Source organism: Trachinotus anak, unplaced genomic scaffold (assembly GCF_046630095.1).
Source record: "Trachinotus anak isolate AG129_WGS33_773 ecotype Australia unplaced genomic scaffold, CSIRO_AGI_Tana_v1 ptg000032l, whole genome shotgun sequence".
NCBI classification, from domain to species: Eukaryota; Metazoa; Chordata; class Actinopteri; order Carangiformes; family Carangidae; genus Trachinotus; species Trachinotus anak.
The window spans coordinates 1770128-1840000 of NW_027273883.1; the positions used below are offsets into that span (position 1 = coordinate 1770128).

The 69873-nt window shown below is 41.7% G+C and overlaps 2 protein-coding genes across 2 annotated transcripts; one reads left to right on the forward strand and one right to left on the reverse strand.

Annotated features, from left to right (window-relative positions):
* Nucleotides 1-6195: 6195 nt before the first annotated feature.
* LOC139613187 (olfactory receptor 4D9) lies at nt 6196-10145 on the reverse strand. The gene is made up of 2 exons (XM_071469605.1): nt 9899-10145; nt 6196-7589 (listed from the first exon to the last, which is right to left on the reverse strand). Exon 2 carries the CDS (start codon nt 7552-7554, stop codon nt 6520-6522), a length of 1035 nt encoding a protein of 344 aa, XP_071325706.1. The 5' UTR covers nt 7555-7589; nt 9899-10145; the 3' UTR covers nt 6196-6519.
* Nucleotides 10146-33316: 23171 nt separating this feature from the next.
* Nucleotides 33317-60557, forward strand: plekhf2 (pleckstrin homology domain containing, family F (with FYVE domain) member 2). Its single transcript, XM_071469483.1, has 2 exons — nt 33317-33452; nt 58685-60557. The coding sequence occupies exon 2, from the start codon at nt 58696-58698 to the stop codon at nt 59434-59436; it is 741 nt and encodes a 246-aa protein (XP_071325584.1). The 5' UTR covers nt 33317-33452; nt 58685-58695; the 3' UTR covers nt 59437-60557.
* Nucleotides 60558-69873: the final 9316 nt, after the last annotated feature.

Here is a 69873-nt window from a genome sequence, read left to right on the forward strand (position 1 = left end):
TCTGAATTACTCTCCCCTTATCATCCGGCTGCAGGCGGAGGGCCTCAGGCAGGAGTCCTGCTCCTGGTGCCCGACTGAGAACTGAAGGCATTACATTTCTTTTTCTCTGTGGGCACCACTATTGTGCAAAGACCTGCCCCAGAATCTTTAACTTGCAAACTCAGTATTTTCTCTTTAAGTTGCTTCTGAAAACTCACTTCTGTTGTAAGACTTTCTTATAGACTTTATCTATATTAGTTTTTATTATAGCTCCGTGGGAATGTACAGTCTGTGTATTCTTACTCTGCCTTGTAAAGCATTTTGCACTTTGCTGATTATATTTATTATTCCTCAGCAAAAATTGTACTATTAAATAAATCTAACTCTACAGGAATCATCCTCACGATTCACATCTGCATGAAGCCTCAGGTCTAACCCTGCACATTCAACTAACTGCATATTAAAATTTTGATTATGATTTTTATAGCATTTCTAAAATGATAACATTTAGATTTTTTTTTTTTCATTCACATTCACATCTAAATAAATCTGTTTTAAGCAAACTGGGGAGTTGTCTGTGAGAATAACTGTCCTGTAATTAAAACGTCAATACAGGCTCAACTCACAGGGTCGGGATAAATCAAACTGATTAACAGTCAATCACAGAAAAGGAACCGGGGGGGGGGGGGGGAGCGTGGGTGCAAAATAAAACATGATCAGTCTTTATGGAGCCTAAACACGTGCACACACCTGAGAAAACAGAAGTAATGGAATCAAGGTGAACCAAGAAATGTGGACAGTCACTGTTCAGACGCTGTCGGCTGCTTGTCGGCAGTTTGTGTGTGTTCAAGCTGGAAAATGACAAAATAACAGTTGGTATGCATCCTGAAAATTTTAGATTTTTGTGTGTGTGTTGAAGAAAGGGGAGGAGCTGATAAATTAAAAGTTGTTGAAATGTCCCTCCTGAGCCACCATAGGGCTCAACAAGTCATATCCACAGATGATTTTAAAGAGCTGGACACGGCGCTGCCACTCATCCTTGCTGCCAATTTGTTCCAGTGGCTTCTCACATTATGGAACCAAAAAGTCTCCCGCAGCCCTAAAAGCATTTTCTCTTGGAGCACCATTATAACGAGAGAGTGTTGACAGGACACTTCCTGCTGCAGCCAAGGTCGATCATTTCTCTGTGTGTTATGAATCTTTCATTTTTCAGAGTCTTTCTCAAACAACATTTCCTGAGTATTAAATAAAAATCTAGCAGATTTCAGGTAAACACTCAGAGAAACCAAATCCTGCAAGCTTAGATGGTGGGTCCAGGTGGGCGGGGCTTGGGGCATGGCTGAGAGTTGTGACTGCTTTGTTGTGACATCACAAAGTTCCAGAAGTCCTGACGGCTGGTTTTAAGGCTCAGTTTCTGAATACAGGCTGTGTGCATTTCTCTGTGGACTGAGGCTTTGATACTTTCACAGTATTAATATAGAACCTAGACCTGCTTTATAATCACAAACACATGGACATCTACCTTTATATAATATGGGACCTTTAAATATATTTTGAATAAAATGTAAATGCAACAGGATTACCATTTCTATTAACATAATAAAGAAAAGTCACATATCAGTAATGTTCCTCCTGGTGCAGTTTATATGAGAATATTTCCTCTGAACATTCAGCCAGTGATTACATTTGTCACCACAAAGTAATTTATTGATATGAGCGTAATGTCGAGGCTGGTTTGAAACACTGTGTGTCTTTAAAACTGAAGTTACACAGAAGAGTATATTGCTGAATGCAGGAAAACCATTCACAGGAAGAGAACACACAACACAGGCTGTCTTCAGTAGTGGGGATTTTGTTTGGACTGCAGAGTAAAGACACCATCACATCCGAGAGTAAAGAGTGGTGCTCAGTGTGGATGTGAATGAAAGCGAGGACATCAAAAACATTCCACGTCTCTTAGTCAGCCAACAACACGCCATTCACAGGCTGGTGTGCAGCTCAAAGTAGAAGACCCAACAACTGAGCAGTGGAAGCTGTGCATCAGCCTGATTATATAGTTTCAGGTTTGAAAACGTCGTGGTCACCTTATAGGTCAAGACAGTTCTTGTTCACAACATCAGCTGTTTATTTTTAATGGAGACAGTACCAGTGCATCGTGGTCGTCTACATCGTGTTAGTTAGTGGTTTTCAAGCCTGTTTATCATTCAGAGACAGTTGGACTCTCCTCCTGTAACAAACAAGCCCACAGGTCGTCTGTCAGCAGGCTATTATGAACCATAGTTAGGTTTTGTTGCTAGGCAACATCTAGTGGTAAAAGTGCGGTGATGTAGGTTGGGGTGGATGGATGGGTCAACAGAACACGGGGATATGACCCAGGAGAGCGGCACTATTTCAGCAGACACTCCGATTGGTGAGAGAAACGACCTGTATGGTGGTTCAGGTTGGAGGACTGGTTATTCCGGGGGCGGGGTCTGTTTCCAACAATTTCTGACACCAGCAGCCGACGGTCCCACCTACTCTGCTCAGTGATTGGTCACCTGTGGAGGGGAGGCTTTAACTTCTCTCTCAGCTCTTTTTTTCTGTACAACAGACCGTCCAACAATTGTGCCTTTTAGCTCGTTATAGAAATTAACTCTCTCTTCTGATTGGCTGACTGTAGAACCTACACCTGCTCTATAGTTAATGAAGTTAATGAAAGGCTTTTGTTGTTATGATGTTATGATTAAGACATTTTGTGAGGTTGTAGTGACCTTGACCTTTGACCTTTGATCACTAAAATCTAATCAGTTCATCCTTGAATCCGAGTGAATATTTGTGGCGTTTCTGAGATATCAGGTTGAAGAGACTGGGACGGACAGATGGACAGTCGCTTCCGGTTCTGGCTGTCAGCAGAGGATAAAAACTGCTTTCAGTGTAGTCAGCTTCCAGACTGCCTCTCTGAGAGGAGATTGGATGTGTAGACGGAGCTGACATGACATTATGCTTCTGCCACCAGACGACACAAGACTGCTGCAGGAACAATAATTAGATGTGTGATTAAATAAATTAATGAACAAGTCAGGAGAGAGTTGGGTCCTCGTCCAGCAGACATCTGCAGTTTAACCTGCCGTCGTCACATCATAGCACAGAGCAGAGCTTTTACTTGTTATTCACCATCAAGTTCACACTGTCAGCTTCACAAACAACTATAGGTTACAAATAAATGCACTTTTATCTTCACTTGCTTTAAAGGATGATTCGTTCTTTAAATCTAAATAAGTGCAGGTACATCTATATACAGAGCAGATAAAAACTAATTCATTAATCCCCACAAAAAAGTCAAAAACAAACAAACAAACAAGGACGATGCTGAATAATCCAAGCTGCCTGAAAGATGTTTCTCTTTTGGTGTTTTAAATGTGTTTGGTATGTCTCGCTGTATTTTTAGTAGTTGATACACCACATTGTTCGTTATCCCATGTGGGATGGGGCATGACACTGAAATAAATACCTGTCATCTCAGACTCAAAGTTGTTCAAAACAAAAAGGAAACACAAGTTCAGACAATCAACATAATAGAAGATAAAGTAAAAGAAATAAGATGCTCTTTATTGTAACACCGGACCAAAGATTGGAAACCTGAAAGCAAACATTCAAGGAAAAAAAACATGTTTTAGGCCAATTTAAATGACCTGAAAGCAAAATAGGAGGAAGAGGACACAGAGACTGTTGCTGTGACATTAGTATTCCTGGTGTCGAGGCCCTGTGTCAGATCGCTGCTGTGAAACCTGCTGAGCAGTAAACAGGAGCACAGAGAATCATCAGTGCAAACCCCCCGGAGCTCTGACAGACTGAGCCTGCAGGTGCATGATGTGAAATGAAGGGGAAAACGCTGCAGACAGAACAGGTAAACTCAGGGGAAATATGAGCCGGCGTGCTGCAGAGGAACTCACACGACAAGTAAAACATCCAAGGATGGTGATTCAGTTTCTCATGAAAACTGAAATAAGAGATTTAAAACAAAGTCCACAGCTGTTCCAGATGAAAGATAACGGAAAAATCGGCAATTATTACTTTGCTACTGATGAGACAAAAGATGCAGAGTTTGTCTTGAGCGTTGCACCAGATGAAAAATCATGTTGTGATTCAAATTAAATGGATTTTAGCATTTGCTGCGATGGACGGCTGAATAAAAAAAACAGATAAAAGACACACCAGTACAGTAGTGATTCAAGTTGGGACGCCACCTGCTGCTCTGAGTTTTCGTATAGGGAGACAGATGTTATCATTTAAAGAACGAGCCCGCAGGTCGTCTGCCAGCAGGTTATTATGACCCACAGTTAGGTTCTGTTGCTAGGCGACATCTAGTGGTCGTAGTGATGATGACAGGAGCAAAGGGAAAAATGTTGTGACGTAGTTTAAAGACGACCATTGAGGTTGTTTTGTTGAGGTTGAAGGACTGATTGTTCAGGCTGGAGGACTGGTTATTGAGGTTGGAGGACTGGTTGTTGAGGTTGGAGGACTGGTTGTTGAGGCTGGAGGACTGGTTGTTGAGGCTGGAGGACTGGTTGCTGAGGTTGGAGGACTGGTTGTTGAGGCTGGAGGACTGGTTGCTGAGGTTGGAGGACTGGTTGCCCAGAGTTGATCCTGAGATGTGGATCAGTATTTTGTGGCTTCAGTATGTTTTTGATGCTGAGCTTTGTGAAAAGTTTTGAAAAACTGAACTCAGCACAGAGAAAAATACCGAAACAAAACTGTTCATAAAAAGTTGGCATTTGCTCACAATCCACAGCGACATCAAAACACCCCAGCAGAGCGGTGTGTCGAGCAGGTGTCGGTTTGTTGGCAGATGTTGAGCAAGGCCAGATGTCATGTTTGCTTTTGTCCACGAAACCTTTTCCTTTCTGACTGTGGGAGCAGGCCAACAGTGATTCAGCTCTTTGTCTCTCCATCTGCCTCACTCCTCCTTCTCTTCACCTCCCTACCTCCTCTTCTCTCCTTCTTACTAGAACTAATTCACTGTCAGTCATTTAACTGTATTGATTATAAAGCCAAGGACAGTGAAGCCATCGCGGCTCTGTCCTTTCACCTTTTCTTTTTCTGCTCCCGTCCTTGGTCCTTTTCATCCCTCCACACACTGACTCATCAGTGTTGATGGGAAGTGAAGTTTTCCACAGTAACTGCTCATGTTTTCTGACTTTCTGCATCTGCAGTTTCTTGTGTGATGAAAGCAGCTCAGGGACGAGAGGTTCCTGATGTTCCTCTGTTGACATCACCGCTTGTTAAAGAGTCAAAAACCGAGGATGATGATGTAGGATTTTACTTTTATTTGACTTTCAATTAGAAATTTTACAACCTGATTTATGTTCAGTCCAGTTGGACTCTTTGCTTTTTGAGGTGATGCTGGGCTTTAGATGAGACATGTGGTTATGTGAAGTGAGAATAATTCAGTTTCAGCTCTGTGATTGTTGCTGTTTAAATATGCAGCAGCCTTTCATGTTTCACTCTCCTCTCGTGCACCTCAAACATTTTAGACACAGAGTGAATCATTTATTTTCCCCAGAAGAGAACAAAGACATGAAGATCACACACAAACAAATTACTCTGACTGCTGTGTTTATTTAAAACTGAATTTTGTGATTATGTTGCTTTGTTGAAAGATGGTGTCACATCCTTCAGAGGCTGCATTTGGAGACCGATGGCGTCACAGCGGTGCAACGAGGCCTTCACATTTCAGAGGCTCCTTCAAATGTGGCCAAGAAATCCATCTGACACCATCTTTTTCATGGGCAATAAAGGATCCTTAATGGCCCAACCTCTCCCAAGATTCATTGCATGCCTGTAATGAAAGCAAACACCACCAACAGAGCCTGAGGACACTTTTAGATGTAAGTATTGTGTTTCAGTTCAGTTCAACAGCTAACGGTAAATTAAAACAGCTTGTTTCGATGTTTCTACTGGTTCTAATCAGCTGGTCTGGTCTCCTGAACCACTGACACTGAAGGATCCCAACCAGGAGAAGCTTATGGTGGTGGTGAAGACAACAGCTCCCACAATCCCACATCCACCCAACACTGTCTTTTGTTATTGTTTCTATTGAGAGACCCCCAGTGGCAGAGATTAAATGCTGTAATGTCTCTGTATCTGGAATCGGTGTTGACTCATGTTTAATAGAAATGGAAGCAAACATTTGAACGTTGACTGTATGTTTACACACTGTGGACTCAGACAACAGACTTTGTTTCATCATGTCTTTATTATTCACAGTCAGAAAAACGATCATTCCACAGACTGAAACAAGCTTCTGTAACATTACACAGAACAAGACGAATGTCCACAAGAAAAGGACATTTCATATCCAGAACTTGTGTTACTAAAACTTTCCATGCTTTTTAATGATGTAAAAAAACTGTAATTTCACAACAGCAATCCAAAGACATGCAAACACATCTCTTAACGAGACTCACAATGTGTGCTGAACAAAGAGTTTGTGTGACAAACAAACATCTAAATGATGCCGTCCTGCTCACGATTGTCTGGACGAGTTGGTCCCTGAATGTTTTAGGTTTTGGTTGTGTCTTTTCTCTGGAAAGGCATGAGGAGCTTGTGTGCGCAAAGCCTGAACTTCTGATCCCTCACGCTGTAAATGATGACATTCCAGCAACTGTTCGTGGCCAGAATCCAGAAGGCGAAGAAGGAGAAATTACACCATTTATTCCCCAAAACGTTTCCCACGACGAAGACGGCAATGGGGGTGAAGGACGCTGTAAACGCCACCGTTAAAGTCCCGATAGTCTTTGCCGCCTTAATATCGGAGAATGTAGGATTGGTGGTGTTTTGGCACTCGGACATGGCCAGATGTTTCCTGCGCTTCGAGTGCTGCCTAATGCTGGACAGGGAGATGAGGTTTATCACCACAGTGCTGCCGAGGAGGGTGAAGTCGAAAGCGGGGAACAGAAGGAGGATGTTCCAGGCCTGGGAGGGGAACTTGCCGATGGTCCCCAGTGCGTAGTTACACATGCGGCTGCAGGAGTTGTACTCCAGAGCGATCTCGCTGCTGAAAACCATCGGAGACACAGCCAAGAAGAAGCTCCCCACCCAGGAGAGGACGATGAGGATCGTGGTCCTTTTGCGAGTAATCACAGAGTCCTTGTGCAGCGGCCTCAGCACAGCGATGCTCCGCTCAATCGTCAACAGGAAAATCGTTGTTATGGAGACCAAGGTGCACCCAGCAAAGATGGGACCTATAACGTTGCACGGGTGGAAACTCACCAACTGGGAATTGTATGAAGTCCACTCCGGTGCAGAATCAGTCACCATGAGATAGACCTCGGCGTAGACGGACAACGGCACAACGAATATCCCCACTGCCAGATCGGCCACAGCAAGGGACGCCTTCAGGTATCCCTGTGGCGTGTGGAAGTGTTTGGTCCCCAGAACCACAGCCAGAGTCACCAAGTTCCCAAACAAGATGGCGAAGATCAACAGCACCATGAAGAGCACCATGAGGATTTTGTTGGCCAGCGTACAGCAGCACACGGTGCAGTGTGCCGGCTCAGTTCTGTCCAACATCGTTGGTGTACTGGCCTCAATCATTGGAAAAACTGTTGCTGCAACATTCACTTCATGACCTGAAATAAAAACAAAAACAGGACGTTGTAAGGTCAGAGGTACAAACTCTAAGCAGTAACATTATAGAGCAGCAAGTGAGAGGGCGTTCATTTGTGTCCAGGGTTTATGTCAGGTGACAGACGATACTTCCTCATCAGAGGTTTGATGGATGCGACAGTTTCTGGATGAAAATGAATCATCAGTACAAAATATAAACAAAACTCAAAGACACCAGCCGCAGATAGGAGTCAACTGCAACTCCCAAGGTGCATTACAATAAGAAACATCCAATCACAGAGCTTTAATTTCAGTTGCTCACACAGATATGGTCAGGTTGATGCTAAAGATTTCACAAGGAAATAGTTAACGAGTCAATTCCACTAAAAAGCAGCAATTAAATCATATTTCATCCCTGGATCAAAACATCTGAGCAACTGCAGCCTCCACCACTTCTTCCTGTCTGGTTTGTGCTGCAGACGTTAAATGATGCCCAGCAACACAGCTGAAACTGGGCCGGAGAGGGTCAGGAAGCCAAGTTAGATAAATCCAGAACTGAAGGCCATGGAGCGCCCTGGTAGCTGAAGGGTCGCAGTGCCTCCCTCATAACCACAACTATCCTGGTTCAATCCAAGTCTGGGCTCTTTGATGATCGTCGTACCCCTCCCTCTCCTCCTGCTTTTTGTCTCCTTCTTCACTGAATTTTTAAAAATAAAGGTGAAAATTCACTGTCTCAGCTCTGTTTTTCCTTTCTGTTCCTCCTTTCAGCCACATTCCCACATCGTCAAGTTCCTGCATTTCTATGAGGCCTGAGTCACCTGACTCCCACACCCACACACTGTCAGTGCATACATTACACATACATTACACCAGCACCTTTACCCCAGTCAGATACCAGATCAGCATCAGTAGATGGTTTCCATCCAAATGCATCACAACCTTTCACAGAATTTAGAGAAAACAGAGACGTTTCCATTCACTGCTGTTATTTGACCATTAGACGCAGAGGGTGCAACAAAATGACATCATTAAAAACAGCCCCACTGTGAGATGTGACATGTATGTGAGGAAGGGGACAGTTTCCTTACTGCTCCACACAGATCTGATGTTTTTGTCTTTTCACTGGACGTTAAAGTCAAGTTTCATGCAATTTATTCACTGCGTCTGTTTCTATTTCACTTTGTCGTAGACTTTTTAAGAACCTACCTTCTGTTGCTTTTTAGTCTCCCACCTCCTTCCTCTGGCCCTGCACCTGCCACACCCCCTTCACCTGTTTCTGTTTGGACCTTATGTCATCATTTCACCATTAAAACCAATCAACTTTTTGTCTTTGCCTGGTTGCATTTCGGTTTGTTTATGTGCTGACAAAAAAAATACCATAGTTAAATTGTCCAAGAGGATGCTGCTCTAGAAAACTCGGCTGGATGGATGGATGGATGGATGGATGGATGGATGGATGGATGGACACTACTCACTCCAGCTGGAGGAGAGGTGATGTCATAATCTGGCCGGAGAACAGCAGCTGTAGTAGTAAACAAAACCCAGCTGGCGCTTGAGGCGTCTTTAATCCGCAGAGACACAAACCTACCAAGTCCAGAGTCCTGTACGCGCTGCTGCAGCCACACTCACCTTTTACACCAACTACAGACGAGTCAGCGCAATGAAGTCTGGTTAACAGTAACCATGAAGGTGTCTTATAAGGGTTAAATATAGTGTGAATGAAAAGTCACATTTACACCCTGAGCCAGTTTCCTCATTTCCATGGCGCGGTCACAGCCCGGGTAACTGACTGTTAAATCCATCCGCTGAGTTTCATTTATAACTGTTAATTTAAATTGTAAACAGGGAATTAAAACAATTCTGTTTTTGTTTGTCCATGTTCAGAAATATGACCAAGCCGCAGCTATAGGCCGCCCTGTCATTACTTGTTTTGTTCTCCAGTTTCCTGAAGCCTTGTTTTCACTGTACATCCATCTACAGCGCGCAGTGATGCAGAAACCTCCTGCATGTCCGGCCAATAATCCTCGGGATGCAGAGAGAAACCCACGGATCAGCGCTGTCCAGTAAGACTCTGTGCGTCCTACAGGACATTACTTTAAAAGATAAAATCTCTGCAGCTTGAGGCTGCTGCCACAGTCTCTCTGTTTTACAGCTTGCGCTCATAGTTTTGGCTGTTAAACTTGTGGAAAACGCACAGACCTTATGGATTTTGCGCACATCCAGGGGCCCCGTTTAAAACTAGTTTCCCTTTATTATTATAAGGTTAATTCACCCAATGACTCAAATATTCATGGTTAGATGATATTAAAATATTGCAGTCAACTCTACTTACTTCAGCTTTAAATTCCCCTTGAGATGCAGGAGCCAGCGGTCCATGAAGCAACATTTCCCCGCTGGATATCCACGCAGCAGGCTCCCACTGCAGCTTAAAACATCCCCAAGTCCTCAAGATGAGGAGAAAGAAAGAAAAGAGGGGAAAGGGTCCATAACCAGGGGCGTAAAACCGACTGTCCGATGTGCAGCTGCTGGTACATGAGGGGAGGGAGGAGGATGATCCGCTGGAGCCGGGCGCTGAGTCTGGTCCGCTCCGCTCCGGAGAGACGGTTAAAGTGTCTCCTGCGCTGGTTTCTCCATTGGCTGAGGAAGTGGATGACAGTGGAGCCACACACACACACACACACACACACACACACACACACTACACCCCCCCCCACCCCCTCACACACACACACACACACACACACACACACACACACACTGGAGAAGCCTGCTGCATACCAGGACGGGAGCGCCTGAGGAAGAGGATGGTGGGTTATATGTCCTGTGCAGTGGTTTTCATGGCTACAGCAGAATTCCTCATCATTTTACAGGATCCCTCTTATTATATAAACCTAATTTAGATTTTTTTCTCTTTTTTCCCTGCTGAGTCACTGCTGCAGCACTAAATTAGGTCCCACCAACCACTTCCACGTTTACAGTTTGACATGAGAAGCTCAGACTCATTTTTTTTCAGTTGCCATGTTGGATTATAGTCAGATTGGGCAACACTCCCCAGAACCGCAGGGACCCTAAAAGCTCCACACTCACTATGTGTCAGCTGGTTTGTATCAGATACACCAGTAAAGCATAGTGTCAACTGGCAGGACTAAAAGCCTGCGAGGGTCCTGCTTTATATGTGGATCTGGGGCTCCTGTCGTCAGGAGGGAACCTGTGTCAAAATAATACTGTCCTCCTTTAAAAAAACGAGCCCACAGGTCGTCTGTCAGCAGGTCACTATGACCCACAGTTAGGTTCTGTTGCTAGGCGACATCTAGTGGTCGTAGTGATGATGACAGGAGCAAAGGGAAAAGTGCGGTGACGTAGTTTACAGAGCGACAGAGTCCACGTCAGGAGGAGGTTGGGGTGGATGGATGATATGACCCAGGAGAGCGGTGTTCGATTCCCATGTGACAGGAGCAGTTTATGTTGTTTCTATTGTTATTATTGTAACCATGACAACAAAGATCAACGATTAACCCAAATCACCATCTTTTCCGAAACCTAACCAAGCTATGACTGTTATCACTGTTATAACCATGGCGACGAAGGTAGGTACGCTGCTCTCAGTACAGTCTGCGTGTTTATTATTGTAACCATGACGACCACAGTAGAGGGCTTATTTCAGGAGACACTGCCACGGGTCATATCAGAGGGTCGAAGAAAACGACCTGTCTGGTTGATCAGGTTGGAGGAGTTGTTGGTAAAAACATGTCTCAGAAACTTTATTTTGTTGCTTACGTGCTGTATATTCCTGAGTTAATTATTAAGACACAGTCGGTCTGAGACGAGCTTGGAAAAAACATCCACATTGTGCAGAGAACAGGAGGAAAGAGGCTTAATAATGGTCCAGGAGCTGCTGGGCGATCCAGGCATACATAGACTGTTCACTACCAGACATGAATGAGAAAAATGGGGAGAGTGCAAATGAAATGTGACACCTTTGGTTCTCCAGGACAGACTCTCTGTCAGGTCCTGTGGCAGGTTTTCCAGGACCCTGTGAGGACAATGGCCCCAATCACCCATAATTCACGCTTCAGACTAAAAGGGTTTTGATGTTTGTTTTTACAACAAAAGTGTTTCAAGAGCCTGAACTCGACAGTTCTTCCTTGACCTCGAAAACAGCAGCTGACAAAGCTCAAGGTCCCTGTTCAGGAGATGGTGCGACTCAGGCGACGTTTACATCATCACGGATCAATAGTGCACATGTTTCTGTCTCTTCCTCGGTTTTATCTGAAGTGTTGATCTCCATCAGAAGATATATTTGTGGTTTTAAGAACCAAAAACCATCTCAGTGTAGTTTTACATCTCCTCTCTCAGGTTCTCTCTGGAGCTCTAGTAACAACAGGTCAGTCAGCCAATCAGAAGAGAGGATCTGACTCTTCTAACTTCCTCAAAACACCTTCTGATCTCCCAGCTTCCAGGAAGCCTCAGGGCCCCGGTGACTCCAGCAGGCTGAGCGTAGTAAACACTGCCTGCCTGCCTGCTGTAACAGTATCAGTCATCTGCAGGTTTGGCTCCAGTCCTGAACTGACAGCAGCCGACCCAACAAAACAAAAGCATAATCCGGTGCTTCTCTGTGTGTGGTGGGTAATCCTTAATCCAGAGGTCACTGCAGGCGGCTTCGGTCCGGTGCTTCAGATCACAGCGTGGGGAGTCTGTCCCTGGAGCTTAAATCAGCCGGGCAGCTCCATGAAACCTTCATCTTAATGTCTGTTCTCACAGTTCTCCATGTTGTTTCTGTTCAACATGCAGGTTAAAAACATCTGTCCTGATTTCATAAAGCTGTGAACTGGAGAAATTAACCACTGAACAAGATGATGGTGTCACGAGGACTCAACCTGCTTGTCCAATAAAATCCCCCTGAAGCAGCTGTCTGCACTTTATGGAGAGATAATAACACATTATGAATCTGCTTCCATCACTTTGTAGAACTATTATTTATTTTGTTAGACAGCATTTATTTCCAAAATCTTCCCTCATCTTCATTTCAGCCACTCAGCGCGTTTCATTCTCAAAACCTAGATGATAGAAAACAAACGGAGTTTCTAGGAAACAGCGAAGGATGAGAAGTTCTCAAAGTGCTGAGGAAGAAATGTCAATCTGAACATCTGCAATTACATGAGAACAAACTCCATCAGCTGATGAAGATGATGTTTTCTGGCTGAGCGCTCCAGAACAGCCACTAAATGGACCTGGTGTTCAGACTGTTTATTTAAAAGTAAAAACATTAGAAATTGTGAGTTTTTATTGCGTATCCATTGACAAATGAACTTCTTCTCTGTCTGGTAACAGGTTAAAGTCAAGAGACAAGACTCTGGTGCATCGTTTTACTCACACGTCCCCAAACTCAGTCTGACATAAAGTTTCTGTTATCTCTGGGAATCCTGAGATGAAAATAAATTCCTTGGTGTCTGAATAAATCACAGTCAAACAGCTTGGTTCTGCATCCAGCTCTGCTTCATACGTTTTAGCAGCAGCACAAAATAACCTTGACTTTTTTGAAGCTACACTCAAACCTAACATTTCCTCACTCCCCAGCCTCAGCAGCCGGGTTATTATCTGTGGGACAGCTGTCGGGTTTGCGTCCTGGTGGAGTCACAAATTCAAGGAAAACAATACAAGTTCAATCAAAGCAGCTGAAATGCAGCGATCAGACACAAATTGTTTTTATTGTTTTCATTCTCCTGTCACTGCTTCTGTTTGTCTCTGAAATTTGAAACTGAAGCAGTCTCTGATGATCTCTTCCTCACAAAAATCTCCAGAGATTTCCATGGAATAAAATCCCCCCCTCCCTCCACATGGACTCATCAAACACCGGGCGAGAGATGCTGCTGCTGCTCTGTCGGGTTATTACACATTTAATTTAAAAGTCAAGTAGGCACATGGAAATAACAACAGCCTTATTAATACCAGTGCTGGGCTGAAATGTCACTTTGAATTTCATTAGTGCAGCTTCTAAATGAAGAGGCTGTTGGGATTTAATGGAGAGCTTCAGTGTTTCTGGAGGTTTTAATTTGAAGTAAGTTGTATAAACCTCAGACTTTACTTTCTTGCATGAAAAGACTAATTTGCCATCAGTAGCTTCAGTTCAAATATTGACTCATGCTGAGTATCTGACACATTAATATGCAGTATTTATATTTTACTGCAAACAAACTAGGGTTAGAAACGCCTGTTGAATACAGATATAATTATGCATCTTTGCTCGCAGTGAAATAGAAATTCATCTCTTCATGTTTAAATAAGAAAAACTCTCCAGCATGTTAGTCACATACAAATAGTAACGTCCCTGATATTTCACACAGACATTCATGGTTTCCAGAGAATGAATCCTGTGACTTCTCCTCCTCTGACACCATGAGGCTCTTATTTAGATTTTTAGTAAAATCTCACACAAACTACTGGATGTATTATGATGAAATTTCGTTTTAGAAATTCTTGTTTCCTCGCAGGATGAATTTTAACGACTTTGCACTCCTCTGACTTTTCTTTCATCATCATCATCAGGTCAAAGTTTTTTATTTATTTTAACATAATAAACTGAGCTGGTGAACATGGTTAACTTAACATAGAAACAACAATTTAAAAATAATTACAAAAATATACTTTCACTTTAAGAAGAATTACAGTTTTTTTTTGTTGTTCTTGTTTAATAATTTAATACGTGGTGTGAAAGGAAAAAATAAATTACACAGGTAGAAACTGATTAGTGCATGATGTAAACAGTATTTTAGCTGTAACATGATTTGACTTCGTTAATTATGTAATTAAATAAACAATGGAAGAAAAGTTGTGTGATTTCACTTATTTTCCCAAACTTATTTCCTCCATCTCGTCTCCATCCAGCATGTTTTTTTACCACTGCTACGATGCTGCAGCTCCAGTGCAGCAACACAAGCATTTCAAAACTGCTCCTTTCACTCAGGGGCAGTAACAAGGCACCTCGCCAGCCGGAGGAGATGACTTCCAGGCATCAAGGTGAGAAAAGCTGAGAAGAGCTCTGACCTCTGACCTGTTGGACATCAAGATTTCCCTCAGAGCATCAAGCAAGTGGGGATGGTTGCAGGGTAAAGAGGTCACAAATCCAGCAGCACTTGCAGTGTACAGATCAACTATATTCAGTCAAACAATAAAGCTGTTAGACTGTTTTCCTACGAGCACCTGACAGACAGAGCGGTAGGACTAGCCTACAGTTGTTCAACAGGTGAAGGGAAAGTGATGAAAATATTCAGAACATAGTGAACACTCCAGCAGATTTTAGCTTTTTCTGTGGTCATTTTTGTTGTTTTTACTGTGCCAGAGCTCCTGCTGCATCTCTGCTAATCCATCAGCACTTCACACAACCTCACGTCAAATAACCCAAACTATCACTTTAACGTCTTTGTATGAGGAGGCCGGAGTACGAAGAGGAAACGAGACACAGAAAGGTCCCAACCAAGCACCAGGTTCGAACCCAGAACCCTCTTCCTGTGAGGCAACAAGCTGACCACTCGTCCTTTTATTATTATATTATACATTCATATTGATTATAGCCACTTTAATTGGCTTCACCTGGGCTGTGTTAATGTGATTTGATCAAATCCAACAGTGCTGGAAACATAAGTATCAACAACTACAGCACAAAGTTTCTGATTCCAATGTCGCTAAATCCTAATTAGTAAACAAACCTGAAATGATCTTTTGTCAAGTGAAGCAGTGAGAACAGAACAAACAAAACAAACCAGAAATCTCTCAAGTGAATTAACACAAGCTGCTCTAACTGCTGCAGATGAATTTATACTGCTGTATCTGCACATCACTCGTTCTGAGAAACTGGTTGAGAAAATGGGTTTTCAGGCCCTTTAAATGTATTATTCATCCTCGGTCAGCATGATAACGGCACTGAGACGTTTTTTTTCCCCACTACAAAAAGCTCACACTGATGATGACTAATCACTGAGAATGTCTCATTTCTTATTTAAACAAAAACGCTGGACAACCTTCCACGCTGTTTTTAATGATGTTGGCTTCAGGGATCCCAGAGTTAAATCTGATCTCAGCTCCGCACTTCAGCAGGATCAAGATTAATTTATGTCCATTTATTCATGAAAGGCAAAGACAACTTTATTACAAACCATTTTTCTGTACGTTGGTAAATGCAGAGGGTTTGAGATATTAAATATTTCATCACATCTGACTTTTCAAAAGAGTGTTGATCTTAAAATCAATAGTAAGATCCAATATGAGACAGAAGAAGGTCACCAAAATAAGAGTTTATCTGACTTACTCGTTGCATAAAAGTCTGACAGCAGTGTTCTGGAGACGAGAGGAGAAAACTGCATCATAGCAGCCAATATTCTCACAGCCAGCAACATTTTGCAAGTGGAAAAGAAGTGTGATATAATGACCAGTTACCTGCTAAAGTGGCTGGTAGAGCTGACAAATTACCAGCGTCAGTGGACAGAGCGAGCTAATGGACAGGAGGGCAGACAGACAACAACCTGAGCAGAAACACGATAGACGTGTTACATAAACCCAAGCTAACCGGAGCTGGATGACTAAGAACACACTCTTTATTTATGGGAACAACACTCAACACACTCATCACACCTGGGCGATGCTCTGTATCATCCCCACAATGAAAATAAAAACTCAGATCTGTTCACATTGTTCACTTTCTCTCCAAACACAGTTCCTGCCCTGTAGAGAATAAACCACAGTCCCCACATGTGCTCACATACAAGAGTCTGATTTCAGGACGTTTCACATGTGAAGAGCTGATACTCTGTGGTTCAGTCTGTAGATTCAGCAACTGTCTCGACGTGCAGTGTGCAGTTGTCATCTTTTTTCTTTTAAAACGAAAAATCAAGTTTCTTTTCGATGCTCCTCTCTGTCTGTAGATGACACGATCACATCCCTTAGAAAAAACAGCACCGTGAACTTTATTGCGTCATATCAAGATATTGCATTATTTATTCCAGTCATTCAGTCTTCTTCCTTATCAAAAACCGGTGCCTGCATTACCCATGATGCAACTCAGTCGAAGATAGTTCCAACCAGTCCTCCAACCTGAACAACCACACAACCCTCTGATATGACCCACAGCAGTGTCTCCTGAAATATGGTGGCAGGCGTACCGGACCTCGGTTGTCATGGTTACAATGATAAACACATTGTACTTAGAGCTGTGTGCCCATTTCGTCGCCATGGTTACTATAATAACTGTCGTGTCTTGGTTAGGTTCAGGTAAAGATGATGATCTGGGTTAAAATAAGTTCTTCCCCAACATTAGACGATCTTTGTTGTCATGGTTACAATAATAACAGTGAACGGTCATGGATAATAGAAACAACATAAACTGCTCCTGTCACATGGGAATCGAACACCGCTCTCCTGTGTCATATTCATCCATCCACCCCAACCTCCTCCTGACGTGGACTCTGTCGCTCTATAAACTACGTCACCGCACTTTTCCCTTTGCTCCTGTCATCATCACTACGACCACTAGATGTCGCCTAGCAACAAACCTAACACTGGAATAGTGTGAAATATGGGACCTTTAAACATTGTTAATTGTTCTGACCTTTAAAGAAATAATCTACATTTTGGAGATGTGTTTGTTTGCTGATGAGAAGAAAAGATGCAGTTTATTCTGCGTACATCGAGCACGGAGACAGATCCAGGATGTTTTCAGTGGAGCTCAGGTCAAAGACTGGACCCAGACAGAAGATGCTAACATGCTACACCAAAAGTTAAATAAACACCTTTAAACAACATCAGTTTGGTAAGAAAAGTGTTTTTAAAATGTTCGAAAAACAGAAGCTTCTCAAGGATGAAAAATAATGAAAATGAGAAATACTGAATCTCCCAAACAACTTCCTGAACACCTCTGTGGAGATCATTGTACCTGTATTGATTCCACCATTTTTGTCTTTTTTTTACCTGTGAACAATCAGAACCTTTTTTTTACTGCTGTTCACTTTTTCCCTGTGCAGCCAATAAAAATCACATTTCCTCTCATCATCTCTGCTCTGAAGGAGCAGCGGGACCTGATCTTTACCCCGGACATGTTGCTCCAGGTGGGATTTGACTGAAATAGCCTCAACTCTGTGAAATTTACTCAGCCTTCATTCAGCATCTCTCAGCGTGGGATTCAACCCTGATTGTGCAAGAGAGGACGTCACACACGGTCAAATACGACCCCAGTAGAAGAGCGTAGCTGCTCTACCTGTCAGCAAAGGTGACACGAAGCCACCGTGGTCAACAGTTTCTGAGGTGAACTTAAAGTCCGTCTATCAAGTCGCTTGGACTCATTTTCAAGTCTCATTTTATTTTAAACAAGAAAACCAGACCAGGACTAAATATCTGTTCTGGATTTGAAGGTCAGGCTGATTTCTGTTTAGTTTTCTAACACTGGTAGATTAATAGTTTTTGATGAACTCTAAAGATGTTGGATTCAGGCGCAGATGTCATCAGGTAGTTTGTTTCCTGTTGGGAAGAACATTGAGATGCAGTGAAAAGCCAAGCGCTGCTGTGGGAGGAGAGCTCGCTCGGTCTCGATTTCTTTGAACTCAAACTGTGAAAAAGAAGAAGACAAGATCGTCGTAGTCTTTTTACGGCCTCCAGAGCAGAACTGACGCTCAGCCTCTGACTCACGGGAATCAATGGAAAACCTTGAATCTTTTCTCTATGTCATGTCGGCATTTTTTCCTCGGTGCAGCACAAGTCACCTCTCAGTCTGTGTCCAAACCAAGGTCAAGTTGTCCTTGTTGACGGAGCTCTAACAAGGTTCAAGCGTACAAAAAGTCAAGAGTTTTACCTGTGTCAGTTTAAATGACAGACCCTCAGCTCCCAGCTTTGCCTTATTGAGCCCAGGTTTGTTTCAGCCACAGGAGGATCCTGATCAGGGGGATGGGACTGTCGGTGGTCTGCTGTTTGATGGAGTTGTACAGACATTCATGTTCCTCTGAGGATGAATCCTGTTGACCTCTAACTTTTTGCCACCAGCAGGTCAAACGACCTAAACAGAGGAGATCTGCAACACCACTTATCAGCCACTTACTTACCACCCAACCACACCCACACCTGAAAATACACACATACATGACTGTTCACTTACCCTGGGTTAGCACCGGCCGGTGTAAACAGGAAGTAGATACTACAGTCTACTCTGCAGTTTATTAGTTGCACAAAACACCACGAACAAGGAACAGCAAAGACAGCTGAGGTGTGAAAATGCAGCTAACAAAGACAACAAGGGAAGTAACAATGCATATTTAATATGTTATTCATGTTGCTTTCATCACTGGTGGTTGAGGCTGATAAGAGCCAATCAGGGAGCAACTGTTGGTGTCTACATCATCATCTCTGAAGATATTTTCGTCCAGACTACAACACAACCCTGGACTTTTAAAACTAAAACGGGGCCAGTTCAACAGCTAATGGTAAGACTGTTAAAACCAAAGGTCTTAAAACCTCAAATTTTTGTGGAAAAAAAAAGTTAAGTGTTGCTAGGCAACAGAAGCTGTCTTTGCAACACATCAGTAAGGGCGGGCCGACCAGACCGTCTTATTTCAGTTCGGCCTCTATGGCGGCTATAAAGGGCCGCGTTTTCGTAGACCATGTCATCTGAAGGACGTGGCCCCTGAACTGGGGCTCAGCTGTTTCTATTTTAATCTGCTCTGTAGTTAAAGCAAACACTCACATGCAGTAGACAGAGTACACAGTACACTCACTGGGGAGGTGTGTAGTTTAGTGCTGACTGTCACATAGATGTCGCCAAGATGGCGACCGTTGAGGATGAGAAGTGTCCATTGTTTTACACTTAATTTTTCCCCGTTTTGACTGCACCATCATGCCTGTTGCCGTATCTGACACTTGACTCAATTGGCAAATTAGTCAAAGTCAAAGTAAGCTTTATTGTCAGTTATGCTACACACACAGGACATGCAGCACAATTGAAATTAAGACACAACATCAGTTTATATTTAAATTCCTTGTAGCTCGGTCTGAAACCACAGCACATTTAATTGTGCTGGGAGTCACTGACTCCTCCTCAGAGAGAATCTCCTCATTAACCTGTGTATATGGAAACTTGGCTGCATATATTTGACCTTTCAAGCTGTTTGTGCATCTGTTTATATCTAATTTGTTATAACCAGGTCTAAAATGGCCAAACATGCCAGGAGCTACTGTATGTGTGAATATACAGTATAGAGGCGAAGCACATGTGTGAATCTGAAAGTGATTCAGCCTCAGGCAGTAGTGGCCCCATCATGGAAACCCACTAGATGCAGGAATTAATTTACAGTCCAGCATTTCAGCACCACTGCTACACCAGATGAATGTGTCAAACCATGCAGCGCGTTCATTATTGATCCCAAAGCCGTGTCAGTCACCGTGATAGAAAGAGACAATTGCAGCAAGCAGGTTTGTTACAGTACATCTCCATAAACACGTCTCTGAAACTGAGCTTGACAGTTCAATCTGCATCTCAACTTTCTGAAAAGTTTGTGAATCATTGTCTGTTTCTATCAGTTACCTGTATGTAAATGTAATATAGAGGACAAGACTAATTAATCAAGTATTTCATGACGTTTAAGTGCTGTTCTCCCACGCTTTTATTTTTTGGTGTGTCTCTGAAGTGTATGGAGTCTCAGAAGTGCCATAAAAAAAGAATAAATCTGTCAAAGAATAAGAAAATAAATGTGGAAAAATAAACAGGAATAAATAAAAGACTAAATAAGTTAATAATAAATGTTGAAATATAAAGAGAAATAAATAGAATAACTTAAAAAAAATGTATTGCCTATTACTTTTGCTTTTCCCCTACAACTTTATTTCTTTATATATATTTCTCTTCATATTCCCACATTTTTTATTTACTTATTCATTCATTTATTTATTCCTGTTTATATGTCCACATTTATTTTATTTTATTTATTTATTATATGCTACTGTTATGACTCTTTTATTTATTCCTCTTTATATTTCCACATTTACTTTATTTTCTTTTTTTTTTGTGTGGCACCGTTATGACTCCATAGAAAGTGAATGCTTCGTCTGCAGCAGGAGAACAGGTTCCACAAAATCTGTTTCCATCAGTCTTAACAGCATTTCCTTTTTTCCAATATGTCAACTTTTCCACCTCAGCCAATATTTCTGCTTGATTTGTTCGTTTATGTATTTATTTATTGTGGCAGTTGAAAATGGATAAAAACAGGAAGATGGAAACAAACCATGAAACTGTTTTGCAACATTACAAAATATCTGTGATAAAATCTTCAGGTTCACTTGATAAGCTGCTTTCAGCTGTATCCCACGTCTTTCCTCAGGAAGTCTTTCTCTGGTTGTCCACCGACTCCAGGTCAATGACCTCTGACCTCTTCCTAGTCGATGCTGTGACAGGCTTTGGTCTGATGTTGTCTCTTCACCACAGCTGTTGCAAATTCCCAATGTCCAGAGTGAACCTCAACACTCATCACAGAATATGTCTGGTGTTAATTAAAAGCAGAGGATTACTGAGCCTTTCTTCCCCTTGATTGATGATGACTTTACTATCAATAATCTACAGGCATCAGAAACTTGTAGGAGGCAAAACAAGGGCGTCACAGTGGTGCAGTGGTCAGCACTGTTGGCTCTGGAACATCTGAGGCTTTTCTCTGAGGGGTTTGCATGTTGACCTGTTTTCTTTTCCCCACAGTCTGAAGATGCAGGTTGGGTGACTGACTGTGACTGTGAGTGTTAATGGTCGTCTGTCTCTTTGTGTCAGTCCTGTGACTGACTGCTGATCCAGTGTCAGCTGAGATCAGCACCGGCTCCTCTTGACCCCTGTGTTGGATGCAGCCCAAGCTGAAAATGACACCTCCACTGCAGCTTCATTCTGCAGATGCAATAACAATGATGCAACATTGTGGACAATCCTGCAAAACCCCAGAAAACATTTGATGCCAAAGTTTCTAAATTCACACTTTTGTCAATATCTGAACCTCAGCTACATCGTTAAGGTCAGGGCAATATCATGCTTACAGTAAATGTTAATCATAGGTCTGGGGGGGGGGCAATCTCTGGTCATGTTACATGTTACATGTTACACACCCGTTCACAACCTTGACCTGTTCGAACACTTGTGTGAATTCGTAAATCTGAGGATAAGAGCTGAGCTCCTGCTGTCCACAGGAGACTGAGACCAAGACGGCTCCATTTCAAACAGGAGGTCGATCCGTCTTCAGATTCGAGAGCTGCTTCTCATCTGTCTCATCAAACGGTTTCAGAAAAAGGCGCAGGAACAGAGGAGAGGAAACCCAAAGGGAAATTATACAGTACACAGAGGGATGGAGATCATTACTGTGGAGTGGGGGGAGGAGAGGTGGGGGAGGACATCAGAGCAGCTAGTGGAGGCAAAGGCAACCAATCAGCAGCTGCAGTCGGCACGCCACCACCAAGTGTTGGATTAATTCACTCTGACTGTGATGCGCTCGCTTGTCTGTGGGGGAAGACAAGCACTGTAGCCCCCCCCCCTCCTCTTCATACCATGACTCCCCCTCCTCATAACTTCCTCCCGCCTCACCCTTTCCTCCCCACCCCTGCTGGGTCAGACTCTGGAGGGTTGATGAGGCTCGGCTGGGGGCTGATGCTGTGGATTCCAGGCGACAGATGGGAGAGTTTGCAGGCAGCAGAGCTTCACGGTCCACCGGCTCGGCCGGTCACTCTGAGTCACGTTTGAGTGTGCAGTGATGTCATCTCAGTTTGGATTTGCGTGTCCGAGTGAGTGGGGGGTGGGGGGGGTGGGGGGTGGGGGGGGGGTGGAGAAAAGTGGATTGTGGGAGCAGCTGCACGTTAGGTTTATATAACAGAGCAGAGGTTTCACTCAGGTGGACACGATGAGCTGAGATCAAACATAAACATAAAAACACACCACGTGGCCAAAAGTATGTGGACACTCTTAAAAGCAGTCTTCTCGTGTGATTTCTCCAATCTTCTGGTTTCAGTGTTAAAGCAGAATTTAAATTTCTGAGTTAATAACACCAGAATCCTAAAGTTACTGTTGGATTAAAGGCTCTGATATCAACCAGAGGATCTGTAAACTTTGTGACCCTGTCGCCTAGAAATTCCCAGAGGTGTTTATGGGGCTGAGGTCCGGACTCTGTGCAAACTGAGAAAATCATTTCTTTATGGAGCTGACTTTATGTTGAGACAGGACAGGGGACAAAGACAAACAATGCACACAAAGTTGGAAGAATAGTGTTGATATAAAATTTCCCTACATTTGAACTAAACCATACATGTCTGCATACATTTGGCTATGAACTGTACGATTCCTTTAAATTTCTGATATCCTGCCAGATGAAGGAAGCTGGAGCTAAAAAAAACAGTTTGCCATTATTTTAATTAAAAGCTTCATGAAATCGTTTAAAGACATGAAGGAGAAATTACAGGATAATTATAGCCTAATTATTTTTGCCACTTTTGCCAACAGGGACTTAACATTTCTCTCCATCCACACACAGATGAGAGGGATTTTTCAGCGTTCAGATTTTTGCTTAAAGAGGCTTTTGCATGTGGACAGGAAGACAAACCACAGTGCCACTTTAACACTGACTAAGTGGAAGTTATTTGCACAGATGCTTACTTGAAAAAATATGCGTTGCATCATTATTTTTGATTTTATGTTGCAGAACAACGATGTCAAACACTTATGGTACAGCTGCCTGCTGCAAACATCAGGATAAACAAGTTATTATTTGAATGGCTCAACAAAAGAAAATATTCTTCAGTTTTATTGTGCTCTCATGTGAACTTTAATGGAGCTTCAGTTTAGATGTTTATAGGGAACTATAGGGAACTATAGGGAACTGTAGGGCGAAGCCTCACTCGAGTGGCTTTCATTTAAATTTATCACAACAACAACAACATGTAATGACTTGTTTTTCCGAGGGAGCACATTCTACGTAATTCAGCCCTCACTGAAATAAACAACAGTGGACGCCTGGTCTCCTCTGTCAGCAGCACACAAGGCCTTCAGCCTGTCAGTCAAACACAGCTGAGCTGCACTGCATCATGGGTCTGCAGAGACTGAGTCAGCTCTGATCTCAGACCTGACAACTGACGACAGAGACACATAGAGAAGAGAGGAAGACCAGCAACAGTCCGGCTTCAGAGAGGGAGCAGGGTCAAAGGTCACGGACCAGAGGCAAACAGGAGCTGTTTATGAGGAGGACTGCTCCGACATGAGCTTTGAAAATAGAGGAGAGGAGGAGGTTCGTCCACAGAGGCAGAGGAGGAGGATCCAAACAGAAGCCTCCTGTCCGGAGCTGGATAGATATCACAGGTTAGAGACATTTCTCAGCAAAAATAACCTGCCTTCATTCTTCTGTATCGCCATCACCCTACCTGTCCAGGTACACCTTGAGATATATAAGGTGGGCGGGGCTTGGGGGGTGGCTGAGGGCAGTGACTGCTTTGTTGTGACATCACAAAGTTCCAGAAGTCCTGACGGCTTGTTTTAAGGCTCAGTTTCTGAATACAGGCTGTGTGCATTTCTCTGTGGACTGAGGCTCTGATACTTTCACAGTATTAATATAGAACCTAGACCTGCTTTATAATCACAAACACATGGACATCTGCCTTTAGACTGGATGGGAGCTTTAAAATGACCCAGAGAAATTATGAAAACAAGAACATTGGAACTCAGTGTTTAAAAGACATGAAAATATACTATAACTACATCCTCTCATGTTGTACTAATAGATGGTTTCAAGCTCCACTGCTCAGTGTTTTTATTAACTCTACATCAAATACCTGCTGTGTGACAACAGTTGTTTGTTCTGATAAAAAAATGGGACTTCTCGCCAACTCTGCAGCTCTTTGCAGCTGAATGACACTGAACGATCTCAGTGATACTTGATATGATAACGCTGTTGTTCTGCCAATACATGTGAGACAACTGTCAGCATTTTGTTGTCTTACACAACCCAGCCTCGGCTTCAGTGTAGTTTCAGTGTCCACAGGAGAGCGTAGAGTTGTTGTGTTACAAATACACCTTTGCAGGTCATTTATTTGACTTTATCTGATGATGTTGTGATCATAAAACAGTGATTTCTATCAGCATATTAACGACTGCTGGTCAACATAACATTTTTGTGCCATAATCAGATGTAAACTCTTTTCCTTGTCTGTCATCAAAAATAGAAACTGTCTCATGAATTCAGTTGCATTAAAACACACAGAGGAGATTTACTTTCATACTTATCATTCTCTCACTAAACAAACTACAAACACTGTGTCTGTGTGTGAAGATAAAATCACAAACTACATCACTAATAAAGAATTTGAAGTTAACTGCTTTAACCACACTGAGGCCTTCACAGCTCTGATATGCTGCCTTCAGATGGAGATCACAGCTTTGTTTTTTTTTACTTTGGAAGTTGTGTGTGTGATAAGATTGACGTTAAAATGAAAGAGTGTGTCATAACACGCCTCCTTATCCTTTTCATAAAAGAGATTTTATTGTTTTTAAGTTTTTAAGTGAAGCACATTAAAGGTCCCATGTTTTACTGTTCTCCAGTTTTATCTGAAGTGTTGATCTCCATCAGAAGATTTATTTGTGGTTTTAAGAACCAAAAACCATCTCAGTGTAGTTTTACATCTCCTCTCTCAGGCTTCTCTCTGGAGCTCTAGTAACAACAGGTCAGTCAGCCAATCAGAGGAGAGGATCTGAGCCTGTCTTCTGTTTGGCTTTCACAGTATTAATATAGAACCTAGACCTGGTTTATAATCAAGCAACAGGTCAGTCAGTGGGGCTTAATAACCTGTCATCTCCTGTGTTTTCCCTTTTTAATCCAACCTCTCTTCCATTTTTAGTTCTTCATGTCATCCCCTCTTTGATCACCTCCTTCTTTTACTCACCAGTGTGCACACCTCTCTCTTCTCTGGGTAGACGCTTAAAATAAATATAAATTGTAGAAACAGAATTTATTATTGTCAGATGAGAGGAAGAGACATGACAGCGACATGAAGCAAACTGGATCATTTTGGTTTGTTTCATTTGTTTCATTTCATTTTCTGAGTGATCAAATAATAACCTAGCAGATTTCAGGTGAAAAACACTCAGAGAAACTAAATCCTGCAAGGTTGGATGGTGGGTCCAGGTGGGCGGGGCTTGGGGCGTGGCTGAGAGCGATGACTGCTTTGTTGTGACATCAAAAAGTTCCAGAAGTCCTGATGGCTGGTTTAAGGCTCAGTTTCTGAATACAGGCTGTGTGCATTTCTCTGTGGACTGAGGCTTTGATACTTTCACAGTATTAATATAGAACCTAGACCTGCTTTAGAATCACAAACACATGGACATCTGCCTTTAGACTGAATGGAGCTTTAATGGGTTGTCCATATTCTACAGCGACCGCAGTAAACGAGACCCCATTAAACATCACCAGTGATCTCAGATTGATGACCACATGCTGTAGATGAGAGACTGAGCTGTAGAAAATTAAATCAGTGATTTCCCTACAGAACCACCAGGATCATCCAATAATATGAGTCAAAGAACATGCTGCCTCCTCTCCCCATTCAGCCAGAACTTCATTTGCATTTAGATGACATGATATTCATACCAGGGTGAACAGGTTTGGAGCTGGTGCCCCTGCTCAGGGTCACAGAGCAGCTGATGGACACTTTGGCTTTTGGCGGGATTGAACCTTTGACCTCTCTGTGACAGCACACACTCTTCAGATCACCAGGCCATTCAGCTCCCAATTACATCTGCCTCGACTCACATCCCTGCTCTTTGCCAAACAGCGGTACAGGTCGAGGTTTGGGAAAATGGGCTGCTGCTTCCTTTTACAGTGAAGAACTAAATAATGGAGGAGATGTTTTCCATTTTCACAACCATCTGAGAACATGTGCTGGTGTCAGGATTAACAACCGACCCGTAGCTGTCGTCTGACAAACACCGACTCAAATCACAACGAGCCAAAACCAGAAATGTCTGAAGGAACAAACCAAAATGATCCAGTTTGCTTCATGTCGCTGTCATGTCTCTTCCTCTCATCTGACAATAATAAATTCTGTTTCTACAATTTATATTTATTTTAAGCGTCTACCCAGAGAAGAGAGAGGTGTGCACACTGGTGAGTAAAAGAAGGAGGTGATCAAAGAGGGGATGACATGAAGAACTAAAAATGGAAGAGAGGTTGGATTAAAAAGGGAAAACACAGGAGATGACAGGTTATTAAACCCACTCCCCACTGTGATACACTCATGATCCTGTTGTGATCTCCAGGTTAAATCTTAAAGGTAGATGTCCGTGTGTTTTTTAATTATAAAGCAGGTCTAGGTTCTATATTAATACTGTGAAAGCCAATCAGAAGACAGGCTCAGATCCTCTCCTCTGATTGGCTGACTGACCTGTTGTTACTAGAGCTCCAGAGAGAAGCCTGAGAGAGGAGATGTAAAACTACACTGAGATGGTTTTTGGTTCTTAAAACCACAAATAAATCTTCTGATGGAGATCAACACTTCAGATAAAACTGGAGAACAGTAAAACATGGGACCTTTAATGTGCTTCACTTAAGAACTTAAAAACAATAAAATCTCTTTTATGAAAAGGATAAGGAGGCGTGTTATGACACACTCTTTCATTTTAACGTCAATCTTATCACACACACAACTTCCAAAGTAAAAAAACAAACAAAGCCGTGATCTCCATCTGAAGGCAGCGTATCAGAGCTGTGAAGGCCTCAGTGTGGTTAAAGCAGCTGACTTCAAATTCTTTACACTGAGATGGTTTTTGGTTCTTAAAACCACAAATATATTTTCTTATGATATTAACACTTTAGATAAAACACAGGCAAAGTGTAAAATATGGATCTTTAATGAAGGTGGACAGCGTGCACATAGGTTTCCCACGTTCTCAATTTCCCTTTTCCTTTTGTAACTTTGGATTTCACAATCAACTTGTGAGCATTAACCTTTGAACAAATGTACAGAGACACAAACACAGTTTTTTTCTGTTGCGTTTGGTCAAGTTCCTGTTACAACAGTAGACTCAGTTGTCACAGTGACATCAGGATTAACAACAATAATAATAAAAGAATCATGAGGCTCAGAATTCATCAGATTTTATCTCAAATGATGCAACAAAACCACATTCAGGCCGCAGCTTGTTGAGGGAGCTCACTTAGTGCACATTCAAACAGGAAGTCATCTTTTCACCTCTCATGGAAACCTCTGCTATCATCAGGTGATTCACTGTTTTTAGTCCTTTCTCTCAGACAGTGAGCATCTCAGCACTTTGCTCCACCACCACCACCACCACTGAGGTCAGACTCCCATCCATGTCTCTCTAGAGGATGGTGTCAACACCAAAGTCTCTTCACTCATTATTCATCCATTATACATTATATATATATGCATACATTAAACTTCTATGCAGCATCTCCAATGGTTGCCAGGCAAACTCCCGGAGATCACATGACTCTGGGAAATCGCTGTACCAAGGTTTTGTTTATAGAGAAATCATGGCTCCTCTGAAAGAGCAGCTTGTTGTGAACTAGTCTTGACAGGTGATCAGAGGAAAGGCTGAGACACGCCCTGCTCCTGATCCCAAACTGCTTCACTAACTTCTGTAAGCAGAGATGTTTAGACTTCGTTCAATGACATAAATGAAATGTATTAGGTTTTATTACACCCCAACTCTGAGACTGTAGTAACTGAGGGAGAGATACGTGAGAGTTTCACTAAAACTAAAGAATTTTATTTACCAGAAATTAGTTTTTTCTTTTAGCTAAAATAATAAAAATAGCAGATGGGGCTAAAGCCAGAGAAACAACAGAGACGCAGAATTAGCTAAACAGAAAATCAGACCTACTGCCTCTGGCTCCACCCGACCAGGAACCTGGACACACAACACACCAACAACACAACACACACAAGCCCTGACAGAGGCCCCGGGGCCATCACAGTCTGAAGATTATTACACTTAATAAACTGCTGGGTTAGAAAATAAATCACCACTGGCTAACTATGAGATGCAAGACAAGCTGGGTGGGTTTGACCCAAGTCCTGGTTTTTACCCTTTAACCCAGAATAACCCAGTCACGCTCCTGTGTTTCACGGCATCAGGCAGTGATGTCATAAAAATCAGCTCCAAGTCAAAGCGTTGCCACCAAACTCAACACAGGTTTATCTATGGATGAAAAATCAAGAAACTGTGAATGAGAAAATGAAACTGTGAATGTAAACCGAGAACGAGAACGCAGAACTGAGAATGAAAGAATTGAACCGTGGAAGCAAAGAAGGATCCGAGAGTGAAAAACATTGGATCGTGTTACATAATCAAAACAGAACAAAGGACTTCAGTTGTCTTGTTTCTCCTTTAATTTTAATTCTTCACTTCTATTTTTGTATTTCAGTTTTTTCTGTCACAGTTCTGTTTTATCATTCACAGTTTTCATTTTAAATTCAGGGACTGTCCTCTCAGAAACCAGCTCCTGGGTCGTCTCTGCCTCTGTCTCTAACAGGCTTTAGTTGAGCACAATACCAAAAAATTACAATTACTCTGGTACAAAAGCTCTGGTGCTTGAACTTGTACAATATATCCAGTTAAATTCTTTTCATACCAACCAGCTTTTAAAATAAATTCTCATTGATTTATCCACTGTTATAATACGTCATTTTATGACACCATATTATTACCTGAAAAAGAAACCTGACTGACCTTGAACGTGTCAGAAATATTTCACTGAATCTTTTTAGCAGAGAAGTGTTCATGTGAAATAAATCACTGCTAAGAGCTGAAAACCACTGAAGCAACTAAAAACAGCCCTGTTAGGTCACGGTGTTGTTCTAAGAGAGGTGATTAGTGTTGCTATTAGTGTTGGTCTCTAATCTGGTTTCTTCCAGCGCCTCATTCAGTCCTTGGATGTTTCAGGTCAGTAATCACGTCTATAGATGGATCCAGGAAGTGAGAGTAATCAATGAGTTTCCTGATCTTCTTAAAGTGGCCTCTCAGGTCGTCTGGGACAGGTTTACTTTGATAAAACACATTATAACAGTTTCCATGCTCAAAGCTAATCAACTATTACACTGCACCAACTCTCAGTTCTCTTTTTAACTTTTATTAAATTAACTTTGGGCCTATTTAGTCACATCTCTCACTACACTGTATCTGAACCTTTTTCTGTTATATTTTCCTATTAAATCTTTGTTCTCAAGTGTCTCTAATATATGCGTTTGTATGCCTGTGTCTCTTATTATGTAAATTGTTCTTATGAATCATATTCAGCACTTTGTATTGCCTTGAAAAGTTCTGTACAAACAGACAGACGGCATCACCATCCTGCACACAGACAGTCGGAGTCCAGGCTGTTCTGCTCTGTGGTTCCCTGATGGTGGAACCAGCTCCTGAGGTCTGTCAGAACATGGGCCTCTCTCTCTATCTGCAAGAATCTCTTGAAAACTCATCTCTTCAGAGAGCAACTCTTCTTCTAAACACCCTAACATGTCTAACCTGCACTTCTTTATTTGGTCACCTTGCACTTATGGAACAGATGCAGCACCTATACTTACACCAAGGTTTCCTCCTGCACTGAAGCTTTACTGATGCCCCTCACTTGTCACTTTGGATAAAAGCACCTGACAATTGAATAAATGGAAATGTAGAATTAATCAACCAATTATAACAAATAATGCAGTTTACACATTATGCAAAGCTATTTTATTGTATGAGCACTTTTACAGGTAATACTAATGTACTTTTACCTGAATGGCATTTTCAGTGCACAACCATAATCAGTTATACACTGAGATATTGTTAAAGTACCATTTGTGGCACATTCAACAATCACTAATTCTCCTTGTACAGCTTCTCTCCACCCTCACATCTCCACCTCCTTCCTAAAAAAATCCCACTTCATCTCCATCATTGAATTTCTCATCTGCCTCCTATTTTTTCCTTCCTTTGGCTCAATTTTCATACATTTTCTTCCTCTTTTTTTTTTGCCAAAACCAACTTTAAAGTCCCTCCTTACTCAGTTTTGCATGCAGACTGTTGTATGTGCACAGATTGACACTAGAAGGCTGTTTTCACTTCGATCGGCTGAAAGTTTTTTATTTTTATTTCTTTATTTTGTAGACAACACATTATTATTCATAGTAGTCTATATTTTATGATTTAAAATGTGCCCAGAGGGGGTCTTTAAAAACAAGCATATAATGATAATAACTCATAAAACTGCACTGAAAGAGAAGAAATGTTCTGTTTGTTTGTTGTTGGTTTAAACTCAGACTTTAGCTTATAATCCATTTATATGTTGTATTTTCTCCAGTGATTTTCAAACCTATAGATTGATGTGTTACATCATTACATACATTTAAACCAAAATTTTTTAGGTTAAAGATTACAGTGCATACAAGCAATGGCATTTAAAGGTATACATACCTGCTTTTTCTGGTGCTTTCAACCATTACCATCCAGTCTTCATCAGCAGGTGCAGTTTGCTCTGTACCTGTTACCATTTCACTCACAGGGCTTTTAGGACTTTTCGTCTGTGTTGGATTCAAATTTAAAACTTGATACGGTTGCAAACTCTAAAAAAAGCCAGTAAGTGGACTTTGGGTTCAGACTGTTTTGTCCAGCTACTATTTTCAATGTCTACAGTGAACTTTGAACTCAGACAGGTCAGACTTGTTACCGTGGTTTCTGGTGGGAGGAGGTCAAGCTGACTCGGATCCTCAGAATTGTCAGTTGGATCAGTCCCGACTCCCGACAGGCTGATATGAGACTAACAAAGCAAACTGCCTCAAGGGCAAAGCAGCAGAACTTTTCCTGTTCTCAGCATTTTGAAAAATTCAGAAGAGGTTTGTTGTTGCTGGAGGCAAAACAGAAGCAAATTTCATTGGAGACAACCTGAAACTAAAGAGGAATTACAATCATCTCCTGTTTTTTTGTTTTTTGAAATAGACTGGGTGACTGTGCATTTTTGCCTGGTAACCCACAGCATGTCCTGTCCTCTGTACTACTCTGACCCAGAGGCAGGTCTCCTCCCAACAGCACAGCTTCTGGCACTGTTCATGCTGCCTTCACTGAACGTGGGAATAATCTGCTGCGGCACTGTGGTAGAGGAGTACCTTCACCTGTTAAAACCTGTTTGTAGGTGTCAGCATACCGGCACTGACGATGCTAAGCCTTTTTCAGAGATGCATTTGTATGAGTAATCCTGTTTGACAGTGAGTAACTCACCACAACTGTCAGACACAAATGAGAATTTTGCAAGATTTCTGTCCTGACATGTAATTTCAAGGGGTGAGATCAGTCGGTATAATCAAGCATTTAGATCATTGTATTTAATTATAGAGTTCCAAATAATTGACCAGTGTATTTTCAGTCATTTCTGGTAGAATCACACAAAATCTATAGTGAACACACACTCTTAGCCTGTTTTTTTTTTTTTTTTTATTTTGTTTAAATAGTTTAAAAAGAAAGTCACAAAATGTGTCATGCTGTGACAAAAAGATTAAGATTAAAAAAATACCAATACCATACTATTAGACCAAATCTAAAAATGATCTCATGCTATATTCTGATTTAGTATGTCAAAACATAAAATGTCACCATTTTGATAAGGTAATTTAGTTATTGATATAAGATTGTAAGTCAAGTCAAGAACCAGCACATAGTCATAATTGTAATTTACAAAGTAAAAAATATACATTTTTATCTAATAATTCTGACTCAAATATCATAACTACATCACAATAGTCACACTAAATCATAATCGTGACTTGGGTTGAACACCATGAGAATATAATAAGACAGGATGAGGGTAATGCTGAAAATCAGTGATTGATTGATTATTAGATCTGTGCCTGATTTTGCATCAGTGGGTTTGCATGCTTTGGTTTGGCGGGTATTTAAAAAAGGGAATGGGCCGCAATATTTGATGACACATGGTGTAGAAAATACAAATGAGTTAAGCCCGTGGTGGAAGAAGTATTCAGATCTTATACTTAAGTAAAAATACCGGCATTACAGTGTTAAAATACTTCATTAGGCTACAAGTAAGAGTCCCCATTTCTAAATTATTAGCTACATTTACTTAAAGTATTAAAAGTAAAAGCACTTATTTGGCCAAAAACCAGCCCTCGTGACTGATATAACACATACATTATTAATAATGAGTCATCAGTGCTTTGGCAGCATTTTATCCAGTGGTTCCCAGGCTCACTATCCGAAGGCCCACAAGATAAATCTGAAGGGTCACGTTTCATGGAAAAGGAAAGAAAAATACTCTGCTCTGTTTTGAGCTTTTGGACTTATGTAAAATGTTTTACCTCTTGAATGCTTGTTAAATGAAACTATGTCAGGAGTTTAGAGGGGAACTCACTCTTTTGTAGAGCTGCTAACAACTCTGAAACATGACAAGAGGCCCCAACTATACACTGCTGGTTCACTCACAAACAAAAAAGGTTTGGAACCGCTGGTTTTACTTCTGTGATCATATGTGTTTTAAATGTAAAATCTCAATTTGAAAAGTGAGTAAAGTAGTCAAATAAATGAGTAGAAGTATGAAGTAGCCCAAAAGGTAAATGCTTAAGTGTAGTAAAGTACAGTAGTTACAGACGTCCACTGTTTGAAGCAGCGGTCAACATTTGTTTGGAGTTAATCCTCTATTTTCCGATCGTGCAGTGTGCCGTGAACGCAGCGCGGCGCTCCGCTGCCATGTTGTTGTTTTATCTTCGGGGCAGCGGCAGTTTCCAGCTGCTGTCGGTGTCTGCGGACACAGCGGGCGGGTTCTGAGGCGGAGGCGCCGCTGTGCTGACTCTACCTGGAATACAACTCGGCTTCAAGTCCCTATAAAAGTTGCCGTCGGGTATGTATTTTTTTTCTGATTTAAAAGTTGTCTCTGTTGACGAGCTCCGTGACTTGGTGCCACTTTTCTCCATTCATGCTAACAGGCGCTAGCTGCTCAGCTTAGCGCAGTAAAAGCTCCTCGACTTTTCCTAAGTCATAAACTGTGAGATAAGACAGACGAGTGTTCGTGGCCTTGATAAGAAGCCGGGAGAGTTGAGTCAGCTTCGGCACAAGTATCAACAAAGCAGCGGCGTTTTTGGAGGCTAACTCCTGTGCTAGCTGGCTAACGCTGCCAACTGACACCGCTCTGCCGAACTTGGGCAATAACTTAAAAACACACTAAAGGACAACAGCGGGAACTTTCAGTCGTGTTATTGGGAGAAAGTGTGAATTTAAAGGGAGAATTAAGCCACTGTGGCCGTACGTGCTGACTCTGCTGAGCCTGAGGGATGGAGTCATGGAGGATTATTGATGTGGCAGATCAGGACCTCCTGGAAACGCACCGTTTAACCGAGCGACCCTCGGTTCTTGCAGCCTCAGCTCGGTGTGTGATTCACAGAGTACCGGTGCTTTCCCGAGCAGCACAGAGCTGCTCCACCCACCTGTCCTCGCTGAGAGGTCCTGGCCCCTAACAGAAGTGAATGTGTGATCCTGACTGCTGGTGAAACTTTTTCCACCACAGAAAGAGGAAGTTCGCCTGGTCCCGGCTTTGCTCGGGTCAGGTCTGCAGATGGGATTGCACTGCTTTAAATCCTCTTTTGTTTTCACTTGACTTCTCCTATGAGAGGATTGTGTTTGGGCCTTTTAGGTCAAGGGTCGTTCACATGTCGTCTGCCCTGGTGGGATTTACCTTATTATCCATTTACATCCACTAACATGCTTCTTGGTTTTTATGGAAGGAGTTTCAGAGCCTTTGCACGGTGTAGACCTGGTTAGAAACTCCCAGTTGTACTGGATTTCAAAACAACACATGTGTCTGTTTTACATCTTTACAGTTACAACTGTTGATTATTTTCATTGTTGATCAATCTGTTGGTTTTATCAGTTGATAGAGCATTTGTGAAGTCTGTTAAATGTCAGATAGTGAAAAATCACAGTTTTTCATCATTGGATACGTTTTATGTGACCAACAGTTCAAAACCCAAAGATATTCAGTTTAAAAGTACAGCTGCAATTAACATTATTTTCATTATCAGTTAATCTCCTGATTGTTTCCTTGATTCATTGTTTAAGATATAAAATTGAAAATTCCTGTCACAAGTCCCCAAAGTGTAAAGTGACAAATGACTTAAGAGTTTATCACTTAGTCAGTTTTGAGAATATTTGCTTTCAGCTCTACCTAATGATTATTTTCAATTTTGTTTGATGGAATTGGTAAAAACATCATGTAGTGCTGCAACAATTGTTTTGAGTATTTATTAAGTGGACAGTTATTTTTTTGCATTTCCATTTTTCATTTTTTTTTTATATTTCATGGACTAAGCAATTAATCATTTAATCAAAGGGTAATCATCATATTATCACAAACATATAAATTATGGAAATAATAGTTTGTTGTAGCTGTAGTGAAATAACACCAAGTACACTGTGCTTTTTTTAAATTTTTATTTGATTGTGGTAGATAATAAAATGCACTGATGCAATCTGTGGTAAAGGGAAAGTGTGAAGGGTGGGAGAGTTTCACAAGCTGGAACTTGAACTTTGTGAACTTGAACTAATTTATGATGCCAGGAGACACGTGAACAAACATCAGAAAGAAACTGATGTTATCTTATAATCCATCTGATCTACAACTGCAGCTTGAAGTAGATTAGAAATATATACACCTCCACATTAAAAAAAAAAAAAAAAAAAATCACCTTAAAAACTGCTCATGTCTCCTCTTCAGCTTACATATAGTCATAAATACAGATCTGTGCAGTTTATGGATGGAAGACAGTTTTGGAATTGGATGTGGAAACATGATAAATTAAACGTGAGCTTGTATTTGTAACTTAATGTTAATGTGGTTGTTGTGGTGTGAGACTGAGCTCCTGTGCAGGAAGCACAACATTAGAGGAAATGGTTGAGATAGGATCTTGTTTTCATCGGATGTGCCACAGAGCATTAGAAACCTCAGGTGGTTATTTCGCTTGTTTACACCATGTCAGGTTTTTGTCGTGAACCTGCTACACTCACTGGTTCGCTGTGACAGACTCGACCTGGTTGTGTTGATGTTTCAGGTGCTGCAGCAGGTTTGAGCCTCTTCAACCAGATACTTCACTCTTAACCTGTGAGCTTTTTGGAAAAGACTCTTTATGAGACTGAAATGTCTCCGTACTTTATGTGGCTGAATATCAAACCTTCGTATTTTTACAAATCCAGCTGCATTGTGTTAATACTCTTAAGGCTGCAACTAAAGAATCTTTTCATTATAGATTAATAACAGTTTTTTCTTATTTATTTTGGTTGTTTATAAAATTTTTAAGAATCATGAGAAATGCTCATGAAAATGTCCCAGCGCCTCAGGTGCCGTCTTTAACTGTCCGGACCTAAAGACAAGTCAAGGTGCTCAGACCAGTGAATGTTGACTCGGTACATAACTTAATAAATGATTCATTCAGAAGTGTTGTTGATTAATTAATCCACTGCTGGCGATGTGACGTTACACACCAACTTCTGTTCTATCTGCTGCCCCCCCCCCCCTGAACGGCACCTTGGTTCAAGAGAACCAAGAATAACACAGAATGATACCAAGCCCTACTTGACAGCATATCCTGCTCTTAACCTACAGCTGATGCCTTAAGCTGAGAGAAATGTCAAGTTTCTACAGTGTCATGTGCAGAGCAGCTGGTCTTTCGGGGATTCTCCCATTGTAGTTCCTCAGAGGACTGACAGCAGGAGGCTGGGGGGTGGGGGGGGTGGGGGGGTAGTCAGATGTAAATGAAGAACTAACAGGGAACCTTGGAGGAGAAACTGTCACTTTCCATTTCCAGCCTCTGACCAGAGCCACTGGTAAATTACAGCTCATGCTTCTGGGCAGGTAATCATCCGCTCATTGTCATTAATCGGCTGCTTTAGCTGTTGGACGAGACTCTGAGTTTACCGCTGGCAGGTCATAAGTGGAGCTGTCTTTTTCCTCTTTTTGTCTTAGCATGGTAAAACTAGTTCTGCCAGAGCTGAGGAGGGCGAGGCCCAGTTAAATGCTCTCACCTGCACCTCCCCACCTCCCGGCCTGTTTCCCTGCAGGCGCAGGATGTCTGGAGTGGCTCCCTTTGTAATCCAGCACCCAGCACATAATCCACTGTGTGTCTGTTTATAAATGGATGCAGATTACATGCATAAGAAGAGCAGGTCATTTCGTCAAGCAGCTCACAGGTAAACAAACAGATTACATGTGAATAAGGAGCGCTTGATTTGATGCACTAGAGCTGGGCTGCTAGTGGAGATGGGTGTTGTAAAGATTTTTATTTAACCCGGGATACACAGGGCTGCAGCTAATGATTTATTTCAATATCAATTGATCTACTGACAATTTTTTCAATGAATGGATTAAAAATTATTTGGTTTATTCCAGATGTCTGGAAGTTTCTTTGTCCATAAACAACAAGTTGTTCAATTTACTATCATGTAAGACAGAGAAAAGCAGCAAAAATGATTAAGAAGCTGAAGTGAATTTCTGCTATTTATACTTTTAAAAAAATCACTTAAAGGATAATAAAAAATGTTACTAATTAATATTCAACTAATCATTGCAATTCTGCTGTACTCCTCCACACCTTTAATGGGATTAAATTGTATAACTTGCCATTAATATCTTGCACATAAAGAGATGTGTGAGATCTGGGCAGTGACTGGCTGAGTGTGTTTGGTTGGTACCAGAGAAACAACCAGCCCCCTCCCCCAGAGCAGTGGCCCGATAAATGTGCACAGGAAGTTATTTGTTTCAAAACAGGTAACACAGCAGATGTAAGGAAGCAGATGAAAGTGCATTGCATATATTTAAAATAGTTTCTGACAGCAGGAAACCACCAGAGCCAGCCAGCCAAAGTTATCTCTGTCAGTTCCACATCAGAGTCTTACGCATTAGACGTTGGAGGGTTGAAGTCGTTTCAGAAGAACCGGAGATATTGTCTCTTTTTTTTTTCCTACACATTCTCCCTCCCTGTCAAAATCTTGTGCCTACATTACCGGTTTACAGTTTTTAGTGGCAGCTACCAAGTTAATCCACATAAACATTAATGATACAGGCCTAATTAATGTTGACAACCTCGAGCTCTAACCTGAACAAGAGCTGAGCAGCAGAAGATCTGAAATGTTGATTATTGATTGATATTGATTGTTGTGATAGTGAAATAGGGTCATTGACAAATAAATCTTTTAAGAATGTTTTTTAAAAAAGTATTTTTAAAATGGATACCATGCATATTTTTGAAATTAGAACAATGTGTTTCAACAAGCCTTATTTGTGTTATAACATTTCAAAGTTTTAAATTCATTTTTTGACTGTATTTTTAACTTCACCACCTGAAAAATGTCAGGTGGCGCAACCAAATTCTAAAAATTCATATACTTTATACTATACTTATATACTAGTTTTTTAATAAAATGAAGAGTTTTATAATAAAATAACATTTTCCTAGTTTTACCTTGGTTGTATCACCTGACATGAAAAGTGTACCATGAGTTGAAAGTAGTTATTTTTATCAATATTTGAGAGAGCTCTACAAACCTTTTCACTCATCAATAAAGATCACCTGGGGTCCTCTGGCTGATGCAATATCCTGTTTGATGTGGTCACTGTTCACTTCAGAATAAAAGATGCATGTATACAGTTGCACCACCCTGACATTTGACAATACACAAATTCCCGGGCAAAGGTTTTTGAATTATCTCAACACCTTTAAAACTATTAATATTTGTGAATTTAGTTTATTTGAAAGGTCTCAAACTTGAAATCTTGCCACAGTATTTATTTTGAACATTTAATACTTTTCTCAGGCTATAACTCGGACGGTTGCGCCACCTGAAAGTTTGGTGGTTTGAGAGGCCAAAATATAAAATATATACATTATTATAATGTACTGAAAACATGGTCAAACTACAGCAGTTTTATAGAATAAAATGATGCATGTCATGAATTAATTAAAATTATTTTAAAGGAAAGTAATACACTCGGACACAAAAATATGCACGTCATGTCAATGACCCAATAACAGCTGGAACTAACTGACTTTTACTGATCTTTTTTACAAACTACTTGACGCAAATACTTTAGCTCCAGATCCACAACTCTGGGCTTCATGAGCTCCAGGTATTGATTAGCACATTAACCAACAGACTGAAGTGTCAAAGGACATGTTGCACAATTAGCTACAGCTGATAAAATTTAACCCTTCAGCAGCAGCTTTGAATGAGAAGCCGCTAACATAAAGAAATAGAAGGTTCACTAAGATTCGTAGCGTTGGAGCTGAATGAATCTGGGTATCAGAATCAGAATCAGAATAAATTTTATTGCCAAGTATGTTTCACATACAAGGAATTTGTTCTGGTGATTGGTGCAGTTAGAGGTTCTTGGAGGTTCTTGGAGGTTCTTGTAAACAACATATTTACACAGTTTTAGTTTCTGCCTGTATGTGGGAATCAGTTGGACCAGTGCAGCCCGGGGGGACGGCGTGATAAGCACCACTGATGGTGGTGTAGCAGTGGTCCAGAGTGTTCCCCTCTCTGGTCGGGCAATTAACAAACTCTGTATTTGGGCAGTTCGTGGTTGAGGTTACCTTTGTTAAAGTCACCAAGGACAATAACTACGGAGTCCGGGTTGGTCCGCTCCACATTGGGTATCTTCCCATCCAAGAACAGGATCTAAATTGGAGCCAGCTGTCAGAACCCAACCCTCAACACAACTAGTACGTGGTTGTGCAACACCTAAGCTGTGTCCCAATTCAGGGGCCGCATCTTAAGGAGGCTGCATTTGAACACTGATTGTGTCACAGCGGAGCCACGAGGCCGACCAATTTCGAAAAGGCTCCTTCAAATGCAGTTTTCTTTTCCTGGGTTAGAAAGACTCCAACAGGTGGATCCTCCATGGCCCAACCTATCCCAAGATTCATTGCGTAACGAAAACAAACAACACTGACAGAGAGCCTGAGGATTACACTTTTAAGTTTTTGTGGATGTGTTGTTACAGTTGCTATGTTACAGGAGCAGCGCTTTGTGATGCAACAGAAAGGGCGGGCCCAGCTGCTGGCACAGAGCCTTCACGCTCTATGACGGAGCCACACCTTCATACACCACCTCCTTTGAAGGATGTGGCCGCTGAATTGACACACAGTTTAAGAATGTATCATCAAAAGTGGAGGCCGACGTTTTCAGGAAGTAAAAATGCAGCAGATTTAACAAACACTTTTTATTATCGGCCCCAAAAAGTCGACTTGACCGAACCACCAAACTACCTGTGATGGAAGTAGAGACAGGTGATGGAAAAAGAAGGCAGTACAACACCGGACAGTGTGCGGCAAATTGGTCTGACCTGTGTCTGTCGGCGGCTTTGACAGTTGCAGCTCTTTTGTCTGGCTGCCAGCGCTGTCAACAGCACAGCAGGAGAAACTGTGTGGTGGAAGGATTTCATAACTGAGCTATGACCAAGAGGTCTGCTTTTACTCTCCCTGACTGTAACTGATAAACAAAGACACTAAAATGTGACTTTTTAGGTCAAACATGATGTAACTGACTCTACATGTGCAGTGGAGTAAGTTAAATATTTGTAATATATCAGGTTTAATGAAGAAAAGACATCAGTAATAATCTTAAGGATTTATAAAAATGAAAAATAGTTGATGCATCAGTCAGAAGAGTCCTAACTCAGTGACAGCCCTAGATGTGTCATCAGGAAGTGGAACTAATGCTGGCCATGACAAATATTCACTGGGAAAAGTTAATCAAAGATCCCAGTTCCTTTGCAGTTTAATGCCTTGAATATCATTTTGGTCATAAAATCATATAAACTTGTGGATAAGCCGCAGGGTTCACACCTCACTGATTGGGCAGTAGAGTAGCAGTAAAAGACCTAATAAGGACAATCACGTGTACAGTCAGTATCCACTTTCAGCATCTACACTTCTCATTTTCATATCTGACCACACTCGCCATTAACATCAGCACTTATTTAAAAGTGTTTCATTGTAAGTCACAGTTTCACTCTCTGTTTCTCATCTGGCCTCAGCAGAGCGTTTCACACTTCTGTCTGTGTAAACTGACTCCTCTGCTTTTTCTGTGATGGACATGGTGCTGTTTCCTCTCTCAGTTTAACGACACTCTCTAATCAATCAGCCAACATTTCAGCCTCACTCTGAAAAGCTTTTTAGCATTTACTCGCACAGTAACTTGGTTTATAATGCCATAATGGCTCCAGAATTTGTGCATTTGTCTGTTTATGGAAGGCACAAACAAAAAATAAGTAGGGTAAGAGTTATTTTAAAGACCTTCTGTTTTTACAGGGAAGTGTGTGTAGGTGTTCTGAACGGCTTGAAAATGCAGGGTAAAGGTCTGCTGTCATGAACGGGGGCGAGACATGATGAATGTTCGACTAGGACCGTTGCTCCTGGAAGAGGAAGATTCATAATGGTGCATTCGTTTGTGCAAAGGAAAAGTGACACAAGCAGAAGGCGGAGGGCTGCGAGAAAATCTCAAACCCTGCCAACTTTCACACCTCAGTTATTTGCACAGTTGGCATAATTTTCAAAAAGCTACAGATTTTGCAGGTTTCACACATCATTCTGCTAATGCTGAGAGGTCAGGGTGTATGTTGTGTCGATTAGCATTGAGTATTTTGAGTTTTTGAGTACTGGATGTTGCCCAAGAGTCTACTGTCTGACTCTTTGGTGTTCTTTGACATTCAGGCTGCAGCTCAGCTCATACAGCAGCAGCCGGGTTCACGTGGAATGATATTTGCATTCAGCTTAGTGTCGGCGGGTTTCAGCCCTTTATCTGTTTGCTCCTCTCCTGCTCTCTGTGCTCACATAAACAGCAGTTTATTACAGCTGAGTTCACAGTAAAGCTGTTCTCATTTACATGTTTCTCTGTTTCTGTTGTTGGACAACAGAACAGGTATGAAATACAGACGGAAAGGGGGAATATTAAGTCTTATAGTATACCTAAGATTTATATAGTCTGACAAAATCACCAAACACATCACTTAGACAAAGACTGAGCTGGGATTTCGGCTGGATTTACTTCTGAAATGATCACACACAGAGAAAGTTAGAAGCTCATTCACATCAGCTGCCGTTCAGTCAGCAAAGAGAGGCGTGTCTGCAGAGGGAAAGCTCGACCTCGCTCTCCCGGGGCAAGACTGCGGCTCTTTTCTATAGAAAGTTGCCAGTTGTCGTCGTTAGCTGCTTTTTTGAGGCCTGAAAAGTTGGTTTCTCTAGCTACAAATAAGCTTAGTTGGCAACACCAACTCGCTTTGAAAGAGCAACGACTGATGGTTTAACTCCAACACTTGACCGACCAATGGTTTAAACTCATCACTCAGTCACATGGTATTTAGGCGACCAATCATGTAACTTCGTCCCTCAGTCAGTCAGCCACATTCACATTTAAAACAATCGAAAGTTCATACAAGTGAAGTTTACATAAGCCCCAGATTATGAGCAGTAAGGAGCTGTAAGTGTCAGGTCACAGCTGCCATATTTTCTTAGAAGTGGAAACACTCATTTGTGTTGTCGGAGGGTCTCCAGGTGTTTGGTTTTGCAATATTTGGAAGTGTTTGATTGGACAGCAGGGGCTTGTCAGTGGCTCACTGCTCCTCTGATTAAAATCTGTTTCTGCAATCAGCAGGTTTCAGAGGTGCTTTCTTTAAAAGAGAGAAGAGGGAAAGTTATGGAGAGAAAGAAAACAGAAGTTTAAATAAAGATTTAATGAAAGTATTAAGTTTCAATGAGTCACAGAATGATTTACAGACAAACTGAATGAACCAGGGCTGTAACTAATGGTTAATGGTTAATTCATTTGCTGCTTTCTGTATTAACTGATCTATAAAAAAAATCACTATTATCAAACCCAAAAATATTCTCTTAACTTTAATGTGAGGCCAAGAAAAGCAGCAAACCATAGAGCTAACAAATATGTGGCATTTCTGCTTTGAAAATTTTGAAAATTACTTCTAACACATAATTATCTAAAAAGCTGTTGATTAATTTCCTGTCAACCAACTAATCAGTAGATTGACTGATTGTCCCAGTTTTAAATCCCTTTAATGATCTGATCCATTTCAATGAGAAATTTCTCGTTTCAGTGAACGTGCTTCTTATTTTTCTGTGTTTAAGAGAACACACGGGAACAACATCACATTTTATTATTTCAGTTTTAAACATCAGGTTGTTGCTGTTCAATGATTAAGTTCATCCTAGACTAAGTCTTGTCTAAATTATTGATCTGATTGGAGAAATCCTTTCATGAAGCCATTTCATCAAAGCTTTTCAAAGCGACATTGAGCAGTTCTGTTTTGTTGCTCTTATAATTTGTTACTCCTCTGACGGATGTTACCCAATTTGAATATGCAACCTGCAATTTGCAGCATGACACAAACATCTAAGGAGGTAAATATCTCATTTTGACAGGTTTCACTTATAGGTGCCAAGTTAATGCCTTATAGGGGTTAAAATTAATCTGCAATTTCCTGCAATGATCATTTGTGAAATGTTATACTGAAACCATCTGCAATCTATGTAAACTGCATCACTTTGAAATGAACCTCTGAGACAAATATTATTTCCACAGTGATTATAAAAAAACAACACACAACACAAACAGAACACATTTCTAAACTTATATAGTCCAAAACTAACCAGATATACACTGTGTGCAGGAGTGAGAGTGAGGCTGTCTGTGAGTTTGACATCCAGAGGTGATTTTTATGCAGAGTTGTATCTGACTGGTCTGAATCCTGCCTGACTCCTTTCACCTGTACATCCTGGATCTAATTATTATGTTGAAGCTGAGTCTGAACGTTTGTATGTTGTTTTATTCTTAACATCCACACACTGTGTGCTTTCATATAGAGCTGCATCTAATGTTTTTTTTCATCACTGATTTGACTATTTGCCAATCAGATGACATCTTCAAATGTCTATTTGGTCCAACTAATAGTATATTCAGTTGACTATTGCATGAAAATAGCAAGTAATTACATTGGAGAAGCTGGAATCAGAGAAAAGTCTTCACTTACTGCTGATAATGAGGCTCAGACTGTACAGTGCTTATCGGACTGCAGGTCAGATTAAATAAGCAATTTAAAGACTCCATCAGGCTCCGGTTCCTTAAGATGAGCATTTGTCATTATTTTTGAATAGATGGAGAACAGATTGTTGAAGTAATTATTCATTGCAGCCGTTCATACAAAATGCATCGTGTGTTCATCAGCATTCTGGTTGTAACTTCTTCAGGAGTGAATTTGTAGCTTCGAGTTGTTTGGATTGAGTGAGGGGGAGTCGGCCTGGAGAATTGACCTGGCATGATTTTAAAAATATTTGTTGTCACGGTGCATGCAGGAGCGCCCTGAGTTAACAGTGCTGGGAAGTGATAAACAAAAGCCTGAACCTGGGTCATGGCTCTGTGCTACCTGTTGGGTTTATTTGCAGTGGAACGGCTCAGAGGTTGATCTTCTGCACACAGGAGTGCAGGAGAATGAGGGAAACAGATGGAGGCCTGTTCAGAGCACATTCCTCTGAAACGCCATCCTGTCAGTCTCGTTTTTAACACAGCGCGACGTGCTGAGCCAAAGGCTGTGCCACCTCAGGTTGTTAGTGTGTGTTTAAAACCACAGACCAGGAAACCTCTGCAGTTGGAAAGGTTACAGTCTCATGACATCCTGCTCGCTGACATATTTTAGCAGCCAATTAACCTAATTTAGTGTGAAAGTAAAAGTCTTGGTACTTGGATGGATTTTTACACTGAATTCTTCATGTCAACATGTATTTGTGCCTTTGATCCTTATGCTCAAGAACCTGTAGCCTGTATTCTGGATCATGTGACAGTAAAAGTCTCACTGGAGAAAAATTAGCAACAATTCTGATAATTGATTGATCATAATAACTAATTATTCAAGCTAAAGTGTCCAACGTTATCAACTTTGATGTAAAACTGACAAAACCAGCAATGAAATCATTATTTTCTGTGACCAAACAATTCATTAATTAATGAAACAAACAAATGCTCACATGCTGCAGACTTGATGTCTTTTATCAAAATAAAAAAATATTGAACAATTGATTGACAAGTAAAATATGTTAATTAAAAAATTATGCTTTATTTATATAAAGCCTTCTGGAATCTGAAAAGTTGAGTTATTATAATGAATGAAATCTGATGAACAGTGTTGGAAGTGATGTGTGAAATACATATAACATCTTGAAATAACATTGGTCAGGATCAGCTGTTGTGTAACATCATTTCAGCTCAGATTCAGTAGGATTTCATATTTTTAGGTCATCATGAATTAAACTACATTACATTGTTAAGTAAAAAATAAACATATAGCAACATTTCCTCAATTTCTATTTCACGTCTTTTGTTTTTAGATGTTTTATTACAGAATGTGTTTGAATCATATGACCAATACATTAAAACATTCTGTCATCGTGTTATTTATGGATGAGATTATGGTTTAAATTAATTATTCCTCATTTTTGATTGAAAACCGTCTTAAAAAGATAAGTTTTACATTGAATTTGGGTCAGATCTGTCGTTGTGTATCAATGCAGCGCTGATCTCGCATTGGTTTTTATATCAGTTCATCTTTACACAGCCAGACAGCGTATTTAATCTGGGTGCTCACCCTAAGAGCAGGAAAGACTTGATGAAACTTGCAAGCTGCTGTCTCTGCAGTATTCTGCAGTATCAGTATCTGCAGAATTATGGGTTAACAAAGACTTGATAGCATGAGGAGACCTGCTGTATTAGCATTTGATAGATTTAACCCAGTCTTTCTTCTTTGGAGTCCTCTTCATGTTTGAACATGCTCTGGACTAATCAGTTTGCTAGATATCCTGGCTCCTGCACTTCATCTGTTTGAACCTGTATGGATGACTGATTAAACCTGCCCCACTGCTGACAAACTGAATGAGTCCGACAGAGGCTGCAGCTTTCACTGCGGTCTCTATCATTTGGCCCGTTTTCCTCCAAACACCCACAGCTGTAATTCTCAGGACTAATGTTTATACAATGATAAAGTGTCCAAAGAGCTTTTATTTTGACACCACAGCCAGAACAACTGCAGCTGAACTTTTGTTGTTTTTCTTTTTATTACCTACTTTGAGGTGAGTGACATGTATGTGTGAATTATTAAAATCAGATCCTAAGGCTCGTAACCTTCAGTCAGTTTTTACTGTGTGAAGTTGTGTGAATACTTTTTTAAATTTTAAAGTCACCTGAGGAGTCATGAAGTTTTTTTTTGTTGTTGTTTTCATCATCTTCTGATGATGGTGATGCCAGTCTGTGAAACATTTTGGCAACAAACAAAGGCCTGAGTGCCTTGAACCTTGAATAGAACATTCAAAGACGTCACGTTGGACTGTTGATGGGCGTTTTGCTTTTTTAAAAGTAAATGATTGATTGAAAGAAATAATCAATGGACGATGAAAAAAAGTCATCAGTTGTAGCCCTGTCTTTACCATACAGATGTGTCTTGTCAGCATATTAGCGTTATTGTTTGTCGAGTGGCTGTGGCTCTGGTGGTAGAGTGGTTTGTCCGCTGATTGCAGGGTTGTCGGTTCGATCCCCAGCTCCTCCTGTCTGCGTACCAAAGTGTCCTTGGGCAAGACACTGAACCCCAACTTGCCTCACTTGCACTGTGGACAGTAACAAAGTACATTTACTTGAGTACTGTACTTAATTTTTCAAGTATCTGAACTTTGCTTGTGTATTATTTTTTTTGGAAACTTCAACAGAAATATTGTGCTTTTGACTCCACTGCGTTTCTATGAAGTGCACTTACTTTGAAGCAGAGCTTGTAGTCAGAGGGATACAGTTTGTTTTATTTTGAAAGATTTGACAAGCTCAGTTTGAATCTGTCAGTGTGCTAACGATGCGATGTCAGATAAAGATGAGGCAGGAGATTCATCACTAGACTGCAGTCTTATCTGAAGTCTGTGTTTGAAGCTTTAGGAATAAAGAAAGATTCCTTTCATTTGAAATGTTCAGCACGACCAAACTTCGTCACTGCTGTCTGACTGTTTCATTTGACATTTGAAAGCTTGCAGTAGTTGATGTTTTTCTGCTGTGGTTGGTCAAATGCGATTTCTGTTGTCTTTGTGTCATATTCTACCAGCTTTTCATTCTACAGGCTCTTCAGGCAGTCAGTGCTTCAGTAGGTTGTTTCAGAGTCAGTAGGTTCTGTAAACGTGTTGACATAAAAATTTACTTTTGAATACTTAAGTATTTTTAAAAGCAAGTACTTTAACTCAAGTAAAAATCTGACAGAAAAACGTTCACTTGTATTGTAGTAATATTTGACCAGGAGTATCTGTGTGTACTTAGGCTAGAGTAACAGAGCTGTGTACTTTGTCCTCTTCTGCTCACTTGGATAAAAGCGTCAAAATTGGTAAATGAATGGATGTTGGCTATATCTCTATGGTTGTATAGTGATGTAAGAATTACTCCACTTTAACAACTTTTACTCTGAAAGTTTCCTCATATCTCCTGGAAGTCATGTTTCTGCTGATGTCAGTGTGTGACCTTAAAAGGGGAGGCGTTTGGCCTGGAAGCCGTTTAATCGCTGTGCTGGTCAGCACTTGAAGACAGCTGAGGTCAGGAGGGAGCAACTGCTGGAAATGACTGTTTAGGTCAGCTGCTCTTGTCTGAGGCTCCAGGGGCTAAAAATGAAGCCTTAGGAGTTTTGTGTGGTGATAGTTAATGACTGTCTATCTGTGCAAGTATTTGTACAATGTCTTTTTGGAACGTGTGTTTGTTTTAGGCAGACCCCTCTCTCTTAATGGGACCACTAAGGTATTGTAACTGTGGTGGTAATTATTCCCTTTTCACAGCTTACATTATTATATACAAGCCCTACATTTTGATGTCTGAACTGAGGTCTGAGTGCAGCAGAAGTGTCACTTATCATGAGGTTTGGTCTGTTATTACTCTGATTATAACCCCGGACCTGCCCTCACATCTCTGTGGTTTTTAATCTGCTGTACTCACCACTTCTTTTCCCCTGAGACCTGTCGAATGCAGTGGTTATGTGATTAGAGGCTGTTGTGATGAGCTGAGAAAAATAGTTTTCACTGTTCCTGCATACCAGCGGCCTGTCTGAGAGAGGGGCAGCAGGTCTTCAAAGCTTTGAATTGTGTAATGGGAAAACCCTGTGTCATTCTCAGCCATGTGTCCTGAGAGATTATTTTGTTATCAGAGCTGTCCTCGAGGCTGCTGGAGAGCAGCTCACCCACTGAAGAATTAAAGAAAGTGAGTTCTCCATGTCTTTTTGGATTATAAAACAGGTCTAGGTTCTACATTAATACCACAATACTTTTTGGTGCTTAAAAAATATATTCTTATGGATATCAACACTTAAAATGAACACATAAAATGAAGGACAAACATTGTATGATTCCTTTTTTGCTGCAGGTCCTGGTTGAAGAACCTTTAGCCAGACTTTTACTTTAATGTATGTATTATACATTACAGGCTTTTACTGTCTTTTTACATATATATATATATATATATATATATATATATATATGAGGGCTGCAACTAGCAATTATTTTTACTGTTGATTGATCAAATATTTTTTGTGTAAAATGTCAGAATATAGTGAAAAATGACTGTTAAAATATCTCACAGCCCAAGATGATCCGCTTCCAACTTTCTGCCTCAGTCTGAGAATCAGTCCACAGCTCAGAAGGTCAAAGCGTCCTTGGGAAAGAAACCAAACCCCAAATTGCCTCTGATGGCTGTTCCATAAGAGTGTGTGTGTGTGAATGGGTGAATGGGTGAATGTGGCAAGTACTGTAAAGTGCTTTGAGTGGTCTGTAAGACCAGAAAAACGTTATATAAGTGCAGTGCATTTACCATTTATTTGACAATGAAAAGCATCAAATTCCCACATTTGACAAAAACCAAAGTTGCAGATTGATTTTTTTTATTTTTATTGATGAATCCTTGCAGCTCTAACTCCAGTGATGACCTACTTAAAAGCCAAACATCCACAGAAACCTCTACAGCATAAAACCCTTCTCTGCTAGGATCTATATATTTAACATTATCAATATCAAACAGATCCTGATTAAATCACATTTATGTTTTCTTGAGATATCAAACATTTTTTAATTATATCATGAGAGAATAACACAAGACAGAATAACCAAGTTGGTTTATCCAGGTTTTGAGGTTAATCTACATTTGTGTAGCTTAACCTTATTTATCCAGGTAGTTCAATTACAGGTTATAACGGGCTGAGTTGTACCTGGTCTCCTGTCAGGTTCTGCACGTCTGCATCATCTTTCTCAGATGTTCCCAGACCTGTTTGAAGGTTGAGATCCTCTAACTGAACCTTCCCCCAGGTTAAAGTAGTTATATGCCATTTAGTCATATTACATGCTGTTTAAATAAAGATTTGAGCAGAAAAGCCATTTGTCATTTTCCCATCCAGTGAGGGATATTACTGTCAGCCTCCAGTCAGACTGTGGTAAATGAAATACTGTGTGCTGGTCTACAGGAGGAAAAGTTCATCACTGTTTTTCTAGAAGTCAACACTAACTGTTTGGCTGCACAAGCAGTAATCAAAAGTAAATACTGTGCTGTTTTTGATGCACGAATGTAACATTTGTTGGTAATCCTAATTGTAGCGCTAATACTTTTTCCATTCTTGGTAATTAAACTTTTTTTTACTGTAATGCATTGATAATGAGCCACATGCAAGTTCAGCAGGCTTTTCGATTTTCAGACTTTTTATTTATTGTGTGAAGGCACAGTTAACTTTTCCAAGTTGGTTAACGAGGAATGTTGGCTCAGCTTTCACACCATCATCTCTCGCACCAGATTAATCTCCAATCCCTTTATCTGTGCTCATAACAACACTGCAGCTGTGTAATCCTGTGTACAGACTGACAGGATGTTGTTGACACGCTACAGCACGGTGGCATGTTCAGGTCAGTCAGGAGCTGATAAGGAGGCTTCTTGAAGGTCTGTCACCAGCGTCTGTCCAGCTTCACTCCAGTCAGACTGTGTGTACACTTTATATCCAAAAACACTGCCACGTTCAGTTCATTCAGTAAAGTTAATCCTCTCACAGTGGAGTAATACTCCTCTACACTGCTTTCACACCAAAGCAGGAACTCTGGGGAAACATCACACATCACAACCATCCGTCTTTCCACCACTGTGGTCCAGACTGAGTTACTTCAGTACTGAGACAGTTACTGGTTGTGAATTATCAGACTCTCTGCCTTAAATTGAGTCTTTAAAACTGCAGCGTACTGAGCTCTTCACAGGTTCAGTTCTGTTGGTGCAGGAGACTTTGAATTACTCCTATAAATGAGTCCTTGAAGCATATAAACACGTTTTGTAATTAGCCTCTATGATTTTACATTCATTCAGAGAACATTATTATTGTAGTGCAGCTCATTTTGGCCGCTGCTGCTTGTGTATTCATTGTGCATGGTGCTGGTGTTGGTTGTCACAGGGTCTCCTCAGGTCGACTGCATTCTGAATCTGGTCTAATTATCCTCCGGTCTGACTGTGCCGGATCCGCTCTCTCTTTTTTTTTTTTGAGAATAAATTTATTTATTCAGGTTGACCTCTCCCTATCAGCCCCCGCACAATTTGACAAAGCTTGACTCTTTGCATTGATCAGTGCCAAATATATATATTTTTTTACATTTTATAGACTCTGCAGTTTGTTTTCTACATCATGTGGCTTATTTACCTTGTAACGCGAGCAGCAGCTTAAACACACAGACAGCAAAGAGGAGGAAACTGACACTGCCTCAACTTCGACAGCATCTGCCCTCACGTTACCCCCTCATGGTGAATGGTTGTCCTTGTGTTAGCGGCTGCTGTTTACAGCCCAGAGAAACGCTCTCTCTCTCCTCAGTCCCTGTCTTCGTCATCGTCACTCTCTCCTTTTAGAGGATGACTCACTGCTTCCCTTCCTCCCCAGCACTCCCAGTGCAGTGATGCTGGAGGTTTAACTCTCAGTCGTGTTGGAGATGAAAACTCTACGTCCCCTTTTTGTTCATAGGTTCACAGTCATTTCACAAGAATATCATTTATGCATTTTTTGGTAAAACCAAACAAACTTTACTGATCGGGTGGCTGATTGAACTTCCCCTTGAAACAGGGTTGAATTAAGTCTGTGATATACTGTATAATTCTACATTATACATATGTAATTTCAGGGTGTCTGCAAAATTCATCCAAAACCAGATATTTTTTTTAAGACATGAAAGAATGATTGCATGGAAAACTTATTGCTCTGAACTCTGAATTTTAAATTGAACAGGTGCTGAGCTGAGCTGGGTTCATGCCAGGGGCTTTACCTGCTGTGGAAAGGCGGTGATTTATATTTAAGTGTTGGATTTCTCCCACTGCAACACTAGATGGATTTATCCTATGTGAACAGGCGGTGTTATGCTTAAAAATACTAATAATAAATAATGAGGACTGAGTTACTGGATTTACTCTGGAAAAAAAGGAAAATAACTTGCTATAAGGGAGACTTCTGACATGTGGGGTCTGATTTGTTCCATTTAGAGAGTCGGGACTGTGGTGAGCTGAGGGTCTGCAGCCTCTTTGTTGGATGTGTGATGGTGAAAAGCAATGAAACAGCTTCACCTCCCTTACCCTCATCCTCACTCTTCGTAAACTCCACCAACACTGGAAAGTCAAGCTGCTCAAGCCGACCAATCACTGTCCTGGAGGTCCCCACACGGTGTCTGTAGACCTGATGTGTGTGCGTCAGCTACCGTGTAGCCTGTAGCTGGATTTATACTTGTGTGTTAAAACGCTGTGCTGTCAGAGCGATCAATGACTGCTTCTGCCTCATTCAATGTCAAGACAGTATTTTGACTTTGTCTTCCCATTAATGTATTAACTTATTATTATCATCATTATTTAAAGTATTAAATTAATATTAAGTTTGATTTGCTCTGCCATAGTTTCATGTATATAACCGTAAACACAAGCAAATTGTCACTGCAATTTGCATGCCTCGCAATTTCCATCCCTCTCAATCACATCGGTCATCTGCAGGTTGACAGGGTGAGGACAGGGCGATCAGACTCTGAATAACTGCACGACCCTACTGTTCTGTACCCATCACCCATCACAGCTCAGTCGTAGCAGCATGAACCTCCTCAACACAGCAGACACCACATGTGGACTGCAAGAGCTGTGATTGGCTACTTGTGTTATCACATTTTTCTGATGGTGGTTGAGATTCTCAGTAGTCTCATCTCTCTCAGTAACATCTCACAAAGTAATTACACAACAACAACCTCCCTGCTCCCATGCTTTCATGGCTATGGCCTCCTATTCAGCAACGAGATATATCTCTGGTTCTGTAGATCTGTGTGTGGGGCCCTGTATCACAGAGCAAATGGAAGAACGTGAACACGGTTACTGTGGGGAATGTAAAGCACGGCACAGCCTGATCGTATACAATACACAACACACACACACACGCCTCTAGGAGAGATGAAATCAACTGCTGAAATCTAACACTCAACTATGAATCAAAACCTAAACCATAGGTCTCTGGACTCCTATTACCTTCTCATGTTGACTATAAATTTAGCTTATTGCTCGTCTGTGTGTATAGACTCTGAAACGACACCGTAACTCCTTCATGCACAACTATAAATCCCCTTTTATAGCCCAAGGAAAAGTCTGCGTGACGCTTTAATGCTCTTAGTGGTAGTTACGTTGGATCTACAGGTGCAGAAACATTTGTCCCAGCATCTGAAAAAAACAGTCTCATTTTGTTCTAGTTGGTTGTGGGTGATAGATTTACCTCAACAGACGCCTGTACCTGAAGGAGGAGAGTCACAAAGGTGACAAAAGCTTCGTTTTTCACTCACTCAGGTTAATAAGGGTTGTGCTTTACACTAAATAATGGCTTTTTTTTTTTTTACCCCTGCTCAAGGCATTTGTGCACATACGAGCCCTATTGGGTCCCCCCCAGCAAAAACCTTCCTGAGCCTTGCACCCCCTGTGGTTTGTAATCTTTTTTCTACTTTTTATGGAGAACAAATTACCTCATTTCCAGAGCTTTTCCTTGCTTTTTGCAGAAGGTTTAATCTGATTCTGTCCTGGCAGTGAATGTCTGCACCTTGTAAGCTGAGAGAGAGGACAGCGCTCTTAATGAATTAATCATTGGGTTTATCTAAAGCCACTGCCGTTCCTGTAACTCAAGGTAGCAGAACCAGCCGCCTGGACCACACTGACATTCAACACGAAAAAGCTCCAGCTGAGCGTCACCAAAACTGCCTGTGTACTGAAATAGCCTTTCATTTTCTGCCCTTCTCTGCCTTTCTGTGATTGTCACCCCGCAGCGCCTGCTGATCACTCAGACATGGTGGAGTCGGGGTGGTGTTTTGCGGCACTTGTAGCTGGATTAAAGCAGCTGAATATCTGGATTATGAAAATGCAGATCCATAAGTTTTGTTGGAGCAAATCAGTGCTCACACTGAGAGGAATGAAAGTTTAATCCTGACATGTTCCGAACAGTCAGAGCTACTTTTAAAAAGCTCCTTTAAATACAACACAAGTGACTGGAGCTGAAATCAGGAGTCACGGACGTGTTGATCAAAAGCACTTTTGATATTGATGAATCTGATGTCGTTTATTAATCCAAAATGTCACATATTCTCTTCTTTCAGCTTCTTAAATGTGTATTTGTTTCCTTTGTTTCATATCATTATACATTGAGTAGCTTTGAAAATTATAGAAAAAGGTTATTTATTTACGTCTGTGTAACGTTTTAGTTATTTTTTTATCATTTCCTACAAAGTTTCCTGGATAGAACGAAGTAATTTGGCAGCACATTTGGTAAAATAGACAACGAGCTCAGTCGGTAGATTTCCAATTAGATAGGTTCAGTAAATTTATTCCCATAATCTGCTCTGCGATGCCATTTTTGACATGTTGTTCTTGTAAAAGTGATAATGCATCTCTAGACTTCCTGGTTGAATAAATGTGAATAAAATGAAATGGTCCACAACAGGTCGGCTGAAGGTGCAAGAATGTACAAGTTGTCCACAGGCGAGCATAGAAATACACAACAACAAACAGATAATGAATAAATACTTTTTAATGAGGCCAGTGTTTCAGGGACTCCTGCAAATCAACAAATACTTTTAAAGCCAACACAGAGAACTTTTCTCTGATTACAGTTTAAATTAAAACGTTTTTTCCTGGGAAAACTTCCTGTTTCTGTTATCTGCTTCAAGTGACCCTTAGGCTTGTTCAAACCCTTAACCCTGAAGTTATTTTGGCTCAGTTTGGGCTACATCTGTCTGTCCAGGAGGCTGCAGCTGAATGATGGATGTGCTTCAGGTGACACAGCAGCTGAGTTAGCTGAGTTAGCTGAGTTAGCTGAGTTAGCTGGGTTAGCTGGGTTAGCTGGGTTAGCTGGGTTAGCTCTACACAGGGTGACGCTGGCACAGAGTCCCGTGCACCACTCTCCAGCTGGCTGACAAACCCAATCTGTCCCCAAGGTGGGAAATTGACACCTTCTGACAACCTTATACTAATAAATTATTGCTTCTGTCTGTGAAGTGCTTCTCCACGACCAGCCAATCACTGAACTATCATGGCGGTTGTTAAATGATTAAAAATTGCAGCCAGGTCAAATTAATTATATCATCAGGAGTTATTGTTATATGGAGCTCGGAGGTGCTGAAAAGATTTTGAAAATTCGCATCATTGTCAATATTGGAAACCCTTTAAAATCTGTCCTCAGTATCCTCAACAAGCACCATCCACTTTACTGCAAATGAGCAGCCCTTATTATTACAGAGAAAATCAATGTAGTTTCTTTACTTTGGCAGGTGCCGTTAAATGTTTGTGAGGCTTATTTCCCTCCACCTCTCTGAAATGACGGTCTGAGCAAAAGGAAAGTGGTCATGTGTCACTTCAAGCAATGAGGGTCAGGAAACTGCAAACGAGTTGTAATAACATTTAGGTAACAGCCTTGTTGTCTTGTTGACAGTCATTACAGTGGCCTGTGTTATGGTGGGAAATCAGAATTTCAAAATTTCAGATTACATTTTTAAGTTTAAGTAAGAAAAATCCACCGTGTCATTACATCTTCCTGATATTTTATAGACTATCCAATTAATTGACAAAAATGACATCACAAAGTTGCAGAAGTCCTGACGGCTGGTTTTAAGGCTCAGTGTCTGAATACAGGCTGAGCGCATTTCCCTCTGGACTGAGGCTTTGATACTTTCACAGTATTAATATAGAACCTAGACCTGTTTAATAATCATAAACACATGGACATCTACCTTTAGACTGGATGAACTATATTGATGTGTTTGATCAACCTGTGGGTTAATGACGACTCAGTTTGACCCTTAATTGCTCTTTTTTCCCTCCCGTTGTCTCCTGTTCGCTCATGGTGGCAGCCATCACTGCCATTTGTCACTGCAAAGCAAAGAAAGCTCATTTTGTTTTTTCTCTCGTATTTTCTGTGCATTTTCAGTCTGTTTCATCCCACTCTGTCTCGTTTTGATTACTGGGTTGGGAGCCTCCAGCCTGTATTTATGCCGCTCTCTCTCTCTCTCCGGAGCCTCTGCTCTCCAGACCCTCATCTGTCTGCTGATGGGAGCTGGGTGCCCAGTTCCCTCAGCAGTGGGCAGGAAGCCCTCGCTGACAGGGTTGACGTGTCAGCAAACCCCCCTCCCTCGTCCTCTCCAGGGCTTTCAGCAGCAGCTCACTCTCTGGGTCATTAGTGTGCAGATCACTGGGGAGCCTGGCCCGGGCTGCACCGGCATCCTGGCTAATTAGCATCGTTTCTAGCTCTGTGGTTTTCGAAAAAGGGCAGCAAACCAATGGTGTAGTCACACCTACCCTTTGTTTTCTTTGTGTTCCGGTTAGTTTATTTCCTGATTGTGTAAGTGCAGTCCACCCACTTACAAACAAACAAGTGCTCGTAAATAAAAGTCACAACAGTAGCTTGTTTATTGGGAGAAAAAACCCTGACACAACTTCCCAGCCTGGTTCACCAGCTGCTCTCTAACGGTGTCTGGTAGTGGACAGTGGCTTTTTGCAGTTGTTTCTCTGAAACAGCGGCTGTGGTGAGAGTGAACCAGAACAGTCAAGTTTTGTCTGGACAGATAAACAATGAGTTGAACTCACTGTGAAGCTCTGAGGCTGAGAGGAGCTGATTCAGCTGATAATCCTCTGCAGGTTCATCACGACCACAGACTGTTTTCACATTGTCATGTCATACGTTATTATAAACATATCCTCTATAGCTGTTTTAAAATGTACTTCACTCCTGGAGAACTGACGGTTGTTGATTAGACTGTGGTCATGTTTTAGGCTCCGGTGGTTGTGATGGTTATATACGAGGCGGCAGCATTTCAAGGCTCGCTCGAATACAGCGCGGTGCATCGGGGGCAACTGCACAGCATCAGATAAAATGCAGAACACCACTGTGACCTATATTCACAGCAATAGAAAGAAAAAATACACAAGTCAGAGGAACTAAAAAAAGATAAATAAAAGTTCACCTGACTTTTATTTTCTTTTATGTTTGTATATACATTATACAGTGAACATGATCCTGCATCTGAGCATCTCTCCGAGGTCATGGCCCGCCAGAGAGCCCCAGCAGCCTTCCATGTATATCATCAGTGAACTTTGACTTCCTCTGTTGCGCTGTAAGAAAAGCTGGAGGGGGTGGAGGGGGTGGAGGGGGCATCTGGGTCGCAGCAGAGCTACTGTTCGCTCTCTCTCTCTCTCTGGAGTCTTTCCAACTCTAACCTTTGTTTTTAAATTCCACACATGCGTTTATAAAAGCTGGAATCTGAGATGCGGCGACTTTGCAGTTCAAATTAACACTGAAAGAAAAAGTTCACATTCCACATGTTGCTTGGTGCTGAGATTTGTATTACTTCACTTTTTTAATAAGTAAAATTCACAGTGTGGTCAGTTTCCTTTCAGTTAGATTTCACATCTGTAGTTGAGGTCGAGTGAGAAATATAAAGTTTATAAAGGAGGATGAGCTGCTGGTGAATAGCCATAAAGATACAGAGAATATCCCAGTACTCACATATATATGTTGGTGAAGGCTGTGAGTTACAATTATTATTACAATTATCTTATTTCCATTATTGATTAAAGATCCCGTGTTGTATAAAGTGAGATTAGGTTCTGTGTTAATACTGTGAAAGTATCAAAGCCTCAGTCCACAGAGAAATGCACACAGCCTGTATTCAAAAACCGAGCCTTGAAACCAGCCATCAGGACTTTGTGATGTCACAACAAAGCAGTCACCGCCCTCAGCCACAGCCCAGGCCCCGCCCACCTGGACCCACCATCTAACCAGGAGGAGATGTAAAACTACTCTGAGATGGTTTTTGGTTCTTAAAACCACAAATATATCTTCTGATGGAGATCAACACTTGGATATGGGACCTTTAATGTGCTGATTGTTTTCTCAATTAATCAGTGAATCGTTTCATCTATAAAATGTCAAAGAAAAGTGAAATTCACCCACAGTAACGTCTTTAAATCTCTGGTTGTGTCCAAAATATGAGATAACTGTACCAACAGCAACAATAAGCAACAAGGGACAAATACAGAATTACAGACATGACAGCAGATTGAAAGATAAGTGGGCAGAAAAGGCCAAAGAATAAAATGTGTTTTTAGATTTAGATTTAAAAACAGAGCTGGAGGGAGCACAACCAATATCTAACAGTAAGTGGTTCCACAATCATGGAGCAGCAACTGTAAAAGCTCTGTCACCTTTTAGTTGTAGTCGTCCGTGGGACAGAGGAGAGAGATTTGTCTTCAGATTTAAGACCTTTCATCGGAGTGGCAGTGAATGTAACGTGGGGTCAGTCCATTAGGAGCCGTGAAAGCAATCACAACCATCTGCAGGAGAGTTAATGAAGACTGGGGAAGGAATTAATACAGGGAATTGAAATAAATTGGAAGTGGTTCTTAACTTATAGACAGAGCTAAGAACCAAAGATAACACCCAGGTTTTTTGCATGTGACTTCACATATGGGGTGAGATGACTTCTGGACCTTCAGGGACCAAAGATAATTTACTTCAGCTCTGTTACTGTAAAGCTGAAGGAGATTATTTCCATCCGTGGAACAGTCCAGGAGAGACTGTAGCGAATCCCAGGATTTGAGGCACAGCTGTGAATCCTGTTGCACTGATTTTCTCTTCGGCCCCAAATGACAAGAGAAGGAATTTATTCTATTATTCCTTTAGTTCCAGGGTTGAACATGATGGACTCAGTGGACTGGCACGAATTTATCAAAGCCCCTTTCAAACCTGCATTTTTCTAATCAACGTGATCTGATCCGCTGCATTTTCACATGCTGTGGTTCCAGTTTTAATCAAACAATTCTGTAAAATCAGATCATGTGATGCTCCACCAGCTCCCGGTCCCTGACTCAGACAGCGGATCAGCAAAGAGATGCAACATGGGAAAGAAAAGAGGAATCATGACTTACTGTGTGATTTCAGTAGAAGAACAACAGGCGGGAAAAGTGTCACAACAAAGGCAGTTAAACCAGTTTCATTGTTAATGGTTTTAGTTGTTTTTATTTCCAAATTTTATGGTTTAAAAATACAAGTAGAAAATGAAATGGATGAATTACAACTTGTCTCAAACTGGACGGTCACTGAGCTGTTGTACGATCTCAGGAGAAAAATATGGATGATTTAAGTAAATCTGATTCACACTGGGGGAAAAATGAAACAGAGCTCTGAGGCTTTCGAGGATGTTTAGATTGAGGTTGGTGAGATTCATCAGGACGACAGACAGACAGACAGACAGACAGGGAAAGAGAAGCAGGTGATAAAGCCTGCGTTGGAGCAACGTGTCTGAGGTCGTCAACGTTTTTAATTTGCATGAAGAATCATTTACTTCATGTTCCACACAACGTTATTTAAATATCAGCCGACCAGTTTCTCCAGTGTTATAATGCTTGATGAATATTAAATTGCTTTGGGATGGAGGGGTTTCGTTTTTCTGATGATGTAGCAGCTGATGATGAAAACGACCTCTCTCTCTTTTCCCTCAGGTGAGGCAAAGATGGTGGACCGGCTTGCAAACAGCGAGGCCAACTCCAAGCGGATCGCGGTGGTGGAGAGCTGCTTCGGCGCCGCGGGCCAGCCGCTGGCCATCCCCGGCCGCGTGCTGATCGGCGAGGGCGTCCTCACCAAACTCTGCCGCAAGAAGCCCAAGGCGCGGCAGTTCTTCCTCTTCAACGACATCCTGGTCTACGGCAACATCGTCATTCAGAAGAAGAAGTACAACAAGCAGCACATCATCCCGCTGGAGAGCGTCACCATCGACACGGTGCCGGACGAGGGAGACCTGCGCAACGGTTGGCTCATCAAGACGCCCACCAAGTCCTTCGCCGTCTACGCCGCCACAGCCACTGAGAAGTCGGAGTGGATGAACCACATAGGGAAATGTGTGGGAGACTTGCTCCAGAAAAGCGGCAAGGCTCCCACCGGAGAGCACGCCGCCGTCTGGGTGCCCGACTCGGAGGCGGCAGTGTGCATGCGCTGCCAGAAGGTGAAGTTCACGCCTGTGAGCCGCCGCCACCACTGCAGGAAGTGCGGCTTCGTGGTGTGCGGGCCGTGCTCGGAGAAGAAGTACCTCCTGCCCAGTCAGTCGTCCAAACCCGTTCGAGTCTGCGAGTACTGCTTCGTGCAGCTGACGTCAGGGAACCTCGCGCCGCGGTCAGACTCCATCAGCCGGCCGGGGTCAAAGTTCAACAGCAACAACCTGTCGGACGACGAGGACGAGGACGACAGCAGTGACTGAGGAATGAACTGTCCCGTCCGCTCGGCGAGGAGGAAACGCTTTGATCCTTCCTGTTTCCTTCTCCTCCCTGATCTTCGTTCTCCACCGTGAGACGAGGATTCGCTCGTGAATTCACTCGTCTACAAACCAAATGATTTATTGTTTCCTCTGATTGCAGCAGGGATAAACACACCTTCCTGAACACGGTGATTAATCAATGAAACGTGGAATTAACCAGGTGACCAGCAGAACTGAGAGGGAAAAAGTCTGACGGCTCATCGCTTCCTCTCCACTCAGTCCGCCCTCCTCTCTTGACTCTGAATTAGGCAGCAATTAGTCACTACAGAACACAATGGTGCTAATGAGAAGCTTCCCTCCCCTCTGTGCTCCTCTTAACTTAATTTCACTCTTCAGGATTTTTTTTCTCCTCTTTTTATTTTTATTTTCTGTCCATGAACTAAACACAGTGACTGCTCGTCATCTCTGCAGGGAAAAGGAAATGTTTGGGCTCTAACCTTTTGTCTCTTCTCTCCTTCAGGTGTTCTACCAAACAGGGCTTTTTTCTAACACAAGTTATGGTATTTTGTTAGTTTGTTAGAAGCAGAGATCCCTTTTTATAAAGAAAAAAAAAACGTAGATTTTACGCTAACCTCAGAGCTTTTCTAGTCGACATAACACAAATGCTTCTGACAAATCAGCTAAAGCTCTTCTCACAGCGAGTGCGTTTGTCTCCGCTAACGCACGTCTCAGCGGCTGCCCCCTGAAAACTAACTCTACCCTCTGCCTATATGGTCACGTTGTGCCTTATTGAAGTAAAAACTGAGGTCAGCCGCCAGTTAGAGGAAGGTTGTTTGTTAATGAATCCTGGCTGCAAAAACGGGCGTTTCATGATAGGTTGGCTCCGAAGCACATTACACAGGATGGAGTGTGTGTGTGTGTGTGTGTGTGAGAGTGTGTGCGTGCAGCAAGCAGAAGAGCAGGGATATTATCAACCAGCTGCCAGACAGGAAGAGATCAACTTCGACTTTTCCTGAAGAGTTTGACTCCTTCCAGAAACTACAGAAACCAGCAACTACACTTTAACCAGGCTTCTGTTTGACTGGTTAAAAACCAGGCGCTGCTAAAAAAAAACAAAAAAAAAACAAGATGTTTCTTCCACTACAGGAACTTGACCTGTATGACCTGATCTAGAGCCTCCAATGAATTCCAGTGGTTCTACTTCCTGTCCTGTTTCCACTGGACCTGTCGGTATAAAGCTTAGGTAGGTCAGAGGAGAGTTTTTAAACCTCAGAATCATTAAATGAACAAAGGGCTCCAGGTGAAAAGAATCCATCAGATTCAGACCAGCTCCTCAGAGCCTTCAGGGCAGGTCAGATGTCGGCCCCGCTCTCTCTCTGCTTCGTAATATCAGATCAGGGAGGTGACAGTGAAGGTGAAGAACCTGGTGCAGAACAGGCTGAAAATCAAATACAGTAACAAAGAGGTTGTGACTGAAGCTGATATCTAAACATGTAACATCTCTGTCGACCAGTTAGAAATAGAGATCAGGAGGAAAAATAAACACCGACTCCTGTGCATGTTTGCATGTGTGCAGACTGTACAAGTATAATCCCGTCTTCAGTGGAAAACTGTGGCTCCTAATCGAAAATGCACGAGTCACCAAATGTATTCACAGAGACGTTTCCTGCTCTGTATGTTGCAACCTGGAGCTGGGAGTCAGGAAACAGTAGAAACAGAACCTGTGCTAATGGCTCTGATCATCATGAAGTTCCTGCAGCTGGAAAAGGCTTCGATGCAGCAGGTGGACAGAGAGTGGAAGAGTTTTTTATCTTGTTCAGAGATTGAGTTGGTATAAATATGATGTCGTGCTTCACAGAGTAGAGAAGAGCAGTCGGGATGGTTGTGTGAACACTTGGTCGATACCTCCAGTGAATTAAATGAAATGCAATAATGAGTGGAAGTGTTGGGGCCTGTGGTGTGTTTTTCTTTTGCGGTCACATGATCGTGTGTTGCATCATAGTCTTTGTAATTCCTCCTCGCCCTGTAGTTGAGGTGGTTTACTGGAATGAAACCGTCAGGAAGTCAGTGCTTCGCCTTCCTGTCACTGATTCTTCCCTGTGCTGAGGCCAGAGGGCGGCGCCGTGTCACAAAACAAATGCACCCCCTCTGAACTCTGCTCCTCCCAGCTGGTGGAGTCGTGGTGTAGCCTCACAGACTCTCTGCCAACACAAGCTAACAGGGCCATCCTTTCTTTCTTCCTTCCTTCCTTACTTCCTTGTCTTCTTTCTTGCTTCCTTCTTTTTCAGTACCACAACTTTCATTTGAAAAGCCCAGCCTACTGATCATGTGGTGTGTGTGTGTGTGTGTGTGTGTGTACGTGTGTGTGTGTGTGTGTGTGTGTGTACGTGTGTGTGTGTGTGTGTGTGTGTGTGTGTGTGTGTGTGTGTGTGTGTGTGAGAGTGTGAGAGAGACCTGGATCATGTGATCAGCCACTGAACCAGGAAATGAAAGAGGCTGCTCAGGGAGATGGTGCTGAAGTACCTGCAGCAGCCGGCAGAGAGTCCAGCTGTAGTTTCTCCCACAGATGTTCGTGTCATCAGGCTCAGCCTGAGTTTCTCTTCCCAGTCACTTCCTCTGAAGAGTTTGGTTCCTTTTAAACAGGCAACATTAAAAAGAACCACAGGCACGAGTGACTCATCTCACACTCACAAAAAAAAAAAAAACACCTGACCTACATTACTGAGGTTTTTAAATGTGGTCCCTGGAGTCAGCACGGAGAATTACAGCAGCCAGAACCTTTTCATAGATCAGAAGTGATTTGTTTAGTTTCTGATTCAAGTTGTCGTGTTTGTGTGTCACCCCGGACTCCCCCCTTGGTCTGGTCCGGTCCACCCAGATCTAGGACTTGGATGCTACTGGGACAACTGTCAGTCAGTCCGGGGGGGGGGGGGGGGCATGTGACCGAATGTGTTTCTCCAGACGGGTGGAGACTGTGAGCTGTGGCGGTGGAGCTTCGTGCTGCCTGACCCCGGTCTGACTGTGTCTGGCTCCCTCTCAGATCAGGTGTCCTTTTATTTGGAAATCTAATGATTCACTTCCGGTTTGGCTTGGGGGGGGGGGTCTCCACAGATCTGTTGGACCCATGAAGATGTCTGGTGTTTTTTTGTTTTTTTTTTTATGAGGTGTCAGTTTTCTGGAACTAAACTCTTCAGAGGAGATTTTTAGTGGAAACAGGAAGTAAAGAAACTTTATTGCATCTTTACTGAGGGACAAAGTGTGAGTGTGTGTGTTATCTTGACTGTAACAGTCGGGGCGTCATCAGTCCACAGTCAGTTATTAGTGTTTTTAATGAGGTTGTAGTTGTGAGCAGCGCCTCCTCTGAACTGCAGCAGAACAAGGAGAAGAAAGGGATCTTTCTCTTTTTCTTTTTTTTTTTTGTCTTTTTATTTCTTTAGATTTAAGTTGCTGTTAAAGTTTATGTTACTGCAATAAAAGCAGCATCAGTGATTGGAGAAATTAACAGAGTAATGATCACTAACCAGCTGTCCTTTATACTCACTGTGGCCGAGGTGCCGACGCCGTCGAACCCGGACGCACAGCCACCGGCCTCAGGTTTGCTGTGGATTGCACTTAAACAAAGTCGGCACGTGGACTCAGATCCAGGTGGAGTCGTGGCTTCACACTGTCGGAGCCACAGTGACGCTGTCGGGTGTTTTAAAACGAATCTTCATGTTGTTTTAATCCTGTTGATTTTTGTACATTTGTACAGATTTGTTATGGGTTGTTTTGTTTTTTTGTTGTATAGTTATGATCAATTCTGAAATGACGCTGTTTCAGGTCCCGCTGGGCTCAGCCCTCCTCCTCCTCTTCCTCCTCCTCTTCCTCCTGTCAGTCACGTCTGAGCAGCATCAACCTTTCCTCACCCAGAACGCAAAAACAGCTGGAAATGCACCTTCATATACCAGCATCAGGTTGATCCCTGAGCTCAGCAGACGCTGGTGATGTTCTCCACATCTGTATTTGGTTCATGCCTGTTCCTCAGGGAGGTCAGAGTTCAGCTGCAGCAGCTGGAGGGGGATCAGTGTCCTGCTCAAAGAGATTTCAGCAGGGACGGAGGTTTGAACTCAGCTCCTCCTGTTCACAGGTTACTTTGGTAACCAGGTTACAGTCAGCTGATCTCTTCGTCACTGGTCTGTAGCTCATCTATGAGAGGAACCAGTTCACTAACCCAGCAGACAGGAGTCACAGCAGCTGGAATAACGAGACAGAATCAGGCTACATGGTGTGTTTCAGACTAAATCTGTTGGTTTCCAGCGTCCAACTCAAACACACTCAGACCACGAGGAGAAGCTTAAAGGCTCAGTCTGCTCTCACACACAAACCAAAATAAAACAGTTAGAATTAGTAAGTGATGCTTTCAAAATAAAGGTAATGGCAGAGGAGAAATGTGATTACACACCTGCTGCATGTTTAGGTGGATTTACAGCAGAGTGTGTGTGTGTGTGTGTGTGTGTGTGTGTGTGTGTGTGTGTGTGTGTGTGTGTGTGAATACATTTCTCTGTGTGTAACCTGGTTGCTAAACATTGTGCGTCTCCTCCTGCTGCAGTCTGAAAGTACAACAACCCTCCAGATGTTTGTCTGGTCGACAAACACAAACAGAACCTCACACGTTGTTGTTTGGTTCAGAAGTGGCTTTAAATGACAGTGTCCAGCTGTTTGTGTGTTCACGCTGTGCGTTTGTGTCTCTTTTCTGACTGATTGTAGCTCCAAGGCTTCTCGTTTCATCTGTGGAGCTTCTTTTAACAGCAAAGACATGCAAACAAATCAAGACGACTTAAATTTTCTCTTTGTTAATTGGAGGATTTTTTTAATAGCTCCGTGACAAAACAAGTGCTGATAAGGTCACATTGATAAACAGCTTAATAAAAAAAAAAAAAAGAAGACAGCTTCAGGCTTCACTTCCACCTCAGAGTCAAAGTAATTTAACTTCTTCAAACATCAGCTGTGATGTGTTATTTCTCTTATCTCTGCACCGAGTTTTTCCTCCTCTTTTTTTTTTTTTTGAGCTTATCGAGGCTCCGCTGCCGTCAGCCGCTGTCGACTCGCAGCCTGAAAATGAGGCCGGCAGCATGTGACATTTCCCAGGTGACAAATACTCATGAACTCAGGAGCAAAGAAACAGGAAACAAACAAAGACTTTGTTGTTGTCAGGAGACGTCCATCACGTGCAGGCTGTTACGTTCATTTATGGACGTATTGAGCATTAATCAGTTTCCCTCACTAACCTGGTCCCAGCCCTCTGAGCCGACCCCGAGGTCACATGGTCGGTGATGTAAACAGGTCTTTGTAGCTCAGATTGCACCTTTAGTTCATGAGGGTCTGCATGACATAAATTTCCTCGTGCCTTTATGATCTTTCTGAGCAAAGTGACAGAAAAGTGAGCGGACAAGATGTTTGCAGTTGTGCAGGTTGTTGTAAGTTGATGTATTTCTTTGACTGACGTGTCGAACACTAAGTTTCCTGCTCCACCAGCGTCAGCTGACCCCGACAGGACGGATGTGTCACATGCTGCCTGTTCATTAGAGTAAAGTAATCCCCGTCTGAACATGAACATGAACGTGAGTGACTGAATAAAGTGGTTCAGTCTGATTATCAGGCTTTAACCCCTGACACCTGAAGCATGTTGTTTTTTCAGTTGATAAGAATCAACCTGAACTAAACCTGCAGCTAATGATTATTTTCATTGTCTGTTAATCAAGTGATCAGTCGAGAGTCACCCAGAGGCAACAGCCCACAACCCAAACCAAAGAGGCTCAGTTTCCAAATCTAGAACGAGAGCGGAGCCTGTCTGCAGTCAGTCTGCTGAAGGGCTGTAATTATACACACATGAAAAATCATGAAGATCTGACTGGGACTGAAACAGCTTTGAATAAATGTTGTGGTTTGGAGTCAATCGTTTGAGCTTGACCCTGAACGCATCATAAATCCCTTCAGTAGAGAAATGAAGGAGCCGACTCGCTCACAGTGTGAACACAGCAGCTGCAGGACTGAACTAATGAGGAGGAGACCTGGGACAGCTGAGAGCTCATTGTGTGGTGTGAGTTTGGTTTTGTTGCTCACTTCCTGTCTCATGGATTCAAAATGTTCTCACTCTCTAAGACTCATTGATGGCGGCATTTTGGTGTTTTTCTATTATTTCTTTTCCTTTTTTTTTTTTTTTTTTTTTGTTGTTTTAATTCTTTTAAATGCTTCTAAGGGCTTCAATCAGAATGTAACCCAGCGTATCATTGTTCAATACTAATTCTTCACAAATCTTTAAGTATATATTATATATAAATAATGTATTGCTTAAAGTTGGCCTGTTGTGTTGTCTTCATTCTTTCATCACAGTAAAAACAAATTCAAATCAACTTAAATAAAAAACAACAATACTGATGTAATATAATAATGAAGAAAACTCAGCCTCAGAAACAGATCATAGCTGTGACTGAAAAGGTGAAAACTTCTTCTGCATTTATGTTGAAATCAGGAATAAAAAACCTCACAGCACCAAACGCACAAACAGGAAACGTGACCAGCGTCACATAAACAACGTGAGCTGGATGCAACACGGTTCATTAAACTGTGAACGCTGCACAGAGAAGCCGAGGGCACTGAGAGAACCATCACTTCCTAGGAAATAAAATCAAAGTGAAATTACGTCAGCACTTCAGGATTCAGATGCAGGAAACAGGCGATTTTTTTTTTTTTTTTTTTTTTTTTGCAGCATCACTTGATGGTGTCACAGATAAAAACACTGATGGAGAACTGTCAAAATAAAATGTGACATTTAAAGTAAAAGCATGAATGATGGATGTTCAGCTGCTGTCGCTCGTGGCCGAGAGCTGAAGATTCATCAGTTTATCTGTCATACTCAGCTACACTTTGATTTAAAGGTCCTGTGTTGGATAAATGTAGATTTCCATGTGTTTTTTGACCTGTTGTTACCTGAGAGAGAAGCCTGAGAGAGGAGATGTAAAACTACACTGAGATGGTTTTTGGTTCTTAAAACCACAAATATATCTTCTGATGGAGATCAACACTTCAGATAAAACACAGAGGAAGAGTAAAATAATGACCTTTAACCCTGTTTGGCATCTGTAAGCAGAACAAAGTGAGGTCCCACAGTGATGCTGGTGACCGGGTCCTTCAGTCATTTCACACAGAGAAATCCAGACTGTACCTGCAGCTTAAATCAAGTTTATAACAAAGGAAAACTGATGTTTATTAGGTTTTAATCTTGAAGCTTTTGTGATCATGTGGATATGAACCAACATCTCAGCAGGAGCCATCAGCTGCTTCACGTAATGAATCAGTCCCACAGGCTTCAGGCAGTGATTCATTCTAATCAGAGCATCAATATTCAAAGAAACTCCAAGAAGAAACATTTATTTTTCATCAGAGGCTCCAAACCCAGTGTTACTGTAGGAGGAGAGGGGGCGTCACATGATACAGAATAAAGGATTAGACCAGATTGTTTCATCACAACAAATCCCAGATGGACCGAAGACATCACAAAGCTGATAAATATTAATTGTATATTAATTAGATACAGTCACAGGCATCAGCTGCTGTCAGGGCTGCAGTCACCTCTGGACACTTCATCCATCTTAATGAAGGTGGCTCCAAATGAGAGGAGAATACTGAGGCTGGAGCCGTGAACGGAAATGTTTAATTCACAAAAAAAGAAAATAAATAATGAAGAAGAAGCAGCAGCGTACAGGCATTAGACAAAAAAATAAATCGTCCTGTTGTTTCCTTTTCTTTCTTTCAAGATGGGTCATCTCGGGAGGATTATCCATTAATTTTAATTATATAATGAAATTTTACACCTTTACTCCACAACATTTATCTAACAGCTTTAGTTTCTAATTATAGTGAAGATTCATATTTTAAAAACCTGTGATGATGACCTCACATTATACTTTGTTATTTCTGACTCAGATTTCATGTTTGAAGAACACATTTTTTAAATTGCGACATTTTTTTCATTATCAGAAGATCCCTTATATCCCTTATTAACAACTTATACTGTTAGACTGAAAAAAGTTTGAATGAGATGTGTTGATTTGGTGAAATAAGGAGAAAGTGGTGCGATATAAAAATTTAACATGATATGTTGTGTTAATATTTTTATCCAGTTTAATTCCAAATATTCTCCAGAGAAGTTTCAGTGGACAGAAACATGTAGTTAATGAGGAATAAATATTCACTGGGGTTTAAATGGAGTCATTTCTTTCCTGTTAAATCATCTGGAGTCAAAATAAAATTAACACAACTGAACCAACTGAAATAACAGCCTCAGAACTGTGGCTCTATTTCCTGTGATTAGAAACAGATACAGGAGACAATTCATCCAGCTGCTTGCACACATATGCAATTAATTTAAAATAATAATAATAATAACCTGGTTTAAAACGGGTTAAGAACGAGCAACAAACTACACAACTTCGACTAAACTTGAAAGGAATTATCAGGAAATAACAAAGTTTTACTCTGTGTTTCTACAAGAGGAAAAAAAGTGATGTTTTCATAATGAGAAAATGTGTCAAAATAACATGAAATATATTGATCGATTGATATTGATTTTATTGGTTATGACAGAAGAACAGTTCTACAAACCTGAAACTGAGTTTTAAAGAATCTTAATCTTCTGGGAGGATCTAGTCCAGATTTGAGGTGTAGTGGTTTTTGATCTAGACCTGGTCTGAAGTGGTCTAGAGGTGAAAAAAAGCAATGAACTGTTGAACAAGCTCAACAGTAAGAGCAGGAAACAAAGAGCAGCTTCCAGCAGCTGTTGAATCAGACTGGGCCCGGTCGACAGGGGCGCTGCAGCACAGAGCCGGGGCCGCCCGGCCTGAGCCGGCGGGGCAGGAACCAGCTGCAGCTTCAACACCGTTTCATAAAGAAACCAATAAAGAAGAGAAACTATGATGATGTTGAAGATGAAGATGAAGATGAAGAGGAAGATCTAAAGACAGGTCGCGCACGCTCACTGTGAATCTGGAGCTGGTGACGTCAGCAGCGGCACCAATCAACACACCTGTCCCACCAGGTGAGTCGACTAAAGCGACCCGGTTCCAGGTGAAAACATGAGATCAGGTGGATGAAGGTGGAGGAAGACCAACATCTGGATGGAGGTAAGACAGCTGCTGTGGTTTACTGTCGCTTTAATCAATCAGTTATCGGCTCCTGTGGGATCGATGGTTGATCGATGGTTTGCTGATCGATAAGCTGCGTGTCCCTGTGGTTTCAGTGTGTGATGTTTCAGCTGCTGGTTCAGGTTTAATGCAGGAGGCGGACTGACGGAAACAAATGATGATTTATCAGGATTTATCAATAAAAATCATCAGTATATTGATCCAGTCAGTGGGAAACTACCACATTCACTCAAGTACTGAAGTACTAGTTTGAGGTTTCTACAACACGTTAACAGTCTCTGGTTCTGGGTTTGATCTGGATCTGGGCCCATGTGGTCTCTGTCTCACAGCTGTTTCCTGCACCAACCCGTCACATACAGGAAGCACGGTCACAGTCTCCTTCAGCACTGAATAATGACCAGAAGTGTTTCTGTAGAACATTATGATGTCACAGTGAGGTTGACCTTTGACCTTTTTGATATAAAATGTCATCACTTCATTTTATGCTTATAGACATTTGAGGTAAATTGTGTGTGAATTCTTGAGTTCGTGGCCAAAATCGTGTTTTGTGAGGTCACAGTGATGAGGATGAGGATGATGATGAGGAGGATGAGGATGATGAGGATGAGGAGGTCAGTGTGTGGTTTGTCAGGATGTGGGCATCACTCTTGCTGCTGACACAGAAACAGAGACGCCTCCTGCTCCCTCGATGAAGAGATTTAAAATAACTTCCCTCCGTCTGCGGCCGAGCTAAGGATGCTTCTCTCTGAGCTCTTCTTAAAGTTCACACCTTCGCTGTGAGGTACAGCCAATCAGAGCGGGCGGCGGCCATTAGTCAGCTGATAATGGAGGATAATAGCAGTAATCACAGGGGTTATTTTGACAGGTTACTACTCCTACATCACTGCTGCAGCCCCAAAGTTTCTACAACAACACATCGTGTAGTTTTTCTCTTTATCGTTTTTGACCCAATTTTCTGCTGCTTGTGTGACGACCGTTCGTCATCAAACTCCCTGAGGATGACGGGGCCATCGCATCCTCAAACATGTGATTCATTCAAATTCATCTGTGATTGATATTTATCTTTGTCATCAATTAGTTTGTTGATTGTTTTCTTGATTAATGGTTTCATCATTGAAACTTTGGGGTCCAGGAAATTGTGAAAATTGTTCATCTTTTGTCTGAAGTCCAATTATAACAAGTTCAACACCATGAAAGACGTGAAGAGAGAAGCTGAAACCAGAGAATTTAGACATAATTTCTATTAACGATTAATTAA

What these genes read in the sequence shown, in the direction of transcription:
- LOC139613187 (XM_071469605.1), bottom strand. Translation starts at nt 7,554, where the DNA reads ATGATTGAGGCCAGTACACCAACGATGTTGGACAGAACTGAGCCGGCA.
- plekhf2 (XM_071469483.1), top strand. Translation starts at nt 58,696, where the DNA reads ATGGTGGACCGGCTTGCAAACAGCGAGGCCAACTCCAAGCGGATCGCG.